The 71,493-nt window shown below is 44.2% G+C and overlaps 3 protein-coding genes across 4 annotated transcripts; all 3 read left to right on the forward strand.

The window, feature by feature from the left end:
* Positions 1-3,667: 3,667 nt before the first annotated feature.
* LOC111150806 (flavin containing monooxygenase 1) lies at positions 3,668-26,788 on the forward strand. 2 transcript variants are annotated; one of them, XM_022508416.1, is made up of 8 exons: positions 3,668-3,801; positions 13,344-13,532; positions 16,211-16,373; positions 18,485-18,627; positions 21,105-21,304; positions 23,332-23,687; positions 24,216-24,285; positions 26,057-26,788. In XM_022508416.1, the coding sequence occupies exons 1-8, from the start codon at positions 3,670-3,672 to the stop codon at positions 26,397-26,399; spliced, it is 1,596 nt and encodes a 531-aa protein (XP_022364124.1). In that variant the 5' UTR covers positions 3,668-3,669; the 3' UTR covers positions 26,400-26,788. The 2 variants fall into 2 exon arrangements, with proteins under 2 accessions (XP_022364124.1, XP_022364125.1); XM_022508417.1 differs by lacking the exon at positions 13,344-13,532 and having other exon boundaries at positions 3,670-3,801; positions 26,057-26,399.
* A 5,328-nt stretch (positions 26,789-32,116) lies between these two features.
* On the forward strand, positions 32,117-32,383 carry LOC111150886 (putative 60S ribosomal protein L37a). The gene has a single exon (XM_022508566.1). The coding sequence runs from the start codon at positions 32,117-32,119 to the stop codon at positions 32,381-32,383; it is 267 nt and encodes an 88-aa protein (XP_022364274.1).
* Positions 32,384-36,004: 3,621 nt separating this feature from the next.
* LOC111150843 (flavin containing monooxygenase 4) lies at positions 36,005-57,007 on the forward strand. The gene is made up of 9 exons (XM_022508473.1): positions 36,005-36,174; positions 37,671-37,808; positions 39,521-39,709; positions 40,589-40,751; positions 48,723-48,865; positions 49,994-50,193; positions 51,743-52,095; positions 53,969-54,038; positions 56,245-57,007. Exons 2-9 carry the CDS (start codon positions 37,677-37,679, stop codon positions 56,663-56,665), a joined length of 1,671 nt encoding a protein of 556 aa, XP_022364181.1. The 5' UTR covers positions 36,005-36,174; positions 37,671-37,676; the 3' UTR covers positions 56,666-57,007.
* Positions 57,008-71,493: the final 14,486 nt, after the last annotated feature.

A 71,493-nucleotide genomic window follows, 5' to 3' on the forward strand; every position in this document is an offset into this window, starting at 1 on the left:
AAATAAAATCTTAAGAAAGAAAAAAAAAGAAAGGAAGGAAAGAAGATGGTGACCTGAAGCCCATTTTGTGCTCTTCTTTTTCTCCTTCTCTATTTCCTTACTCATTTCCTTCTCTTGCTTCAGATACACATTTCTATTTTATGCTAACAGCTCTGATTCCAAATATTCTGCAACTTTGTCTCTGTCAATAAACCCCAAATTGTCAGGGTAGATATCTACAAAAGTGTCAGTTTAAGGAGAAATCTCCTAGAGCTGTAAAAATAACATAGTAAGGGGCACCTGGGTGGCTCAGAGGGTTAAGCCTCTGCCTTTGGCTCAGGTCATGATCTCAGGGTCCTGGGATCGAGACCCGCATTGGGCTCTCTGCTCAGCAGGGATCCTGCTTCCTCCTCTCTCTCTGCCTGCCTCTCTGCCTACTTGTGATCTCTGTCTGTCAAATAAATAAATAAAATCTTTAAAAAAAAATAATAACATAGTAACATCCATGTCCTACATGCTCAGCTAAGTGCTGTTAATACGTTAGCAGATACATTCTTAGAACAGGTTCTACCTCTAGCTTCACTGTAGAGAAAAGGAAACTGAGATACTGGAACAGATTAGTTGCCTAAACTCATATGCTGGTAATTGACCAGCACTGAACTTCACACCCAGGTCTGACTCCCAGCTCCTGGGTGGTCCTGTGAGGAGATACACTGCTCGGAGAAGGCTGGCTGCCTCTGGCCCGCGCTGAGTTACAGTGATGGCCAGAGAGAGGATTTCTATTTATTGTGCATTTGCTAGAAAGTCCTTTGGAGAAAGGAAGCTCTGATCCTAATGATATTAGCTCCCAGTAAATATTTGCTCAATTCTTTTTTTTTTTTCATTGCAAAGCGTACACGGTGATGAATTCATTCATTTACCCACCAGGGAATCAACTCATTGCCAAGAATTTATGAAACTATGAGTACAGTCCAAGTGTGGTCCTATAGAAAATATGAAAAGGGGAAAATAGGAGATGAGTCAAAGAAAATTCCTGTTTTGGGGAAATGTATAGCCTTAAGCAGAGAGAGTAACTGACATGATGTAGTGAACCGACACCGTCGTAGTCTTCTCTTGCGGGAAACGTGCTACCTCGTGTAGGTATCAAAAGGATGTCAAGCTCATTGTGGACCTGAGTGGTGACAGATGCCTCTATCGACCATCTCTAGCCCCTATTCCTACTGCTGTCCCTGGAGCTCGTATCCCCATCTTCTCCCCACTGGTGTTCTTTTCACGCTTAAAACCCTGAAGCAACTAGAATTCCTCAGTATTGCTTTCCCACCATCCCAAACTCACAATATAAGCCTCTTCCCTTCATGCTTTTATTGCAATGTGTACGCAATACATGTCTCTGTCTTAGCACGGGACACAGAATATTGTAATGATTTATCTGTCCGTCTGACTTCTCCACTAGAGTGATAGCGACCCTAAAGAAAGCATCACAGTTCATTCATCTTTTGCAGCTCTAATACCTTGCCTAGGACTTAGGATCACAGAAGCCCCTCACTGAGTGTCTGATGGCTGAACTAATTAGAATGAATCATGGAATCGGAGTTGAGAGAACCCTATACAGCACTTGATTCCACTCCACCTAATCTCCTATTTAGAATAATTCCCCCCAAAATCATCCTACATTCTCTGTCTGAACAAATATCAGAGCCTGAGATACTAGAAAGTACTTATATTAAGCTAAAATTTGCCTTCATCTAATGTCTTCAGTTGCACCACTGGCCTTAAATCTAATCCTACTGTTTGCAATGATGCTTCAAATGTTTATGGGTAAATGTCTACAGAACTGTGTCAGGCCCCTGGAATAAGAGCTCTCACAGTAGCCTCTTCTGCAGAGTGAACCTAGTACAGTTGATTTGCTTGCCCAAGGCCTCCACGGTTAGTTCACAGGGAGCCAGGTCCCTGGCTGGCCCTCCTTCTGACTCAGCTAACTGTTGGAATGGATGCATTTCTCCTCCTCTTTCTTTCCTCTCCCTCTCTCTAAATTAATTCCTGAAGTGTCGTTGACATACTATGTTACGGGTGTCTTTCTTCCTATAGAATCAGCTTGGTGCTTTCATTCTGAGTATGTCCCTAAAGCTATAACACCCTAGTCAATGGAATGCAGCACACTGGTTCTTGCTCGGGATTTGAAACAGATGTGTTTGGTCCCAACACCCACGTTCGCTCCATTACATCAGCTGCCTCTCTAAATGTGGGGATCACTTTACTTCTCTAGGACCCCAGGAGGAGACAATCATATAAGGTGGTGATTCTAGGGTGTGCATCAGCACCTAGAGCATGACTTCCCCTATAGGGAATCTACAGGCTCTTCCCCAGGCAATCAGAGCGAGTTGCTACTGGGAAGCAACCAGCCCTGCAACCCTTTTATTTAACACCTGGAAGAAAAGGGTCTTACCGTTTCATTCAAGAGCTATTTCTCGAGCACTTGTTGTATTACGTTCCTGGTGCTTCCCTGGCCACACGAACCTAGCACAGAGCAAGCAGGTGACCTCCCGAGAGTTGAGCTACCCCGCTCAGGTTCCCAGTCCTAAAAAGCAAAAATGTATCTCCAGTTCCGTGGCAAGAGCTCATCTGCAGAACAAGAATATAGCATCTACTGGGTGACCCACGTGCTTTCAACACTCACTCACTTGAGGAGATAAAACTGTCCCAAAAACACACTAGAGCAACATCTAAAACCACGTGGTTTAGTGCTACCCGTGCATGTACTGACCAGAATGTATGGGAATTAAAAGCGCAGAGGCCCACCGATGCCAGAGGCAGCAGAGGACACTGGTTTTTGAAAATGTTTTCACAGCAGCCACACAACAGCTCACAGTTACTGGGCACCTGCGGTGCGCCAGGAAAGGCTCTACACCACCTGACGCGTGTCCACGCGCTCGATTCTCACCAAACACCACAAGGAAACTACCACCGTTTTGTCCATTTTTATGGTCCGCGGAGGGGTTAACTAACTTGCCCAAGATCACATGGCAGAGCTGGGGGGGCTGGGCTTGAACCCGGGCAACCTGCCAGAGCCTGGTTGCTTAAGCAATGTACCATGTTGCCTCTCGGCATTCTGTCATGTCCTGGGGACAGAAGATGCGCCACCTGGGCCAGGAGGGGACAGGGCCACCTTCCCTGGGGTGGACCCACATCTGACAGGGAGGGAAGGGAGGAGTGTCGCACACCGCCTCGCTGGCCGTGGCCTCTCTTCCGTCGGTGGCTGTCCACTAGCCGCAGGTGAGAGGAAGGTGGCAGCGGGGCTGGGGCCCCGGGTACGCCGGGGCTGGCTCTCACCCCAGGGAAGCATTTGCTGGAGCAACACCTGCTGTGGCCACTGGGGCTCGGCTCCTAGTCCCAGGTCCTCTCTGCCACGGCCGTGGGGCCCTGTGTCTTGTCACCACACCAACCTGAGCTCTGCTTTCGAGTTTATTTAAAAAAGGTGTTTGACAAGGTGATCCCTCCCGGCCCTTGACTCTGCGGCAGCTCCAGAGCTCGCCCAGCACAGGGTTAGAGCAGTGGCCCGCGGTCCCCACGCGCACACCAGGGACAGCTCCGGCCGACTGAGGGGAGCCAACCTGGCTGTAGCAGCCAAGGTCGGGCGGGGCTTTCGCTTGGGCCTGAGCAGCCGAGCTGTGCTTCCCCACACAGGGCACCATGGCCAAGCGCGTTGCGATCGTGGGAGCCGGGGTCAGCGGCCTGGCCTCCATCAGGTGCTGCCTGCAGGAAGGGCTGGAGCCCACCTGCTTCGAGAGGAGCGACGACCTCGGGGGGCTGTGGAGATTCACCGTAAGTAGGGGCCCTGCGGCTCTGCCAAGTGTCTACTGGAAAAGGCTCCATGGGTGGGAAAAGAGGCTGAATTTCTCTCATAGTGCTGCCTGCCCCCGGGGGGAAAGGGTTACAAGCACCCGAGGACCAGGAGCCAGGAGGGCTAAAGACATTGATAAGAGGAAGGAGCTGCGCACAGCCTGAGCTGGGGATGGGGCGGGCATGAGCCATGTGGGGCCCAGAGCAAGAGAGGTGGCCCCAAAGGGTGACACCAAAGGGTGACAGAGAATGGAGTGGCTGGGACAGGCCAAGCAAGCCCAGAACAAGGGAGCAGGAGCAGACCCAGGGGGTCTGAAGCAAGGCCAGGCACCACGGGGTCCGCGGCAAAGGCGGGAACCCAGCAGCGCAGGCATGAGGGCTCTGCCTGGGACTGAGCCGCCGCAGCCGCTTCTGCCCCCGTCCTGCCCCGTCTGAGCTGAAACCACACAGGGCTCGCGCGGGACGAGTTCTAACCCCGTCCCAAACCCAGGCAATCCCGACGTCGGCCAAGAACAATCCAAGTGAAGAATGTGAGTTTGGAGCCTTTGTGTTCCCTGAGCAGAAGAAAGCAGCATCCCCTCGGTCGAACTACAGTCCAACCGGGAGAGGAGAATGGGCGGGAGAAGAGGGGACGAGAAAGCCCAGGCTTCACCAGCCTGCGCTGAAGGGGGTCACGGGGGCGCTGCTGGGGCCACTGAAACCCTAAGTTCCAGGCTGCCCAGGGAAGCTTTCACATCAGAGCTCCCAAGCCCCTCCTTGCCCTCCTTCTCAAGAAAGCAAGAACACTTCCCATGAGACACGTGCAGAAAAGAAAGCTGGCAGGAATAGGGAAAAGGAGCAAGGCGGACATCCAGGCCTCAGAGCCCACAGGGGCTTAGAGAAAGACACGGTGGAAGTTGCAACTGAATAAAATAGTTTCTAACTCAGTGAGCAAAGCTCCCGGAAGCGACTAACTAACTAGATAGGTACGGTTGTCCCAGCATAGGCCAGCGTGGCTCACAGAAAGATCTGTGTATTTTGAAATGTGTCTAACCACCAAATGTGACCATAAATACGCAGAAACCTCCCCAAGGGCACTGGGTGAGAGGGCACATCTGTTCCCATGTTTCAAAGACCATACATTCCATTGGGACAGCAGAAACCAAACACCCATGCTGTCGCCCTCCCCGTCGGTGCCCACTGAAGACGCTGCGCACCCGGCTCGATACACCTGCCCTGAGGAGCCTCAGAGCCCCTCTTAACCCATACTTAAGACAAATAGGACTAATCTGCCAGAGTTGGGATTTGGCTTGCAAGATGAAACTTCCCAGTTAGCAGGGTAACTAGCAGACTTATTTGGCTGAACAGTCAAAGCAAAAGGGAGTCCAGCAACCTGGGGATACTGGACAAAAATGCACCTGCTACAGGTCACGGACACGCAGTTATTAACATGTAAAATCACTGATCTAAGAAGCAAGAGGAACGTGGTCCAGATCCAGCTGTGCCCGCCTCAGGCAGGTCAAATGCCTATGCACAAGCGCCTTAGGGGGCACAAGAAAGAGAGGGAGGCATCCTACGCTTTCTAGAGACATCCCATCCTCCTGCTCCTACCTCAGCCTGCGTGCATGCGCGCGCGCACACACACACACACACACACACAGACACACACACAGGCTCAGTTAGCATTATCTCTGTACTCAAAGCAGATGGCCAAGCTCAAAACCACAGATTCAAGTGTCTGCTCTAGCAAGGGCTGTACTCACCAGAAAGCTCACGGGTGGGTCCACAGTGCCTGTTCTGGGCAGGAGGGGCCATCATGCAAAACCAGACAAGCGATCTGCAGAAACCCAAGAAAACACATATGGAGACCACTTCCGTTTCCAAACAGGAAGGCGCACCAAAGATTACAGAGATTATAAACCACCACACTCAGTTCAGTTCTGTCTCTTGCAGCTGCCACGGCCTGAAGCAAAAAGGAAACAAAGGTTGCAATGCCAAAAAAAAAAAAAAAAAAGGCCATCATTCAGGGGGTGGGAGGGGGCGACAATCTTTAAAAGGAAAGGGGGTATGTTGGTAAAGACCCAACTTCTGTCCACTAACTCAAGTTGGGGCTGGAGGTATGTACGGAAAGTCTAGTTTACAACCGACTTTCTTAGGCTCTTGACGAGTCACCTTAATGTCACCACACACTGATTACCTCAATTATAAAGTAATATTGAAGAAATAAAATGTGAGGAATTGCCCCATCATTCAAAATTAATAATACTCTTGAGATTCTTAGTATAGGAAGGGATCTTGGGGGATGATTTTCCTGTAGAACCCCACTGAGGTCATCTAGAGGGAATTATATGCCACTGGTAGGAACACATTCAGCGTCTCCTCACATCCCTGAAACATAGTCTAGGACCTGATTACCCTCCTTGGAATGATGTTCCTCCTTGATGTGCATCAAGGTCTTTTCCTCTGCACATGCATCCTTTCATTTATTCAACAAACATATATTGAGCCCCAACTGTGTGCCTTATGTACCACATATTTTTACATTCAATGAGGGTAACGAAGGTGTGTAAACTTCACCCCTTCAATCACTGAAGAAGCGTCTCGGTTAATTCTTCTTTAGGCTTAGTAAACCTAATTCTTCCAGTCTTTCTTTAAAAGGCTATTTCTAAGACCTCAATTGTCTTGGTAGGCCTCCTTTCACTCATATATTCAAGAAACATTTATTGAACTGCTATTATGTTTCAAGGGGGGTGCACCTGAGAGGCCCCCATCCTCTTGGGGGTTCCTCACATCACCTCTGAGTATCCACAGCTCTCATGGGCTGTAGATCCAAGAACGGGGCACTGTCCTCCAGCAAGACTCTCTCTGCCTCTCACTGGGGGGAGAAGGAGACAAAGAAAATGGATTCTGGCTGCTCAAAGGAGGGGAAAAGAAGGAAATAATTGTTCTTGGAGAACAAGAGGTGAGAACATCTTGTATGGAGAGAATGTCTCTATTTAGGAGTGACTTCTATTATCATTTTACATTTATCAGTAAATGAGGACGGGGACGGGCACCTGTCGAAGTTGGTTAAGCGTCTGACTCTTGATCTCAGCTCAGGTCGGGTCCTGAGATCGAGTTCCACATCAGGCTCTGAGCTGAGCGTGGGGCCAGCTTGAGATTCTTTCTCTCTCCGCCTCTGCCCCATCCCTCATTCATGCTCTCTTTCTCTCTCGGGGAAAAAAAAAACAATTAATTAATTAGTTAGTTAATAAATTAATTATTTTTTTATTTTTTTTTAAAGATTTTATTTATTTACTTGACAGAGATCACAAGTAGGCAGAGAGGCAGGCAGAGAGAGAAGAGGAAGCAGGCTCCCTGCTGAGCAGAGAGCCCAACGCGGGGCTCGATCCCAGGACACTGGGATCATGACCTGAGCCGAAGGCAGAGGCTTTAACCCACTGAGCCACCCAGGCGCCCCAATAAATTAATAATTTTTTAAATGAGGAATGGGAGACCTCTGACCTGACAAAGCTTTCTTCCCATCACCTAGAATCCTCTCTGAAGGACCCAAAGCTTGAGAAAGTGAATCTCCATAATAATCGTGGAAGAATGATACGAATGACCATTAAGACTTACTGAGAGTCTACCAGACACTGCTGAAAACACGTCACAGCTACCGTTTCAGTTTCTCCTATGGGATATTATTATTCCTATTTATACCTGAAGAAACTGAGACACAGATAGATTAAGAAAATCCCCAAGGTTACCCAACTACAAATGGAGAGCTTGCAGATGAATCCAGGCAGTCTGAATCTGGGCTGTGTGCTCTCAAGAACTATAGGCATTTCCAGAGTCTGGCTCAAGAATGAGGGCAGGCAAATTCTAGACTGTTCATGGAATCCCACCAGGTGTCCTAGTGAATGATGGCAACCTTCCCAGTATATTCCAGGACCAAAATGGACCAGGCAGCCAGAACCCCTCTGTTCATGCTCTTAGCCTCGCCCTCTGCCCACAGACCATCCCTCCTCCACTCCCACTTTGTTTTCCCCGAGTGGCCCCATCAATTCAGGAGGCATGTGTTTGCATCCTTGGAGTACCAGGGCAATTGGCAGACCCACACAGGGACGATGCAGCCAGAGATCCCAGCAAAGCCTGAGAATCACTGGGGCCACAGGCACACACAGGAGGGGAGGGCCCAGGAGCTGCAAACCGTTCAGAAGGGGCACGGACCCATACCCTCTGTATATAAACTGAACACTCCAGACCATGTATTTTTCCAGGAGGAAGAATCGGTGGGAAGAAAGAGAGACGAGAGCAAAGAGGTGGTCTTGGACTCCAGCCCCAGGGCCAAGTTTCCACTCTGCACTATGGTTCTTCCTCAGCTAACATCTGTGATACATTATTCCAAGATAGGCTTCAGTTTTGCCTGGAAGGTTTTCCTTCCTCTTGCCTTTACATCTCCCAGAGTTTTACAAAACAGAGTTGTTATTGGGTTGTGGGGTTTTTTTCCCTTTCTATTTATGTTTCTTTGTTCATCTGTTTTAAGTTCCCATAAATACATGGTTACTGGCTTATCCAACCCCACAAGCCCCATTACTCTTTGCTATTTAAACATGCCATTACAACATACTTGACCCATTTTTATGGAAATCTTTACAATATGTATTATGCACATCTCTACTCCTCTTAAATAGTCTATATTCCAAATTTAGACTTTTATTATTGTTAACTAGACACTGATTGTATTAACTGAGCATGAGTCACTACGTCATGCTCCCAGATGCCAGAGAACAGTAAGGGAGCTGTGGCCTAACTGGCCCAGAATGTTCATGGCTGTTGTTTCTCCTATAGACTATAGGTTCTTCCCCTCCTGCTTCCTCTTGATTCTCCATTTTACAGCTGTTTCTCTCTCTCTTTTAAAAGATTTTATTTATTTATTTGACACAGAGAGAGACAGAGAGAGGGAACACAAGCAGGGGCAGTGGGAGAGGCAGAAGCAGGTTTCCCTCTGAGCAAGGAGCCAGATGTGGGGCTCGATCCTAGGACTCTGGGATCATGACCTGAGCCGAAGGCAGAGGCTTAATGACCAGGCACCCAGGCGCCCTTTTACAGCTGTTTCTATTCCCTTTCTTCCTATAACCCAGAAGGAACTTCACTTTCAACTAAATCAAACCAACCACGAAATTGAGTTCTAATACCCAGCTTCAAGTTTAAAGCTCTGCTACTCACTAAGGCAGCCACTGGCCACATGGAACTATGGGATTGGTTGACATGGCTAAAAATTGAATTTTTTATTTCATTTGATTTTAATTTAATTTTTTTTAAGATTTTATTTACTTGACAGAGAGAAACACAGCAAGAGAGGGAACACAAGCAGAGGGAATGGGAGAAGGAGAAGCAGGCCTCCCGCCAAGCAGGCAGCCTGATTCGGGGCTTGAACCCAGGACCTTGGGATCATGACCTGAGCCAAAGGCAAATGCTTAACAACTGAGCCACCCAGGCACCCCAATTAATTTTAATTTTATTTATTTTTTTTTTAAGATTTTATTTATTTATTTGACAGAGAGAGATCACAAGTAGACAGAGAGGCAGGCAGAGAGAGGGAGGGAAGCAGGCTCCCTGCTGAGCAGAGAGCCCGATGCGGGACTCGATCCCAGGAACCTGAGATCATGACCTGAGCCGAAGGCAGCGGCTTAACCCACTGAGCCACCCAGGCGCCCTAATTTTAATTTTAAAACCAATCCTCAGTTCAGTTACTAGAGCGCTTTTAAGTATATTCATTGACAATTTGGGTATATGAATACCCTTTTTCAATTCACATTTAACATTTGAATTGAGAAGTAAAATATATATACTGGTATTTGAAAAACTTGCTATGCATAAAAGAATAAAATGTACTTCATTAGTAAATTTTTATAGTGATTACATGTTGAAAGTATAAAATTTAGATAGAGTGAATTAAACACAGTATAGGGTTAAAATTAATTTCACCTGGTTCTTTTTTTAATTTTTTAAATTTAAATTTAATTTTTAAATATGACTACCAGAAAATTTTAAAGTGTGTATGTTCCACCACATTCCTGTTGGTAGGACTGTTCTAAAGCCTTGTTACTCAGAGTATGGCCCCCGGCCCAACAGCATCTGCAGGGGAATTTGTTAGAAATACAGAATCTCAGTGCTGTGAATTGTGTAAGCCTTAAGAATCCCAAACCTGTACCCCTGAAACAAATAATACATTATATGTTAATAATAAAAATTATTTTTAAAAATATAAAATATTAATATATATAATATTTTTTAAATATAAAATATTAAAAAAAAGAAATACAGCATCTCAGACCTGAGGCACCCGGGTGGCTCAGTCCTGGTTGAACAACCAACTTCTGGTTTCAGCTCAAGTAAAGATCTCAGAGCGAGGGGTCCGTGCTCAGCACGGAGTCTGCTTCTCCCTCTCCCTCCTCCTCCCACTCTGCACCACCCTCCTCCTGCTCTCACCAGTACACTTGTGCTCTCCCTCTCGCTCTCGCTCTCTCTCTAATAAATAAATCTTAAGGGAAAAAATCTTAAGCCCTCAGGCTCACACAGACCTACTAAATCAGCATCTACATGTTAATAAGATTCCCCAGGTGATTCTTAACAAGGTTAAGGAGCACTAATTAGAGAGCTGTGCTTCTCAAACTGTGGAGAAGAATCAAGTTCATGTTTTGTTTAATTTCCAATCAAGTATATACAATTACATTTGTAAGAAAAGTAAAAAGGAACTATGAAAACAGTGAAAATGAAATGAAGAAAAAGGTCAAAATATAAATTCAAAAGTCGTATAGAGTCAAGAGACATAAAATAAAATTCAGCAAATGTCATTTAATGTACAAATTTTTAAAAATTCCAAAAGGTAGGCCCATTTTTCTTTGGAAGTGTATACGTACGCAATTAATATAGAAAGTCACTATTACACGTGCGGCTTGTAGCCAAATAAAACTTTGTGTGTGGAGTAATCTCCATATGAAACACCTGGAGGCACACTCTCACTATGCGTTGGACATATTAACATTTGAAGTTTTTTTTTAATTATTTTTATTAATGTATAATATATCATTAGCCCCAGGGTACAGGTCTGTGACTCATCAGGCTTACACATTTCACAGCACTCACCATAGCACAGACCCTCCAATATTTAAAGTTTTTAATGTGACCATTAAACTAGCTTCTTGTGTCTAACCTGGACTGGAGGCCAAACCATGCTCTTCTCAAGGGCTACTGTGTATCTAAACTGTTACTAAGTTTTGCCTAAGAGCACACATAAGGAGAGAAACACAGTTCACAAAGGTACATTGATTGGAAAGGAAGAAGAAACTTTAAAGCAATCTCAGGAAGTTCAGGACTTTTTTTTTTTTTTTTTTTTGGAGCGAGAGAGAGAGAGAGAGAGAGAGCGAGCGAGCACGGGCTAGGCGAGGGGCAGAGGCAGAGAGAATCTCAAGCCTCCACACTGAGCCCAGACCCCGACACGGGACTCAATCCCACGACCCTGAGATCATGACCTGAGCTCAAATCAAGAGTCAGCCGCTTAACCGACGGAGCCCCCCAGGTGCCCCCAGGACCTTCTTGTAACTGCCATCCAAAACAAAGCAAGTAGGGCTGTATTTTCAAAAATTATCCTCAACCTTTTATCAGTGGCCAGTTTATTCTCTAAGGTTATAACTAAACATCAGTTGTCTTTCTTTTTTTAAGATTTTATTTGAGACAGAGAGAGTGCACAGATGGGAAACGGGCAGAGGGAGGGGGACAAGCAGACCCCCTGTTGAGCAGTGAGCCCACCCTTGGTCTGGATCCCGGAACCCTGAGATCATTACCTGAGCCCCAGTCAGACACTTAACTGGAGGAGCCACCCAGACGCTCCAATATCAGTTATCCTCCGAAGAAAGAAAATGACAAGTTGTATGGGTTTTTGGATAACAGTTTTCAAACTAACCTTAAAACTTCACTAATATAGTCCCACTGCCCATGACTAGGACACAACTCGACCATCAGAGCCCTCCTCACAGGGCTCAGACAAAACTGAGACTGACCCGAGTCTCATTCAACACATAGGAGTCCACATGCTTGGATACTGAACAGTGGCGAATTATCGCAGTGGAAGTTTCCAAATGCTTACTCTCAATTTCTGTCCTTCTCTTGTCACAGAGTGCTAATGAACAAGTCAGCTCTGTCTTGCGGGGCCAACTACGTCTTTGAGTCACACTGCTTTAGATCTTCCGGCAGAGTAACCGAGCAGGATTTAAATACTCGCCCTGCCCAGAAGCCTTTAGATTCCAGTTTTCTAGATTTATTCTGGATCAAAGAGACTGTCAGAGGGGGAGCCCCAGACAAGCAAGATACAGTGAACTCCTTACTGATGAGCTGACGAGAACAAAACCACAACAATGTAAAACAAAACAAAACAAAACAAACAAACAAAAAAACCCCACAACAATGTGTTTACAATTTTATGGTAATCTGTAATCACTGTAATCACCACACATTTCATGCAGATCTAGATTCACATCCTTTGAGAGAACAAAGTGAGCCCTCCTCCACGTGTGATGTTTATGTTTGCCTTAGGAAAAAAAAACAACTATTTGTAACCAAAATGGTAAATAATATTAAAATACTGAGGACCGCCTCATCATTAAACTCAGAATACCCTTCATAATACATCCCAAAGACAGAGGCCATGTATATTAGCGACCGCATGTACCAAAACTGCTTGTTATTCAACCTGGTGGGAGTTCTCTAAGATCCTGATATTTGCCATTTATTCAGGTCGAAACTGGGGGAGGGAAATGAGTCTTTCACCACCTACACAGTAGCCAGTCTGGACAACTTTGACCTGCTTCTTCTCCCAAGACCTGAATCCAAACAGCTCCCCCATCCTGTGCCTTCTGTCTTTCTGCTGCCTCAGTTTCCACTTCCCTGTTTCAACACCACTGCCTCTGCTTAGGCTGACTTCAGCCATGGCTCGAGTGGGTTTCTGGTTTAGGCTCTTCACCACCTTCCTTCCTTCCTTTCCAGACTTCTGTCATTCATCTTTTGTAGAACAGGAATTATCTTTTCAAAATATAACAGGAATCACTTCCTCATTAAAAATTCAGAAGACTGCCACCACCTTCCAATAAAATCCAAATTCCTTAACTTTAGATGTAAACTCCTTCATGATCTGAACCCCCTTCTGCTTAGTCCTTTCAACAACGCCCATGGAAACCAAACTACCTAGCAACTGTCCATCATGCAGACACAACTTTCTGGTCTATTTCCATATTTTCCGGTATTTTGCAGTAATGCTGTGTGAATCTGGACGGGTGAGTTCCTCCTGGGTTTGTTAACATGTAACGAATGAAATTACAACTCTCGTCATAAAATTCAGTGTTCCGTTTTCACCGTACCTCAAGGGCAGGACAACAAATCCCATTAGAAAGGGTAACCTTAATCTCTGTCAATGTTTAAAATGCCTAAAAATTAACATCCATTCCACATGTGTGCACACATGCACAAATCCATACACACTCGTGTGTACACTGTCTTTGCAGGAACATGTTGAAGAAGGCAGAGCCAGCCTCTATAAGTCTGTGGTTTCCAACAGCTGCAAGGAGATGTCTTGTTACTCAGACTTTCCATTCCCAGAAGATTATCCAAACTATGTGCCAAATTCTCTATTCCTGGAATACCTCAAAATGTATGCAAACCAGTTCAACCTCCTGGAACGCATTCAGTTCAAGGTAAGACACGAAACATCAGTCAGTAGTCAGAAAGTATTGCCTACCTGTTTCCTGTTTCTCTCAATTGCCTTGCCCTTGGCTCTGTAGATGACATCATGAACTGGCAAGATTGAGGACACGGGGCTGGATTCCTCCCCTTGTACTCACACACCCACCCTAAGTAAATCGGAGAATGGAGGTGGGTACTTTCTGTAAGAATTCACATGTATACATTTTTAGTTTGTATTAATTTCATCCGAGAACCCAAAGGGACCTGAAAATATCAAACCACATTCACTGTTTGGGACAAAAGCACATAGGGACATTGATGACTTCTACCAGTCCCTAGGTCCTCTCTTCTTGAGTATCCCTTTATAGGAAAAAAAAAAACATGTGCAGTGGCCCATACACAGAAGAACCTCACTATCTGAAGGAAATCTTCTCTAGACATCCTGGGGAATAGAAAAATCTTTGAATATGGCACTTTTCACAGGACTTATCCACCTCCCTCCCCATTTCCAAGAACAGAAACAGGAAGAAGACAGGACAGAGGCAAATTAATATACTCTCTTTTTTCCCCATTCTTTCCTCCCCAAGAAACAGGACAATCCATGTGTTTTCCTTCTCCTATCTCCCCCTCTCCCTGCTACAGATGGGGATGGTAAGGAATTTCTAGGGAATTGAAAGCAACATGAATGACCAAAATTAGTAGTAAGATTCGTATTCACAACCTTAAAGGTACTGACCAACACGTAACCAGTACCTTGAAGAGATGCCTGCAACCGCATGTTCACTGCAGTATTATTTATAATAGTCAAGACAGGGAAACAGCCCTAGTGTCCATCAATGGGTACATGGATAAAGAAAATGTCCCCCACACATACACACACACTGGAATGTTGTTTAGTCATAAAAGAAGGAGGAAATCCTGCCATTTGCAACAACATGGATGGGCCTTTAGAGTATTGTACTAAGTGAAATGTCAGAAAAATTTTTTTAAAAAAATCACCAAACTCATAGAAACAGAGCAGATTGGTGGTTGCCAGAGGTGAAGAGTGGGGGCTGGGGGACATGGGCCAAGATGGTCAAAAGGTTCTGACTCCCAGTTATGAGATAAATCAGTTCTGGGGATGTAATGTACAGCACGCTCAATACAGTTCATGGTATTATATAATTGAAAGTTGCTAAGAGAGTAAATCTTAAAAGTTCTTTTCACAAGAAAAAGAATTATAACTATGCAAAGTGATGGGTGTGAAATAGACTTACTATTTGTTGCAATTATTTTGCAGTTTATATATTATACATTTATACATTACACATACTATACATTTATCAGATCATTACATCATATACTTTAAACTTACACATTTTGTTTGCCAACTATATTTCAATCAAATTGGGTAAAATGAAAGTATTCCAGTTTTCCAAAGAGTATTTTACTCCACTTCCTTATTTTGCAAGGGATACAGTAAAAATGAAACACTACCATAGTGAATGGATATGATCCTCAGAAATATTTTTAATGCATCAGAGTTCCTGAATCTGATGAATTTCCTTTACTACATGCTGCCCCAAGTCTATTTTAAAATAACTGGAAAAGAAATAATTAAAGCTAGATGTTCACCAAAGTTTTAAGAGGATATACACATAAGAGATTTCTTTCCTGTGCATTCCAAATATTTAATTACAAATAGTTATTTTTTTAAAAGATTTTATTTATTTATTTGATAGAGACCACAAGCAGGCAGAGAGGCAGGAAGAGAGAGAGGAGGAAGCAGGCTCCCTGCTGAGCAGAGAGCCCGATGCGGGGCTTGATCCCAGGACCCTGGGATCATCACCTGAGCCCAAGGCAGAGGCTTAGCCCACTGAGCCACCCAGGCGCCCCTAGTTCTTATTTTTAAGACAAAAGTAAACTCTATTTTGAAATCAATTAATTTTTAATTAACTGAAAACTTAAATTTTAAAAAGGAAGAGTTCCTAATACAAATGTTGGAGTCCAACAAGTGCTTCAAATATTATAAACCAAACAGTGACCCCATTAGGAAAGACGTGAGATGCCTGTCTTCTCTGAAAACTGAAAAAAGGCAGCAAAGTCTCTCGGTCAGTAGAGTATTTATGCTCTTAGATCTGACTTGTACATTTATTTTACATATTTTCTGAATCAGAACCCCGCACCCATAAACATATATATATATATATATACTCGAGTAAAACAAAAAAAATAGACTGACATTTGGACTCCTCCAGAACATTCAGGCCATAAAGTTAGCATTTTCCAATCATTCTCTGGATCTGGGAAAACTTCAGCAACATATTCTATAGGACCTTTCATAAGGTCCAAATTTATGCTTTCAATTTATATTACCCACATCTCTATTAAAGCACAGCTCTGGAGAGATATACATAACAGAAAGAAGACCACAGATCTTGGTTCTATCATTTACTGTGAGAATTTGAGCAAAATCATTCAAACTTTTTGGATCTCATCACTTCTCTTAAATACCCCATCACAACTCTAAGCTTAGAATACTTCCATCCAGAAAACTATGGTTAGTCTGATAACTCGATTCAATTTCTAAGTTTATGCTTATTAATTATGGTTAGTCTGTGCTCTAGAACATTTCAAATGTCAACTGTGGCCAGCAAGCCCTTACCAGAAACTTGACAACAATTAATTGTGACTATGATTCTTTTTTCAGACTAAAGTCTGCAAAGTAACAAAATGCCCAGATTTTATTGTCACTGGCCAATGGGAGGTGGTCACTCAGCATGAAGGAAAACAGCAGTCTGCCATCTTTGATGCTGTCATGGTCTGCACTGGTTTCCTTACTAACCCGTATTTGCCACTGGACTCTTTTCCAGGTACAGCATTTTCTGAAACTGACCCTAATTTGTCTCTTGGGAGCCATCCTGATACTGGCTTAATCTGGGAACACATTTCTATGCTTCCTCCCTTAAACAGTTAAAGTTGTGAGGTAATAAGGATTTTTTCCTAACCAGCACTTTCTGGCCAGCTTTTGGCTTTCATTTGCTCCAAACAACCAATATGTGCCCCAAAAAGAGAATAAATAACTAGCCAGCAGTTTTGTGCCTCACTGAGGTTCAGCGTCTCTCTGTAAGGGATGTGCAACACTCAGAAAGTCTCGTAAGACATGGGATGCCCACACAGATGGTCACAGCCTCAGCAGCAGCAAATAGCCAAAGCTGAGTTAGAGGCCTGGACCACCTCACCCAACAGCATACCTCACGGATCAAGCAAACAGAGCTCTACTGGCAGACCTTCCAACACTGGTCTTTTATTTTTATATTTTTTTTAGATTTTACTTACTTATTTGAGAGAGAGAGCATACGACTGGGGGCGTGGGAGGAGCTGCAGGCAGAGGGAGAAGCAGACTCCTCACAGAGTAGGGAGCCCAGTGCAGGACTCAATCCCCGGACCCTGGGATCATGACCTGAGCCAAAGGCAGACACTTCACCGACTGAGCACCCAGGCGCTTTCTCAATACCAATCTTACCAGCCACTACCAACTGGTCGTTTGAAATCCCTGGCGAGTTCATCGTTAAGGAGCCTTTGAGCTCTAAAGTTCTGTGACTTTAGATTTGAAAAGGAGTCCTCCAGATCTCACCACCTTCCTCTCTGCCTCACAACAGGCTTGCGTAGTACAGAGTACATACACCCTAGGGTCATTGTTGACTGTTAACGAAAATTCAGGTTCATTGAAGACTTTCAAAAACTTGTGTCTGGAAGCACGTTGATCTGGAGGAAATTCCAGAGATGTTCCAAAAAGTCTTAGTAAAAATAACAGATATCATAGAATAAATGAACAACTTCCCAAGATAACCACTTAATTCATTCAGATATATATGTTCTAGTGTGTTCACTAACACAAACACGTTCACCTAATAAAATGCTTATGCTGCCTTACTGTGACAAAAGAGGGAAAAATGTTAGTCTGATAGGAGACTCAGCCACAGGGTCTCATTTTTGCTTATTTGTGATCCAAAGGATCTTGGTCTAGAGAGAATCTAAGATAATTTAACATCCCGGGGTAGAATTATTATCTATGGATATTATGGAAAATAATAAGGATAATAATTCTAGATTCTCCTCAAACTTGTCTAGCTCTCCCTCCTCAGCCATTCCCAGGTCCGTAATGGGTCCTGTCTGAGTTAATATTTGAATTCAGTTGCATCATTGCTAAATTCTAAAGGCTCCGGATTATGGTGAGTTTTAACTGAGACTCACGTAGGATTTCTAATGATTCAAGGTGAGCTAAAGAGTGACCAGATCTTAATGAGGCTACTTGCCACAAGCATCCATATTTATCCCCTGATGTCTTATCACTTTTTCTGGAAAAAATAGGCTCTTTGTATAGAATGTATTACTTTTGATTGATTGTGTTAATGCAACCTTGAGAGTGTTTTCCAAAACTATCCATTCACATTTAATGTTTCAGTGAGAAATTTGGCCTCAGCTGCCTGAGATACCCTTTCTAGTTAGAACAGTAGATCTGACCCCAGTATAACGAACACAATCCCTTTTTCTAAGAGCTAGCTCTTGCTGACTCAGCACACTCAGCTTGAGTTCCAGTCAGTCGCCAAGGTAAACTATCTGTGAACCTCCCCAACCCACAGGGACCTTTTCAAATAAGAACCACATTTTAGGGGCACCTGGGTGGCTCAGTTGGTTAAGTGACTGCCTTTGGCTCAGGTCATGATCCCAGGGTCCTGGGATCGAGCCTAGCATCAGGCTCCCTGCTCAGTGGAGAGCCTGCTTCTCCCTCCCCACTCCCCCTGCTTGTGTTCCCTCTCTCACTCTGTCTCTCTCTGTCAAATAATTAAATAAAGTATTTTTTAAAAATAAATAAATAATAAAAATAACCAAAATAATCCATTAAGAAGATATTAATGGAACAACATTTATGTTTCATTCGCTGATCCTATAAAATTTATTTGACTTTCTTTTTCTATAGGTATAAATACCTTTAAAGGCCAGTACTTTCATAGCCGACAGTATAAACATCCAGATATATTTAAGGACAAGAGAGTCCTTGTGATTGGAATGGGGAATTCGGGCACAGACATTGCTGTGGAGGCCAGCCACCTGGCTAAAAAGGTACCTTTCTTCATGTGACTTAATGAATTTTATCTTAAGATGCATGCCTCGGGATGCATGAATGTGAAAAATGATGAAAGAAATAAATATGCCTAAAGCACACACACATTTAAAAAAAACAGATTTTTTTTCTTTTTTTCTTTTAAGATTTTATTTATTTATTTATCAGAGAGAGAGAGAGGGAGCACAAGCAGGGGAAGCAGCAGGCAGAGGGAGAAGCAGCTCCCTGCTGAGCAGGGAGCCCCATGCAGGACTCGGTCCCAGGACCCCAGGATCATGACCTGAGCTGAAGGCAGATGTTTAACTGACTGAACCACCCAGCCATCCCCAAAAAACAGATTTTTAAACCATTTTTTCTTATGTGTTTATAAATTTTTTACTGCAAATTCCAAGAGTCACTTTTCCTCCAAGACCAACTTCTCTGACTTCCTGTTTTTATCATTTTCCCAGTCATCCAACAAGAGCTACAGGAGACATCTGGGTCTTACCTAGTCCCATCGGTGAGAAAATCCTGTCCTTTTTCCTTTGAAGATTTCCCACCGCTTTTTCCTTCCTTTCTTTGTTAACCTCCACTACCCTCAACAGGTCCATACCATAAGGTCTGTACAATGAATCCATACAATAATCCTCCTAATAATAATTGTAGAAATGATTCATATTTATTGGGGCTTCCTCTGTGCCAAGCACTTCATAATTTAGTGACCTCAACCAGTTGAGGTTGAGGTCACTAAATAAAGGTCATACCTTACTGTATGACCTCAACCAGTCATCAAAAGAAGCCATGGGAGTGGGTCCCGTCAGTACGCTTGACTGTAGGTGAAGAAATTGAGGCTTACAGAAGCTGAGGAGGCTGCCCGACGTTGTACCACTAGCAGATGGCTGGGCCAGCCTTCAAGTTCAAGTCCCTCCGACCCAACGCACCTGTTCCTAATTCTCCCCATATCCCTGCATGCCCACTCCCTCCCCCCACATGCAGCGATCCATCCTTACAGATACCCTAACACCCACTAACAAATCCTCTGAAAAGCCAGCTCTCATTATGACACTCTCATGTTTAAAAACTTCTAATAACTCGCTTAAAAAGAAATGTCAATTATACTCAAGTAAAAACAAAAAAGTGGGAAAGAGAAGCAGAGGAGACAGATCTGAGAAAGCATGGGCCACTTTTTGATCACTTTGCCAAACCAAGGAAGCTAGGAAAGCTCTGCGGGCTCTGTGCTCCTGCCAAAATGTACAGGAAACTCCTACTAAAATAGAACGGAATGGAATGGATAAAATAAAATAAGCAACACAAAAGAAAATATTAATAAGAAATTGCAGGTGAATTAGCCTTGCATTATAGGGTTCTCCTTAATTCGATTCAAATCTGCAATTTCAGCTTTATCCCCCACTACGCTGAGCCCTTTCTGATTCTGCGTCTCTTTTCCCCTTTCCTCGTACCCGACCCCTCTCCTCCTGCAGTGCCTTTTCTCCTTTTTTCACAACCCACAAGAACATGCCCAGCTATCTCACCCCAACACAGTGATCTCTCCCTACTATGAATTTAGGTAATAATTGTAAAGAACACTCCTCAGTTGGCAGGCAGGAACAACAAATAAAGATGAGTTGTTGGCTTCTGATGTGCCAAATGTTGTGCCAGGTACTGGGAATCACTGAAGAACACAACAGAAACAAGATTTCTGCCATCATGGAGCACAGGGTCGTGGGGGACACAGATGCCAACGAAATAAGTATAGATAATTAGATCACTGATTGTAAGAGTTACAATAGCCATGAAGAAAAAGGACTGGGAGTGTGTGACTATAATATTCCTTTTGGGGACTTTCAAAAAAGGAACTGATTGATTGATGGACTTGGGGAGACTAACAGTTTGGAGGAGTTATCCTGAAAGAAGAAAAAGGAGGTCCTGAAATAAAGAACACAGTCTCGCCCACTATGACCACCACATGTGGGCAGCATATTATTGTTTCTATTTCTGTAATGATCAGAAATTTCAAATTCAGTCGGCTGGTAAGCTCAAATAGCAACTCTGCAAAGAAAAAAAAAGAGAGAGAGAACTCGTCAGAACTAATTGGGTTACTGAACTCTGTCAATTCCAACAATGGTTTCTATTGAAACTCTCTGTAGACAACTTTCAAGTGTTGGCATACCCACAAAATTGTAACCACCTGCTCGTTGTTTTTTCACATGAAACTTTCAGCTCCCCTCGCTTGTCACAGTATCTCACTCACTGCGGTGGCTGGCAGATAGTAAGCTCGTTACATGTTCTAAGAAATTTTAATACTCTAGATGCTCAAACCATGATCTCAAAAGAATAACTTGAAGATGGGAGCTGGAGGAGCCAGAAATATGTGGTTGAGGATGTATTTTGAGGGTGGTATTTCTGGTGCCATTCTAATCGTGAAACTTCCTGAATTTCTGGCAAAGCCAACCCTGTTACCTGGCTCAGACTGAGTGGTTTCTTTGATTGTTTCTAGGTGTTCCTCAGCACCACGGGAGGGGCCTGGGTGATGAGCCGAGTCTTTGACTCAGGGTACCCATGGGACATGGTGTTTATGACTCGATTTCAGAACATGCTCAGAAATTCTCTCCCAACTCCAATTGTGACTTGGTTGATGGCAAGAAAGATGAACAGCTGGTTCAATCATGCAAATTACGGCTTAATACCAGAAAACAGGTAAATATAGTGCATCTGCTGAGGGCTGTTGGGCAGAAGGAACCTTGATTCTCCCACTGGCATATCCAAACCAGGTAATTACACACCATGTGACCGAACACGAAAGAAGACATCATACACTTGTACTTCATGAGCCCTAACTGTGTTTTAGTTCTTGGTAAGCGAAACTATAAATTTCATCTTGTCAATAACCCTTTAAAGTATTATTATGGTCTCCTGTTTATCCTGGGTAAACTGAGGCTTCACAAAGTTCAACTACTTGCCCAAGCTCATTTAGTAATAAGCGAACTTTGTGAGCTAGGCAAGTTACATAAGCCTCAGCTACAGCGATCAAAAGAGAGTGACTTGTCTATGACTACTTTGACATAAGCAACACGCTTGCCTTGTTTCACTGTGTGGGAAAAATTAAATGCTCTAGTTGCCACTTGCCATCTCTCCAACAGCAATGCCTTCTTGCCCTTCTCAAGATGACCTTGATCTCAGTCTGTCCTAAATTCAGTCTATAATTGAGTTACCACCTACGACTTACCTCATTAGCAAGAACTGAAGGCTCTACTTTCTCATTCATTAGTTTGTACAATGACATTCTATTACCAGGATGGCACCTTAGCCTGGAGATCCTGTCTGATCTTCCTCCAGACTTCACTCTGGGCCAGCATGGATCACGGGGCACCCAAGCCACCACTGATGGAACAAAGTCCCCTTGTGTGCATACACACACTGTTTCCTCTGGCTCTTTTCATCCTTCTCTCACATATCTTCCTCTCACCCTGCTCTCCTCTTGCCTCTACTGTCACCATCTTTTCCTTCTGTATTTCCTACCTACCCTCTTCCATGTCCTACCTTGAAGCCCCTTGGGGGTTTTCACTCTTGGCACCAGAACTTTGTCTACCATAAGCTTTGTTTAACCTGGATGGCAGCTGGGGGACTATAAACCATAAACCTTAAAAGATGTGAAATGAGCCTAAGGAACTATCATCCCTTCACTCTTGGATTTAGTCATTTATCATTTCCAAACTTCTGACGTACATACTATTTCATGCTGCCATGTTATTTGGCTTGCCATGTTGTTTGGGATATTGGAAATTTTGAGACCAACCCCAACTTCAATCTATTTCATATGCTCTTCATCCTACCCAATGAACTACGGATGCAAGCATCAGTATCCCTATTTTACAGATGAATAAAACCCAATTGGGACCAAATGACTTCCTCAAGCTCTGTTAAGTATAAACATTAGGATAAGAAGCCACCCTTCCTCCTTCCTATTCCAGTGCTCTTTCCATTTTATCCCACTGTCTCTTTCTGTGCCTTCACCATAACCTCAAAATGGCTCAGATCATTTAAAATCATCTCACAAAGTATTTGCTTAGTGAGCCCAAAGACATAGCAGAAAAAGATCATTCTGCCCTTGTTCCTTTTTTTTTTTTAAGATTTTTATTTATTTATTTGACAGACAGAGATCACAAGTAGGCAGAGAGGCAGGTAGAGAGAGAGAGGAGGAAGCAGGCTTCCCGTGGAGCAGAGAGCCCAATGTGGGGCTCGATCCCAGGACCCTGGGATCATGACCTGAGCCAAAGGCAGAGGCTTTACCCCACTGAGCCACCCAGGTGCCCCCCCTTGTTCCTTTTAAACAAATGCCTGCTTTCCTTGTCCCATTGCTCCCAAGGAGGAGAGAGCTCCCAGCAGTTCTCAGCAGATGTAGAAGCTTCCCTTGGAGTCCTTCAGCACTGGGTTATCTCTAAAGACACTGATAACTGAGATCTGAAAGTCAGCAAGGGAAACAGGAGCCAGGGAAAGCTCTGACCCCCTTCTCCATAGGCTCCCAAATACTAGTAAATGGTAAACACATTTCATCATTCTTCGATATTCATGAGTCCTTCCCACAGAAGGGGCTTGTCCCATGGCTGGCACCTCCTGCCTGGCCAAGGGGAGAATCCCAGAATGAAGAAAGGAAGGGAAGGAAGAGGGAGGGCTGGCCACACTGGCCCCTGGCAGATCTCGTCCCTGCCCATGTTTCTGTTTAGGACGCAGCTGAGAGAGCCTGTGCTAAATGACGAGCTTCCGGGCCGGATCATCACTGGGAAAGTACTCATCAAGCCAAGCATAAAGGAGGTGAAGGAAAACTCTGTCATATTCAACAACACCCCCAAGGAAGAGCCTATTGATATCATCGTCTTTGCCACGGGCTACACCTTTGCTTTCCCTTTCCTGGATGAGACCGTAGTCAAAGTTGAAAATGGCCAGGCATCGTTGTACAAGTACATTTTCCCTGTGCACCTGCCACGGCCAACTCTGGCTGTCATCGGCCTCATCAAACCCTTGGGCTCCATTATACCCACAGGAGAAACGCAAGCGCGATGGGCTGTCCGAGTCCTGAAAGGTAAGTTCACGAGAAACTGCAGGGCACACATGGTTTTGGTTTGCCATGTTATTTGGGATATTGGAAATTTTGAGACCATCTCCCACTCCTCAAAACAACACAGTCTTTAAAAGCAGGATCCATTCTATTCTTCATGGAATTACACTATTATAACGAATTTGAGCCATTACCAGCACAAAAGATAAATCAGGGGTCAAAAAATACAAGTTGTATCTACCTGTTATTTTTGCAGAATCAACAGGTTCAATTCGAATGGAAAGTTTCAGTCAGTGGAGGGGCAGAACTCAGTTGTGAGGTTTTGTTTTATCAGTTAACTAGGGAGATGACCCAGATGATACAACTTCTCGGCTGGTAACGTTATTACCAGGGGCATACCTCCAATCCATGTAGGCTGCTACCATTTTTTGCCAGAAGAACAGATAAGTCGCTGGGTACTAAGAGTGAAAGGTGAGCAGTGGTAAAGCATCTCTACCCACTAGGCAAGCAGGCCTAATGTTAAATTGCCTTTTTTGTTCGTACATTTCACAGGTATAAATAAGCTACCACCGCGAAATGTCATGATAGAGGAAGTTAATGAAAGAAAAGAAAAACACAGCGGGTAAGTTAACTAAGTTAAGCACTTATGCATCTTTTTTGAATCATCACTCATATGGGTAAAAACAATGGCAGACAGAGATGAGTTAAAGGAAACAGACTCAGTGGGAAAAAAATCTAGGCTAGCCTGTTTAAGGTGAGGGCAGGAAGGAACTGAGAAGTTGAAGTATCCCCAAATTGTCACTTCAGACGATGGTCACCTAATGCCACCTGGAGTCTGGATTCTTTTTTGTTGTTGTTCTTGTTATGTTACGTTAGTCACCATACAGTATGTCGTTAGTTTTTGATGTAGCGTTCCAAGATTCATTGTTTCATATCACACCCAGGGGTGGAGTCTGGATTCTAAACCAAATATAATTCAGTCTCATCTCCCGGATATGTTATTCATGCCTTATTTATAATCAGGCAGAGCTATGCACATCACTCCGACACCAGAAGAGACTGCTCATTCATTCATTTGACAAATCTTTATCCAGCTCTATTATTTATTCAGACAGCTTCTCTAGAGTAGGACTCTGCTAACTATGGCCTGCAGGCCAAATCAACCAACCACCTGAATTTTTCTTTTATGAATTTTTTCTTAATAATTTTTGAAAGATTTTATTTATTTATTGAAGAGAGAGAGAAAGAATGAACAGGGAGAGAGGCAGAGGAGGAGGGAGAAGCAGACTCCTCACTGAGCAGGGAGCCCGATGCAGGACTCGATCCCGGGACCCTGGGATCATGACCTGAGCTGAAGGCAGGCCCTTAACTGACAGAGCAAACCAGGTGCCCCTCTTTTACATTTTTAGATGGATGGACAGAAGAAGAATATTCTGTGATATGTGAAAATTATAGGAAATCTAAATCACAGTGGCCATAAACTTTTATGAGAACATAGCCACACTCATGGTTGCTTTTGAGTTACAATAGCAGAGCTGAGTAGTTGAGACAGAGACCATAATATGGCCATCAAAGCCTAACGCACTTAACATCTGGCCTTTTGCCAGAATAAGTTTGTTGACTCTGTTCCCTGGAGAAGAGGCTTCCTCTTATGCTCTGCTGTCTGGCTGGTACAACATCAAAAACTAATGACATACTGTATGGTGACTAACATAACATAACCAAAAAAAAAAAAGTTTTAAAATGATTGCATTTAAGAATTGTTAGCACTTTTCTAATTTATACATGTTTGCAAACTTCATGCTGATCTATCCTGGACAAAGTGTTAAATCCCGAAATAATAAACACATTTTAGATGTCTCTTTTTCACCCTCAACCTGGAGTAAAAATCGATCTCCATTATAGAATTCTGCTGTAACACAGATAATTAATTAGAACTGCACAGTGGAAAGGCTTCTTGTCATAGGTCAATCAGTGATTTCAGGGACTAGACCAGCAGTACAGGGGATTCCACCCTATTGATTTTTGTGGACTTTTCCATTTTACAAATCTAACAATAATTGAGTTTTAGAAAAATTTAGGAATAGTGAAGTTATGTAAAAACTTTTTTTCTAGAAATTACTAATTATTTGACAAAAGAACTAAAGAATACCAGCCGCCTTCGTGAGCATTTGGAGCACCGCGCACATACAGTGTCTTGTCAAGGGGCTCATCTAGCTGTTAAATATACATACATAATGAGACCATTACACAGCTGTGGGCTTGGAGGGAAGGACACACAAACCGTTTCAAATTTTCTGGTGTCGCTGTTTACTTTTGGCACTTTTACTTATTCTGGATTATCATTATTTTACCTTTTTGTCTTCTTTATCCCCAATTTTCCTTTCCTAAAGGTTTGGCTTGTGTTACTGCAAAGCTTTACAGTCAGATTATATCACATACGTAGATGAACTCCTGACCAGTATCAATGCAAAACCCAACCTATTCTCTCTGCTCCTGACGGACCCACGCCTGGCTTTGACCATCTTCTTTGGCCCATGCACACCGTACCAGTTCCGCCTGACTGGCCCAGGGAAATGGAAAGGAGCCAGAAATGCCATCTTGACCCAATGGGATCGAACATTCAAAGTCACCAAAACTCGAATCGTACAAGAATCCCCATCTCCCTTTGCAAGCTTACTTAAACTCTTAAGCCTTCTGGCTTTGCTTCTGGCCATTTTCCTAATTTTCCTGTAAAACAAAAAATATCGCCCAGGTGGTTTGTCAGACGCACCTCGTAGATTTACAGAGCTCTGGTCCTTCCACTATCATGTCATTCTCTTCACCTGAGCCCTGAGCCTTACCGGAGTGGTGATGGCCGTGGCCCGTCCTTCCCTGGCTGCCACTGGTACTGCCGGGCTTCTCCTGCTGCCCCGGCTTCCGGTGCTAGAGGAAGATAAGCAGTCATGATGTCTGTGTACTTGAAGGCTGCTGGGAAGTTCCATGCCCCCTTTACGAGAGAGCTGTTTAAGACAGCACTCAGCATTCCTATCTCTCTCTCACATAAACCATTTTCTTAGGCCTCAACTAAGCCCCCTGCTTCACAAAAGATTTGGTTGTACTAAAATGATCCTGTTATGGTATCAACCTCAGACATAAAAAGAAAGGAAAAAACCTAGAAATTCAATGTTTCAAGTGGTCTTTTATGCTCTTTTTCCAAGTTGGGGAAAAGATGTGGGGAAAGAGAGAAGGGGACGAGGTGTCCACTCCTAAAAGCCATCAAAGAACTGAGGGTTCAATAAATTCCCTGGAACCTGTCTAAAGGAATGTAGGGACCGCAGAGAAAGACAAAGACCATATGATTCACTTATACCTAGAACCTAAAAAACAAAATAACAAACAAAACACCAACAAAGAAGCAAAATCCAGAAATAGGCTCATAAATACAGGGAACTAGTGATTACCAGACAGGGAGGGCGGAAGAATGGGCAAAATGGGAGAAAGGATTACGAGGTTCAGAGTTCTGGCTATGAAATAAGTAGGTCACAGGGACAAAAAGTACAGGGTGGGGAATAGAGTCAATAATTTTATAACTTTGTATGCTGACAGATGTAACTACACCTATGGTAAGCATTTTGCAATATATATATATATATATAATCATCATTGAATCACTATATTGAAAAAAATTATCTTAATAAAAATAAAGGGATGATCCTGCCTGGGAGTGCTCATTGCCCTAGAATTCAGTCTACAACAAAATGGGGTGCTCCAGCAGGCATAACAACAACCCAAATCAGATCTACCCCACAGAAAATCAACCATCACCACTAGTTCATTGAGCCGGGCTCCACAAGATGAAATTTCCATAAAAACCCAAAAGCAAGGGGTTCAGAAAGCTTCCAGATTGGTGAACACATAGAAGTTCGGGGAGACTCATGCCCCTAGAGAAGACATGGAGGCTCTCCCCCGCCGTTCCCATGTATCTTGCCCTATGCATGTCTTCCACCTTGTTTTTCCTGGGTTATATCCTTTCATAATCCTTTCCTGGGTTACATCCAGCAAATAAAATGTTTCTCCAAGTTCTGTGACCCACTCTAGCAAATTAATCAAACCCAAGGAGGGGTCAATGGAATCTCCAATCTATAGCCGGTCCTCGGAAGCACAGATGACAATCTGGGCTGAAGTGAGAGCGGAGGCCATCCTGAAGGACTGAGCCCTTCACCTGTGGAGACTTTATGAGGATTGTAAGAGAATATTATGAACAACTTTATGCCAATAAATTCGACCTGACCAAATAGACACAAAGAACCAAATCTCCCTCCAGAAGAGAGAGAACTTTAGTTGCCCTATATTTGCAGTTAAAATTCTCTTTGAGCACCTCTCTCAAGGAATAACAATTCCATTCATCCACAGTTTTGCTCTGAAACACAAAAGAGCTCACCTTGATCCTTTGACCTCTCCTCCCCCTCTGTCATCTAACAGTCCTCAATCCATCTGTCCTGTCAGTGTGTCTCTCTTGCAGAGCAGGGATCTGCTGGAACTGTCTGTGAAAGCCCAGGCCCCAGAGTCAGCCTGCCAGGCTTGAATTCCACTTCATGGTTTTTAGTTCGATGAAATCCCACTTGTCTATTTTTGTTTTTGTTGTCTGTGACTTTGGTGTTCTATCCAAGAGATCATGGACAAGACCAAAAATATCCAAAAGTCTCCAGTGAATCTCCTTGTGTCTCAAATCCTCACGGCCTGAATTGCATCAGAGGCAATCATTTCCGGGGGGGATGGGATTCCCCTTTGACTAAAGACCCACACCTGGAGCAGGGGGGGAGCACAGCCTTCCCAGGCTCAGAGCTGCAGGGAGGAATGGAGGAATGAAGGGATCTCTGACCAACATCTCTCCTTTCACCATTATTTTTCTCCTAATACTCAGTGATTTCACAATCAAGTATACAATCCTTCCCCATCATGTCCTCTCAGTTCCTTAACCCGGTTACCTCTAACGACCTTACCTTTCAGCCGTCTCAACCACTCACCACTATGTTCACCCTCTAGACCAATGATGTCCAAGAGAACTTCCCACCACCACAGAAATGTTTCATCTTTACTCTCCGACGAGATAGCCACCAGCCTCGTGTGGCTACTAAGCACTTGAAATGTGGCTAGTGCTAATGGAGAAATGCATTTTTAATTTTATTTAATGTTAACTAATTTAAACCTCAACTTAAATAGCTCCATATGTCTAGTGGCTATTGTATTAGCCAGTGCAGGTCTTGACCTTGTCACTCTCGGCAAGAGCAGCTCTCCACAGGCTGATTCGCAAACATTCCTTTCTCCACTAATTATGCCATTGTCCTCCAGCTAAGTTCTTCTCATTCAACATTCTAACATTCTCTTCTAACCGCTGGGACTTCCAACCCAAACACTCGGCCATCTTCTACTTCGCACCTCCCCTCAGTTTCTCATTTCCCTCATTAGCCAGCTTAGACTTCATGATTCGGTAATATCACACTTGCATGGGTGCTCAACTCAGCCCTCTAACTGATCACTCTCCGATTCATGGCAAAACTACTACCTCCAGATTCTGCTCGACTGCCCTAATCCCATCCCTCCCCAGTCTGATCGCCTAGGTGAGACCATTTTGTATCATCGCCTCTTCCCACATCCTCTGCCACTTCCTTCTCAGCTCACTCTCAGATGAGAAATAGTGACAATGAGCAGAGAACATCACCAGGTTCCCACCACCGCACTTCCCAGTCCACCTGGGGCTGTGCCCATACGCCCTTTCCTATTACTAAGGGTGACTACCTATGCTCTGCAGGGCGATTCCTGCTAGCGTTCTGGATTCCAACCCTTCACACTTACCCAAGGACATCTCTCCTACAATTTGTCCAATTACTCTCCCAAGTTGTTGATCATTCCCTTTCTCCTGGACCATTCCCCACCATTATATGGCATAATATTCCTGTTTTCTGAAAAACCCTCCCTGACCACACATTCCCTTCAGCAAATGCTTTTATGTATCAGAGTAGCATGATCTAATTGATGATTTTAAAAGATCATTCTGGAAAGCAGATTATAGGGGAGCAAATGAAAGTAAGGAAGCTAATTAAAAGGCTATTTCAGAAGAACAGTTCCAGCAGCAGCAAACTAGATAATAAGGACCCATCCTAAACTGGGCCCTTGGAGGCTGGAAGACTGTGACAGCATAAGCCAAACTAAAAAGACTTTGCAGCTAAATGCAATTTGTAAATTTGGATTGGCTACTTAATCAGGAAAAATATAACTATAAAGAGGGGTGTGTGGTTCAAAATATACAAATCAATTAATATGACCCACCACATTAACGAAACGAAAGATAAATGTCATATAATCATCTCAATAGATGCAGAAAAAGCATTTGACAGAATTCAACACACTTTCACGATTAAAACTCTCAGCAAAGTAGGTACAAAAGCTATTTGTCTTAACATAATGAAGGTCATAGATGACAAGCCTATAGCTGATATCTTACCCAACGGTGAAAAACTGAAAACTTTTCCTTTAAGAACAGGAACAAGGCAAGGATGTTCCCTCTTGCCCCTTACAGTCAACAGTACTAGAAGTCCTAACCAGAGCAATTAGGCAACAAAAAGAAATAAGAAGCACCCAAACTGGAAAGTAAGAAGTAAAATTACCTGTTTGCAAATGACATGATCTTACAGATAGAAAACCCTAAAGACTCCAAAAAACAAACAAACAAACAAACAAACCTGCTAGAACTAATAAACAAAACCACAGTGATTAAAACAAATAGCACTGGCGTCAAGAAAGATGTAGACCGGGGCGCCTGGCGGCTCAGTGGGTGAAGCCGCTGCCTTCAGCTCAGGTCATGATCTCAGGGTCCTGGGATCGAGCCCCGCATCAGGGCTTGTGACCTCTCTCTTGTGACCTCTTGTGACCTCTCTCTTTAAAAAAAAAAAGAAAAGAAAAAAGAAAGAAAGAAAGAAAAAGAAAGATGTAGACCAACAGAACAGAATTGTGAGCCCAGAAATTAATCTTCAACAAGCCTTCCAAGAACACATAATGCGGAAAGGGCAGTCTCTTCAACAAATGATGCTGGGAAAACTGGATATCCACTTGCAAAGGAATGAAATCAGAACCTTATATCACACCACATACATACAAAATCAACTTAAAATGGGTTAAAGACTTAAACATAAGACCAAAAATATAACACTCCTAAAAGATAAACTGGGGAAAAAAACCTCTTGACAGTGGTCTTGGCAATGATCTCTTGGATATAACACCAAGGGCACAGATAGCAAAACCAAAACAGACAGGTGGGACTTCATCAAACTAAAAACCTTCTTCACAGCAAACAAAACAATTAACAGAATGAAAAGACAGCCTACAGAATGGGAAAAATATTTGAAAACCATACATCCAATAAGGGGTTAATATCTAATATCCAAAATATGTAAGAGACTTCTACAACTTAATAGCCAAAAACAAAAAATACAACCAAAAAAGAACCTGATTAAAAAATGAGCAAAGTTCTTGAACGGATATTTCTCTTAAAAAGACATGCAAATGGCCAACAGTTATATAAAAAGGTGCTCAACATCACTGATCATCAGGGAAATGCAAATCAAGACCATAGTGAAATATCACTGTCAGGATGGCTATTATTAAAAACACAATAAAAGTAGCAAGAAATGCTGAGGATGTGGAGAAACTAGACCACTTGTACACTGTTGGTGGAAATGTAACATGGGGCAGCTGCTAGAGAAAGTGGTATGGAGGTTCCTCAAAAAAGTTCAAATTAGAGCTACCCAGGGATCCGGCATAGATCCACCCAGTAGCCCTGAAATCAGGATTTGACAGATAAGGAGATGAAGAAAGCATGCTACACAATACACTATTCAATACAACAGAGTATCATTCAGCATTGAAAAGAGAAAGAGAAACAGAAACAAAGACAGTCCTGCAATACATGACAACCACTGATGATGCACCTGGAGACGACATCATGCTCAGTGACATAAGCCAGTCACAAAAAGACAAAGCCTGGGTGGCTTAGTGGGTTAAGTGTCCAACTCTTTACCTCAGCTCAGGTCTTGATCTCAGAATCATGAGTTCAAGCCCTGCTTTGGGCCTCATGCTGGACGTGGAGCCTACTTGGGGGGAAAAAAAAAAAGACAATCTGTACTATTCTTATCTAAAATAGTTAAACTCAAAGACAAAGAGAGTACAGTGGTGGTTGCTGACTGGGGGCAGAAGGAAATAGACAGTTGTTCAACTTATATGAAGTTTCAGTTTAGGGCACCTAGGTGCCTCAGTTGTTTAAGCATCTCCCTTCGGCCCAGGTCATGATCCCAGTGTCCTGTCCCTCTGCCTCTCCCCCTGCTCATTCTCTCTCTATCTCTCAAATAAATATATAATCTTTAAAAATAAATAAAGTTTTGTCCTCTCTGGACTCAGACCTAGTTTGCGGCAACATGGCTAAATGCACCAAGAAGGTCGGAATCGTGGGCAAATACGGGACCCGTTATGGTGCCTCCCTCAGGAAGATGGTGAAGAAGATTGAGATAAACCAGCATGCCAAGTACGCTTGCTCCTTCTGTGGCAAAACCAAGATGAAAAGACGAGCTGTGGGGATCTGGCATTGTGGCTTCTGCATGAAAACCGTTGCTCGTGGCGCCTGGACCTACAACACCACTTCTGCCGTCACAGTAGAGTCTGCCATCAGAAGACTGAAGGAGTAGAAAGACCAGTGGAAGCGCCACCGTTTAAAACATTGCTAGCCTATAATAAATGGGTTAATTTATGTAACAAAAATAGATAAATAAATAAATAAATTTTCAGTTATGCAAGATGAGTAAGTTCTGGCAATCTGCTGTCCAACACAGTACATATAGTTAAAATACATATAGTGCACATAAAGATTTGTTAAAAGGGTAGATCTCACTTCAAGTATTCTTACCAAAAACAAACAAAAGGGCATGAGGAAACTTACTGAAGGTGATGGGTATGTTTATTATTGATTGCGGTAATGGCTTCACAAGTGTATGGAATGCATCCAAACTCCAAACTCATCAAATTACATTCATTAAATATACACAGGGTTTTTCTGTGTACCAGTTATAGCTCATAAAAAGAGTCATGTGCCAGTAAACTAGCCATGGGGTGGGGAGGACCCCAGACTTACTGCAGTTGCCAGTTTCCATGGTATGAAGAGTCCCACCCTGACCAATGCCAAGCTACTGTGGTTTCACTGAACTTGGCGGTGGAAGGGACGCACACCTTCTCACGGCACAAGCCAGCTCTGGCATGCCACTGGGTAAGAATGCTTTGGAGACAACTGAAGAAATGTGAAAGTAGCCTGGGTATGTTGGATGATATTATCGAATTTGTATCAGTTTTCTTAGATGTGGTAATAGTAATGTGAATGTGTGGAAGAATGTCCCTGCGGCACCTGGTGTTTAAAGACTACACTCAAGGTGCCTGGGTGGCTCAGTCAGCTAAGCGTCTGCCTTCAGCTCAGGTCAAGACCCCAGGGTCCTGGGATCAAGTCCTGAGTCAAGCTCCCTGCTCCAGAGGGAGTCTGCTTCTCCCACTGCCCCTCCTCCGTTCCCTCAATTTCTGTCTCTCTCTCTCTCTCTCCCAAATAAATAAAATCTTCATAAAAATAAAGACTATACTCAGATGCATGCGTGTATGTGCACACGTGTGTGTGTATAAAGAGAAGAAGAAAATGTTCCAAGAGGTTGATGCCTGAAGATATGGGTGAGGGAGACACTGGTGCTCGTTAACAAAACTGTTTTTCTTTCAACTTCTATGTGAGCTTAATATTTTTCAAAAGAAAAAATTAATTTGTTCCAAAATAGGATTGCATATACAAATCTGTATTTTCATTTTCTTTTGAAGAGTCTAAAATTGCAATTTGGGACTTATGCTCTCAAATAGCACCATTACCTAAAGCTAATAGACTGGAGATGTGCTTTCCAGTCGATCTTAACCTGGCCCTCTCCTCCTTTGAGTTACACTCTTGACTCCCGTGGACATTTGCATTTGTGCTGCTAGTCCAGAAACCATTCAATGAACTTAAGATGGCTAGCTTCCAAGCACTCAATGGAGAAGGGGGGAAAAAAAAAAAAAAAAGGAAGGAAGGGGAAAAAAAAGATGGTGCCTATTTAGTATTCTATTGTTGCTTCTGGAATTATTCTTTTTTATGGTGCCCTAGGCTAATATTTAAAACTAATTTTATGCTTTCTCAATCTCATTTTACCAGTTCCCTCTGCTCACCCTTTCCAAAAGGATGACGCTGCTTAAATCCCTTATAAGCTCTGGATTTTAAAATCCTATTTCTGGGGTTAGAGAGCTCTAGACATGAAAGAATTGATGAGGTGACAGTCACCTAAATTATGATCTCCTTTGCACCGCTCCTATGATGGCTCAAGGGACTAACCATGCAAAAGAGCTGGGCAGGCAGAACTGCTATGGACGGACTGGGACGTTGGCGGTGACTCTGGCACCCTCTAAAGGCCACCACGAGAAGAGCAGCCACTTAACAAGCTTTCCCTGAGGTTTGGGCTTTGCCGGAACTGTGACGTTCAGGAGGGTGGGGAAAAGGGGCAAAAGTAGTTTATGTTCTTCGAATCCAAAGCCGGGATTCCGACTCGTCATTTAGCCCTCCCCTGCGATTACGGAAGTATCCCGCTCCTGCCCCACATAACTTTGTGTCTTCAGTGCGGGGGACACCTTCTGCGGTCGCCAGGATGACTGAGAAGGCAAATCATTTTCCACACTGAGACCACTTGATCAAAGTCTGCTTTCCTTTGTTTTCCTCTCAGAACAAAGAGTTTGAGTTTCAAAAAAAAAAAAATTTAAGGCAAACACTGTCTTTGTCTATTGCTTTGAGAAGTAATTTGTCAGAGTGGCTGCTCTGTCCCAACAAGGTAAGTGTCCTGGGTTATTCTTCTTTGCTGTTGCCTTTTTTTTTTTTTTTTTAAATGGGGCAATGTTTCCAGAAACTGCTTTTGCAGAGGATAAATATTCTCCTTGGTGAGTGCATTCCTTCAGAATGAATGTGATTCTCTTCTTCAGGAGCCTCTCAATTAGGGTTCAAGTAACAGAATTAAGGAGAAAGTCAGAAGGCAAAGGAGTATTGTAAGGAGACAAAGTTAGGTTGTAGGGAGAACCCATAGGAAAGAAAGGTGTCGGTGGGAATAACAGAATCACAAGACTTTCTCTAATTCTCTTCTCACCTCTGGCTTCCTCTGACAGATGAGATGGTAGTGCCAGGCATTGGGGAACATCAAATTTTCCACAGTTTGGTAATAGGAAATACTATGACAAAATAAGTGGGTGCTGATAAGAAGTATCAACAGATGAGATTCCAAATTTAAATAAATCATCATCATAACCATCGCATGATTTGCAAATCGCCCAAGTCTCTCCACGTCTCAAGAACAATTCCTACGTTTTCTGGTCTGACAGGAATGGAATGGGGTTTTCATGTCATTCAAAGTGCAACTCAGTAGCTCAGGGCTCATCTCTATCGCAGCACTCGTCATAAGCAAGCTTTGAGCCACAGAGGACCCACATTGCTAGCACCTTTGTAGTGTACGAAGAGCTTACACACACCTTATGTCCTCACTCCCCACCCCCAGCCCTTCAGGCCTGCAGCATCTCTCCTACCTTTCAGTTCACACCTATTTTGGTACCAAATACTTGGCATTCGGGCATAAAAACAATTCTCTTGGGCTGGAAGGGAAAACTACTAGAAACCTCTGTTTTACACACGTGGGAACAACCACACAGGGAACAAAAGAATCTTGTTTACATATATACACTGGTTAGAGGCAGAGGGAGCACTAGAACCCACATCTTCCAGTTTTCAATTCACTCACAACCTCCCTCAGTGGTTTTTTAAATGGTTGCCCTCACTCAGAAATTCATGATCTGCAAGTGTTGTGTAATTTTAAGAGGCAGAAGTTCCCAGTTTGTTTTTGCTGCCTGTACCATCTCTTAAGTTGGTGTGTAAAGAGCAAGGTGTTTTCACCCCAGAAAAACACAGCCCCTTCTGGGTCTCTAAGCCTCCAGGCAGAGCTACGCAGCCCAACAGCCTACCCAGAGCGCACCGCTGTTGCAGGGACGCCCCACGTGATACCGCAAGTGTCCACCTCTCTCCATATGGTGGCATCTCCTTGTGGACAGTCTTTTTTATTATTATTACTATTATTTAGTTACTGGCTTTTCATCTGTGGGTCCCCCACACCTGGCTCAGTAACTGCACTTAGAGGTGCCCACGGCTCGCCTGCTTAATGAATTACTTTGCTTCCAGTCTGTCTACAGTGGCCTGTTTTGCACTTTACCAGTTCCGTGAGCCACCATCTTCGGCATTATTATTGCAAAGAAAGCACAGCTGAGAGCCACCAACTTTGGGTTTCTGCCTAGTGGCCTGAAAATTCCAGTGTTATTATTGATGGAGGCCACTTATTTCCGATTAAAAACTGTCTAGAAATCCGACTCCTCAACCCAAAGGAAACCACAGGTATGTATGCCTACTGGTTAGAGGCAAACTTGCTGGTTAATTTTGTCTTTGGGAGCTGTCTTTTCTAGGGGAAAGAGGAAAAGAGGGAGACAATTAGGGAGGTAGGGAATGAACACTGATATTTGGTGCTAGGCATTTTTGTATAAGTAATTTACAAATAAGCAATTTAAATAAGTTTAAATAAATAATTTAAATTAAATAAGTAATTAATTAAATAATTTGACAAATAAATAAGTAAATAAGTAATTTAATTAAATAAGTAACTTAAAACTCGGACAATTCCTCAACATAGCTGATTCGTTGGAATTAACTAAGTGGTTAGTCCATCCGTCATTATGAAAGCTGTGATGAGGGGCACCTGGGTGGCTCAGTGGGTTAAGCCTCTGCCTTCGGCTCAGGTCATGGTCTCAGGGTCCTGGGATCAAGCCCCACGTCGGGCTCTCTGCTCAGCGGGGAGCCTGCTTCCCCCTCTCTCTCTCTCCGCCTGCCTCTCTGTCTACTTGTGATCTCCCTCTCTCTGTAAAATAAATAAATAAAAATCTTAAAAAAGAAAGAAAGAAAGAAAGCTGTGATGATATTTGCAGAAGTCCGAATTAGAATAACAAGAAAAACTAGTTATAAATCCCTGTGACACATACTACCCGCAGTCTCTACTTTCCAGAAGACCTCACCTAGAATGTCCCATAGAACTCTCCTTGAGGACTTTGTTCTATATCATGGTCCATCTTTCTTGCCTCTGTGCAAAATTAAGACCTGCCCTTAATTCGTGGAATATCTTTGATATATGGCAGGAGATGACCCTTGACTAGCTATTCTTCAGGACTCTAGATGTTTTGAAGAAAAACTAACATTTTTGCTACCCACAGGTCCTAGGGTCTAGAACGATGAGGTGATAGCAAAGGCCCTTTCACTACGGAGAGCATCTAACATCCAGAGGAGCACCTGGCTGTCTCAGTGGAAGAGGCAACTCTTAATCTCGGGGTCACGAGTTCAAGCCCCATGTTAAGCATGGAGCCTGCTTAAATAAAAATAAAAATAATAATAATAGTAAAATAAAAAAATGTTTAAAAATTAAACAAAAATAAATAAAGTCTCAACAGGATCAAGGTCCTGACTATAGTAGTTAATACCAAGAACTGAATTTAAGTGAGCACTTACTGTGTAGGAGACACACTTCCACAGTCCTTCCAACATATCAATCATTTAACTTCATAACAAATATTTAAGATATTATTATTATTATTTCCATTCCATTTCGTACTAAACAGAAAACTGAGACCCAGAGAAGATTAATAGCTAGCCCAAGCTCATGCTATATTAGTGAGTGACACTAAGATTTAAGCCAAACACTCTGATTTCCAGAGTCTGATTTCATTTTCAACCAAAATGTGAATCTGCCTCAGCTCAGAGAGGGTGTGTAGACCGCTCCAAGAGTCGAGTTCTATGACAGGAGGTTCCTTCCAATCTTGTCGCTCAGCCCGGCCTTCCTCCAACAGAGTACCATGGCCAAGCGAGTGGCAGTGATTGGAGCTGGTGTGAGTGGCCTGTCCTCCATCAAGTGCTGCTTGGATGAGGACCTGGAGCCCACCTGCTTTGAGAGAACTAACGACATCGGGGGACTATGGAAGTTTACTGTGCGTATTTGTACCCTCCCACGTCCATCAATCATAAACTGCCTGTAGGCTGAGGCCACAAAGGCATGGTGGCCTCAGCCTACCTTGGTGATCACGTAAGAAAGCAGCTCACTACAACACCCAGCTCGTACACCAGACCGCCTCCTGCAGTCTGACAGGTGATGAACCTGCGGACTCCACAGGGCAAGGTCAAGGCCAGTTGGAAGAGGGAGGAAGGAAGAGTTCCATCTGATACACCAAACATAGTGGTGGAAGTTACAGTGATTTCTAGACCATGGACACTCTGAGACAAAGTAACAGTGTCACCTAGGTTAGGCCGAGTGGCATTGGTGAATACAGAGCAGATGACGCTTTTGGAAGGATGGAACCTGGCCTCAGGGAGTGAGCTCCAGACCACAGGATTATTCAGGTCTTTGGGAAGAGAATTGGCAGGAGTGGGGCAAGAATCCAGACCCTGAAAGGTCGGGGTGGGAGGTCTGGGAGCTTATACCTTATCACAATATAAAGAGCCAAGGCACTGATTAGTTCTTCTAAGGAGTGGAATGTGCACCCTAGGGGGTTACACCTAGGGCTAGTCCAGCTGTTAGGTGACTCGAGCAACAGAAGTAGGGGCTGGAAGTGGCTTTAATACCAGCTGCCTCAGCAGGGACCTAGGCATCCCTCCCACTGGTGGGACATAAAGTGTCAGGAGACAGAAGGTCTGAGAACTGGATGCTCCAGGGGTAAGAGAAAAGCAACGTTCAGTGGGAACTCGTGGTGGAGAGTACTTCGAACTCTACGAGTGAGGGAAGTCTTCATGGAAAAGGTGGCCTTTGCCAGTCTTTGACAGACGGTGAAGGAAAGGGAATAAGCAAATGTATGTAAGCAGGTGTGGTCACAACCCTAGGATTACAGTGTGCTGGGGGGAAGGTTTTTCCGATGGGCTGTGACGCTGATCGAGCCACCACATGTCGGTGTGGAAAGAAAACACTGGGTCTGGTTTGTGTACTTTCTGCTACTTGACCCCACAGTTGGTTTGGTTTTCTTCCCCAACTCTAAAATAATAGAGAAAATATTTAGAAAATAATATTGAGTTAAAAAAAAAAAAAAAGAAGGAAGGAAGGAAGGAAGGAAGGAAGGAAGGAAAGAAAGAAAATAAGAGTGCCTGAATGGCTCAGTCAGTTAAGCATTTGACTCCCGATTCGGCTCCGGTCATGATCCCAGGGTCCTGGGATTGAGCCCATATTGGGCTCCACCCCCAACACAAAGATTCTCTCTCCCTTTCCCTCTGCCCCTCCCCCCACGTGCACGTGGATGCTCGCTCTCTCTAAACTAAAGATATCTAAAAACAAGAAAAAGAAAATATACCTAGACAATAAATACAAAAATCAATCAGGCGTTCTGTGAGCAAAGGCAAGAGGACGAGGTCCTCATGAGTGGAGAGATTGAGGATGGCAAAAAAAGAAGAAAAAAATAAGCCAGGCAGACTGTAGGCCCTGTGTTTATGGAATCACTGAAAGGCAGTGTTAGTCTTGGAGGCCTACTAAATTTTGTTAACTTCTTTGTAGTGTGAGAAAGATATTGTGTTTAATAATTCCAGTCCCACCAATGATTTCTGACAACTATAGCATGGAGTTCTAATGCTGTTTTCCTGAAACTCTTTGGAATTACAAGTGGAATCTCTTTTCTTCCTGCCTCCCCCACCCCATCTAGCTAACTATGTTTCACCACAGGAAACTTCTAAAGATGGGATGACCAGGGTCTACAGGTCATTAGTGACAAATGTCTGCAAAGAAATGTCATGTTATAGCAACTTCCCCTTCCAAGAAGATTATCCCAATTTCATGAACCAAGGAAAATTTTGGGACTATCTCCAAGAATTTGCTGAGCACTTTGACCTTCTGAAATACATTCGGTTTAGGGTAAGACAACTTGGGTTACGGAAAGGTTAATAATGGGGGCTGCCCATTCAGCAAGCTAATGGAAAGGGCATCCTAAGTAAACTTATTCCTGATTTTTATTTTTTCTCTCTGTATGAATAAGGCAGATGATAAAGACTCCTCACTTCTCCGACTTCTCATTTTTGCTCAAATAAATCACTAAGATATACACTTTCCTGATTCCTCTTCTGAATCCAAATTCTTATTCAGGATGAAATTTAGAGATTTTTTCCTTTGAGAGGAAAGAAGAAACAAATTTAGTTCATGAAATGTGCTGGGAAGAAATGACTAGGAATCTGAACTGCAGAAACTATAACGAGCCAAAACTGTTCCCACATTTTCCAGATGCATTTGGTATTGTAACTCATCTCCTTCCCGCTGGAAATAAGAACTAAATGTTTCCTCCTTCCAGGGAAGAAATGCAAATGTTTTGGGGCCTACCATGTAGGACTGCTTTTGAGACTTTGTACAAGTTACTTAATTGCTTTATTGGGGAGATAAACTAATATTGACAAACCTCTTACCCTGAGATGGGCTTGGCCCATGAACATGGTTACCACACCAGCCATTACATGAGGTCCCAAGGTGACTGACAGAAAGTGAGTGGGGACACCTGGGTGGCTCAGTGGGTTAAAGCCTCTCCCTTCGGTTCAGGTCATGATCCCAGGGTCTTGGGATGGAGTCCCGCATCCGATTCTCTGCTCAGTGGGGAGCCTGCTTCCCCCTCCCTCTCTGCCTGCGTCTCTGCCTGCTTGTGATCCCTCTCTCTCTCTCTGTGTCAAATAAATAAATGTTTAAAAAAAATAAAAAATATTTTTAAAAAAAGAAAGAAAGAAATTGAGTATTGTCTGCTACTTTCAGACCACAGTGCGCAGTATAACAAAGCGTCCAGACTTCTCCAAAACTGGCCAGTGGGATGTTGTCACAGAGACAGAGGGGAAGCAGGAACGAGCTGTCTTTGATGCTGTCATGGTTTGCACCGGACATTACCTAAATCCCCGTTTACCCTTGGAGTCCTTTCCTGGTGAGTCATTTCTACCTGAGACCATGTCTACTCTTCTGGGCTCTCCTAGAAAAAGTCATTTATTTGTAACTGAAAATAATTCCTAATGACTAGAGACAACTCTATGTTCACCCACAGAAATGCAATGTACAAAATAACTTTGAAAGGTGTAAAGAACTATGGAGGTGTCTTCTTATTTACTTATTAATATAAATGCTGCTATTACTGAAGCTTTAACATGCCTGTCTGATTCAAGTTCAATGATCACATAAGGCTTGTGGGTCATTAAAAAAAAAAAAATACAAGCTTTTGAATTTTGTTGTTGAATTACAGGTCATTTGAATCAGGAGTGATCTGTAATTCAATAACCTAAAGGAAGTGACAGTATAAAAAAACCTAACAGATTTGTTTTTAAAGAACAGAGCAGCAAGTATACATCTCAGGAAATATTTTCACCCTTCAAAATGGTCCCCACAATAATAATCCATACATCTCTTATGCCAAAGCTATTGCCACAATGGAGTTTTAGAAATTCCTTTTGGAAATGCTTTTGACTCTAACAGCTCATTTTTTTTTAAATGTACAATCGACCTTTGAGCATCTCGGGGGTCAGGGACGCTGACCCCCTACATAGTCAAAAATCCCCATATAACTTTTGACTCACCCCAAAAAACTTTACTAATGGCCTGCTGTTGGCTAGAAGCCTTATTAATAGTATGAACAGTCAGTTCATACATATTCTATATGTGTATTATATACTATATTCTTACAATAAAGTAAGTTAGAGAAAAGAAAGCGTGATTAAGGAGACCTCAAGGAAGAGAAAATACATTTGCAGTGCTGTATGGTATTTATTGAGAAAAATCCATGTGTAAGTGGATCCGCATAGTTCAAAGCCATGGTCGTCATGATTGGCAGATCACCATGTTTTGAGATCAAATGAGGATGATTAAAATGTAGTGCAGCTACTCTTCTGTCACTTAGAAGTGGCTTTAAAGACAATGGAGGAAGTGAAGTTTTGAAACTTCATTAAGGAATTGAAAGAACGTTTAAGGACGAGGGTGAAGAAGAAAGCTTGCAAACCTGAGCCAATAAAAAAAAAAACAAAAAAAAACCCCGAAATGTAAATCTTACAAATGTATCTCAAATTAACAAAATATCCTACTTTAAACAAATGTTTTAGGGATCGAGCGAGGCTCTGCATAATTTTGCAGAGAAGCAATGGTGTGAATAGTGGTTGGGCTTCAGACTTGCCTAAATGAACAACGACACAGCACTGAAGAAATATAAAACCAGCTCTCGTAACAAAGTTTCCGAGATGTGTTACGAGTGCCAGAGCACTGGTGTTTTTGGAAGGGAGTGTCTTGTCAGGTTTGGCTCGGTTTACCCTTAGTTCCACTTGGACTCTGACTAAAAGTTGCTACTGCAAAAGATCACCCAAGAACTGAGACGTGGGGAATCCCTGTGGCAGTTTAAAGCATGTCATCCAGAAGAGCCAGTTCCGAGGGAAGAGACTGGGCAAACATAAAACAGAATCACACGGTAGTCTGAGGTCATTTCAAGAGCAAACATTTCTATATACGCTAATGACCTCTGGGGAAGAAATGATTGCATCAGATGTAGCGGTGTGCCCTTCTCTTTTGCCCAAAACCCAGATTATGGAAAAGGAATTCACACATACTGATTTCAGAGACTCTTCCTGAGAAGGTCTATGTTTATGACTAGACTCTAGAAGGATTTGTGACAGGAGGACACCAGGACAGATACCCCAGTTTTCTTTGTGTTCCCAGAATGCAGAATGTTGCTGAGGGACACAGTGGAAGGTTTCCAAGGAGTCCTGATCTGCTACAGTTCCCTGGGGGCAATGGCCCTGGAGACGTGACCTTTAGCTTACTACTTAGGAACAAAGTTCTGAAGTCAGCAGCCCAGACCACATCCCAGCACTAGTTGCATAACCTTGGGTAAACTTCGCCCAGTGACTCCATCTCATAGAGCGGTCCTGAGAATTCAGTGATATCATCCATGTAAAATACTCAGCAGAGGACAGACCACTTAGTGAGCTCTCCACCAACAGTAGCTCCTGCTGCTGTGACTCGTGACCTCCTGGGAACTAGTATGAACCTCTGAGAGCTGTTCAGAAGAAGCCGCTTCCTAAGAGACGTGTGATTCCCCCAGACTAAGAACTACTCAGCCCTCTGTTTCAACTCCTGTCTCAGCACCCATCCCACCTCAGAGTTCGAGGTCCTCCTATGTCCCAGGTGGGAGCCCCAGCGTGGGTAACACGGACCCGAGTTGCACATTCCTCTCTCCATGCAGAAGTTGTGTAAGACTGACTCTCCAACCGCGTATCAGTTGTGATCATTAGTTATAGATGAGGGATGTGAATGCCTAATTGTGTGTGATCAGTTACTCATAAATGTCTTTAGCTTTGTGAGCATTGTAAATGGAATTCAAGGGCCTGGTCGTCCTTCCCCTAAGACAGTTGCTGTGATTTCCTAAACCATAACATTAGGGCAGTAAGTATGAGATGAAGAAAGAGACATTTAGTGACAAGGCAAACTAAGTCCCGTGCCCCTCGGCAGACCCTGAGGGTGTCACTGAATAAGAGGACGATGCAATAATTGAAGGTTATAAGGATGACTTTGAATTATCTACTTTTAGGACGTAAAATAGATAATTACCTTCAGAAAGACTTCTGTTAAAAAAAAAAGGTTTTGATGTTTCTGTGTTAAATTGCCCAGTTGTCTGAAAACTTCTCTCCCCTGAATGTTGCATTTCCTTGGCATCGAATGATGCATTTATCATCTGGCATTAAATGTCCCCAAGTGAGGGGACAGCAATCCACAAGGGCTCAGTCGTCCCCAGTTCTCCACTCCCTGGCACCGCCCCCCCATACATGGGCATGAGATCGAGAAAGCAAAATACAGTTAAAATGAAAGCTGAACCTTGAAGTCATTTTCCATGACAAGAGTGTATGTTTAATATGAGCTTATTGAATGAAATCAGTTACCGAACAGCCTTATGAAAACAGCCTGAAAGAAAAGAATTAGTGTGATGATAGCTGTGGGCTATGACCACGGCTCAGGGTTTCCTAACCACTGCCAAGACCTGAGATGCTTATTTTAAAAGCAAGTTCGTGTGGCATTTACAGAGTAAGAACCTCCAAAAGTGGGCCCCTGGAATCCCAATGTTTAACAAACTCCCCCCGCAATGTGATTCTCATGGAAACTAAAGCCTTAGAGTCATTTCCGTTGTCCAAGTAGAAGCAGCCTTGCCCCCGATTACCATGGGCAACCTAGGTTCAAGCTGTGCCTCTGGCTTCTTTGGCACCTGGGCAAACCGTGTGTCCTAAGTCCCTATTTCTCCCCCTGTAAAATGAAAGACTCAGCACTTTCTTCCTAGGGTTGCTTGAGGATGAAATCAGCTGCTGGCCGTGGAGTGCCCAGCACAGGACCCTGAACAGAGGGCTCAGGGGGACTTAGCTCCGGGTGTTGGTATGAAAGAATTCTGCCTGCTCTTTTGCAGAAAGAGAAATGGGGGGGGTGAATTACTGGTACCAAATTAAATATAATTACTTGCTATTTCCGGAGCAAACTCAATCTCTTAAGTCATGTGAAGGAGAAAAACAGCTTGAAAGGTAGCACAAATGGGAGTCATAAAACCAGAATTTAAATCCTATCTCTGGCACTTACTAATTATATGGCCTTAAACAAATCACTTAGCCTTTCTAAGCTGAGTGGATTTACCTATAAAGACAAGGATGAGTAACTCCCATCTCCAGGAGGATTATTACAAATCTGACTTGAGAGAATAACTCTAGAGGTCCCTGGCTGACCACAGTTCATTAAGATTTTTTTTGTAAAGGGTATAATTTCCTGCTAAACCATAGCGTGAATTCATTCCTTGAGTAACAGCGATGCAATTTACCGTGCACAAAGTGATGACAGAGTGATACTGGAAGAGAGACAGGGGGAGGTAGTGGGGCATAACCTGGACATTAAAAGTCCAGGATCTTGCATCAGAATACTTGCAGTTATATTCCCAGCTCTCAGGCACCTGGCTGGCTCAGTCCGTGGAGTGTGCGGCCCTTGATCTCAAGGTCGTGAGTTCAAGTCCCACGTTGCATGTGGAGCCTACTTAAAAATTAATAAATAGGGTGCCTGGATGGCTCAGTTATTAAGCGGCATCTGCCCTTGGCTCAGGTCATGATCTCAGGGCCCTGGGATAGAGCCCCACGTCAGACTCCCTGTCAATGGGGAGCCTGCTTCTCCCTCTGCTCCTCACCCTGCTCTCATGCTCTCTCTCTCTCTCTCACTCCCTCTCAAATAAATAAATAAAATCTTTTAAAAAAACTGTGGGTGAATTGTCAAAAAAAAAAAGACCCCCATTTTGCGTATATGTATGGTGAAATGCGCAGTTCTGTTTTGTAAGGAAAAAAAGACTTTCCTTCTACCCTCCTCAGCTTGATAGGCAGATTAACAGGGAGAAAGGTATACAGATTTATTAATTTTTTTAATTTTATTTATTTATTTGACAGACAGAGATCACAAGCAGGCAGAGAGACAGGCAGAGAGAGGGAAGCAGGCTCCCTGCCGAGCAAAGAGCCCGATGCGGGGCTCGATTCCAGAACTCCGGGATCATGACCCGAGCCAAAGGCAGATGCTTCAACCCACTGAGCCACCCAGGTGCCCCCAGATTTATTAATTTTTAATACCAATCTGGGGGCATCATAGAAAATAATGAATACCCAAAAAAGCCATGAGATTTGAGAGTTTACATACCATCTTAATAGGGAAAGGGGAGGGGCTGTAGGCAACGGTGGGGGGGGGACAGGAAGTGTTTCTAGAAAGACGAATAACAGGCTCTTAGAAGAGTCGATGGGAGATACGATCATTTGCGACAAAGTTTGTCTGTAGAGACTTCTGCTGTCCGCTCCTGTGATACAAGAGCCAATCTTCCCTGGTTGTTGAAACGCCAGGGAAGAGTTTTATGACCACAAGAGTCCTTTTGGAGGATCTGCCTTTAGGCAGATGAGGCGGGTCCAGATAAGGCCTCTCCCTGCCTTTGCGTATTTCAAGGCCCTTCACCTAAAAATGATCAGTCTATCAAAGCGGCCCATTTGGGGTGGCATGTCCTCTACTCCTTCAGTGGTAAAGTATTTCAAACATGATAGCAATGCAAAAAAATAACATAAAATAGTCATACAGTTTCCTCAAGGAAATGACGAGGCACTGCAAGACAAAGCCCTAGCCAAAATGTGAACAGTTGGGGAATAAATGCAATCATTTCTATCAATTTTTACTTAGTCCAAAGTGCAAGAGAGCTACAACGGTTTGGGTAATGATTTCAAATGCTGTCGAAGCCCCTGTGACATCTATCTAAGGTTTACTCTTTTTTTTTTTTTAAGAAAGAAACCTTTTTTTAATATATATTTTTATTTATTTATTTGACAGACAGAGATCACAGCAGGCAGAGAGGCAGGCAGAGAGAGAGGAGGAAGCAGGCTCCCGCTGAGCAGAGAGCCCGATGCGGGGCTTGATCCCAGGACCTCGGGATCGTGACCTGAGCTGAAGGCAGAGGCTTAACCCACTGAGCCACCCAGGTGCCCCAAGGTTTACTCTTTTTAAGATGGCTTTTCTGGTGGGTCGCCTGGGTGGCTCAGTTGGTTAATCATCTGCTTTCAGTTCCGGTCGTGATCTTGGAGTCCTGGGACCGAGCCCCGCATCAGGCTCTTCACCAAGCAGGGAGCCTGCTCCTCCTCTGGCTTGTGCTCTCTCTCTTTCTGACAAATAAAAAAAAAAAAAAATTCTTTAATAAAATATTGGTGGGGCACCTGAGTGGCTCAGTTGTTAAGCATCTGCCTTTGGCTCAGGTCATGATCTCAGGGTCCTGGGATCGAGCCCTGCATTGGCTCCCTGTTCAGCAGGGAGCCTGCTTCTCCCTCTCCCACTCCCCCTGCTTATGTTCCCTCTCTTGCTGTGTCTCTCTCTGTCAAATGGATAAAATCTTTAAAAAAAAAAATTAAATCTTCAAAAGAGTCTCAAAAAAAAAAAAAAAGAGCCTTTTCTGCTTTTCACTAATCACCACAGATCTTTCACAAGTAGTTTTAAGACTAATGTGGAACTGGGGAGGAAGAACTTGCTACCAGGACAGCCAGCCTCACCCGCAGGCAAGCACAGCCACAGCCTGTCGAGTTTGGGTCAAACACCAGGCCCCGAGCTTCATAGACTCCAAGGGTCAAGGTCTCACAATGGTCTCCTTGCAGCCCCTCCACCCTGCCTTCATGTCCCAGGGACAGAAAACGTCACAGCACTTTACGTCCTTTCCTGAAATTCTCCAATTTCCAGCTCCTGGCTGCTTCGACTCCTATCCCCAAAAGTGAGTGAGGGGCTAGGGACCCCAAAACGGATCTGCATACACATTCTTTGCAAATGCTGCACAGTGGGCTTAACATGTCCCTGGGAATATGGCCAGGATTGTATTCAGTTACCAGCTTTGGGGGCCTTAGGAGGCAAAGAATCCAATTAAAATATTGTGTTACACATATTACCAATGCAATAAATGTTATTAAGTACATGAATCAATCAGTCATTGTATGATAGGAGAATGATATATTCTGGGAGACAGTTTCATTTTTTTATTTTTAGATTTATTTCTACTTATTTTATTTCTTTAAGATTTTATTTATTTATCTGTCAAAGGGAGAGGGAGAGCAGCCAGCAGAGGGAGAAGCAGTTTCCCGTCTGAGCAAGGAGCCCGACACAGGACTTGATCCCAGGACCCTGCAATCATGACCTGAGCCGAAGTCAGTCACTTAACTGACTGAGCCACTCAAGCTTCCCTATTTCTATTTATTTTAGAGCGAGAGTGGGGGAAGGGGCAGAGGGGTAGAGAGAGAGAGAGTCTTAGCCTCCCTACCAAGCGTGGAGCCAGATGCAGGGCTCCATCTCACAACCCTAAGAAAACGACCTGCGCTGAAACCAAGAGTCAGACACTGAACCAACTGTACCCCCCAGACAACCCTAGTTTCATCTTTTTATTTTAAAATTTCAGAAGTACTTGAAAGCTTCCCTTTCAGGTGCCTTGTCAGACCTTCATCTCACCCACCTGTGGGTCCGACGGTCACTGACCCCATCCCTCTTGTTCCTTCTGCCGCCTCGTAACGTAATCCCATGGCTGCGGCCGCCACTGCAAACACCTCTACTTCCTCTGTTACTCCCAGTCTTCGTTTACACAAATCCACGCTTTATGTCTTTTTTCTAGATGCCAAGGAGAGAGTTACCAAAAATGAATCAAGAGAAGAAACATTCTGAGATCCCTTCTCATGTTCACAAATACCATAATCATGGTCCTGCTATTAACAGAGTGTTAGGAACTGGAAAGATCAGTAGTAACCCAAATAGAAATAATATAAGAATGGAGTATAAATAAGCATAGGGTATAATAAAGCATTAAGCATATAATAAAGAATAAAGTAAAATAAGCATTAAGTATAAGCAGCAAGCCTAAACCACAAAAAGATACTTTATGTATAAGAGAACTTGCCACAAAATTTCTTCTGTGGAACACTGTAAATAAATTAAAATTCAATTTGTAAATATGTTATATACACAAGCCATATTCTTATAGACTATATCTGTTGGGTAAAATACAGTCTAATTCTCGCTTACCATGTTCAGGATCATGAGTGAGAGGTTTATTTGCAGTGAGCTCGAGTCCCCCCAAGTAACGGCTTTCACAGGGAGCACTCGCGTGGCATACAAATTCTCCCGCATTTGTCAGTCTCCTGTAGGTTGTGCTCAGTCTATATCTGGGCTCCCAGAATCCAGTGGAGAGGGAGCTGGTGTGCTGCTTCTACTTCCTTCAATTAGCAGCAGGAGCAAAAGGCTGATGTATTTCTGGAACTTTCCTTTTCCTCCAGACCCTATGCCTGCCTCCTAGGGAATTACAACTTTAGATTCTTCTGATTTTCTGATCCCTCCTTCCCCTCAGGTATTCATAAATTTAAAGGCCAGATCCTGCACAGTCAGGAGTATAAGAGCCCAGAAGGCTTTCAAGGCAAACGCGTGTTAGTGATCGGTCTTGGGAACACTGCAGGAGACGTGGCCGTGGAGCTGAGTCGGATGGCAGCACAGGTACCCGGGTGAATCCACACCCTCACCCCATCATCCTTTCTGGTGTCTGGAGAGAGGCAGACATGATGACAAAACACATTAGCCAGTTGCTAAATCATCTGGACATAGCATGAGTGAAAAAATCCACCAGTTACAGGAGTGAACCATCTCCAAGAGGGGGCTAGGAAACTGCATGGATGTCAGACCACTAGGGACTTTTCAGAGGTAACAGTTTCAGAAACAAGACCAAACGGGCCATTCGTTCCACCCAGACCAATTATCTTTCTTTTACACTCTCCCTCTGCGATTCTGGCAAAACTCCCATATAAAGTTAGAAAAGGGAAGGTTTTTTCTGACCACATTTGTTTTAAAAGAAAAGCAACCTTTATTCTGCCCACGAAGTATATTTAATGATTTTAGAAAGTCCAAGCACAGATTCACAAATTAGAAATCTGTTCCACTTTAACATAAATTATAGGACAGTGATTCGATTTGGAAAGAAGAGATTTTGATTTAACCCAATTAAAATAGCTCTCCCAAAACATCACTTTAAATTTGATATTACTTAGATGGGAAAAAAACTGCCTGATGAATAGTGCATAACCTCAATGGCAATGACAGAAAGTCATTTATAGATCTGTGTACAAATTTACCAGTTAGGAACAGATGTTAGGAATGAAATCTTGCCATTTGCAGCAACATGTATGGAGCTAGAGAGTATAAGACTAAGCAAAATGAGTCAGTCAGGAAAAGCCAAATACCATATGATTTCACCCACATGTGGAATTTAAGAAACAAACAAACAATGGGGGGAAAAAATAAGAGTGGGAAAGAGAGACAAATCAAGAAACAGACTCCTAACTATAAAGAACAAACTGGTGGTTCCCAGAGGGAAGTGGATGGGGGGATGGGTGAAACAGGTAATGGGGATGAAGGCGTGCACCCATTGTGATGAGCGCTGGGTACTGTATGGAAATGCTGCATCACTATATTGTACACCTGAAACTAACAGAACACTGTATGTTAACTAACTGGAATTAAAATTAAAAACTTAAAAAAAAAGGTCAGGTGTTATGAGAACATTTGAAGCACACCAAGGAAAAATACTACAAGATGATGTCCCTCTATTTATCCTGCCTTACTTTTTAGGTACTTCTCAGTACCAGGACTGGTGCCTGGGTTCTCCACCGCTCTTCAGATGGGGGCTACCCATTTAATATGGTGCTTACAAGAAGATGCCTTAATTTTATCACACAAGTTCTGCCCTCGCGTGTACTAAACTGGATTCAACAGAGGCAACTGAATAAAAGATTTAACCATGAGAATTATGGATTAAGTATTACAAAGGGGTACTTAAATTTTTTTATTTAATGGGAAAATTATTTTTCATTCTATTTTATTCAGAACTCAAAATCTTCAATAATTATAATGCTGCCTTTGTTTATTCTGTTCTGACCTTAGCTCCTTAATTGTTTTTTAGATGTTATTTACTTATTTGACAGAGAGATCACAAGTAGGCAGAGAGGCAGGCTCCCTGCTGAGCAAAGAACCCAAAGCAGGACTTGATCCCAGGACCCTGAGATCATGACCTGAGCCGAAGACAGAGGCTTAACCCGCTGAGCCACCCAGGCACCCGCTTAGCTCCTTAATTAAGACAATGTCCATCAGGTACCACAGCAGTCCTTGAGATGGGAATATTCTCTGTCTGGTAACAAAAGTAGGAATTCATTAGGCTAGAAGAAAATGAAGATAAAAACTTTTCATTTCGAGCTTGAAAATCAAGAAATTAAAATTGGCTTTGAGGAATCTTGGAATGGCTACCATCTACACATGGAATATTTCCAGCATCAAAAGTACAGATAACTTTTCATCAATGTTGTCTCTGGCTAGATGATTAGAGGATGCATTTCCAACAGGAATTCCTAGAATTACATGTTTTAATATACATCTGTATAAAGTTGCACATGGCAAGAGAAAGAAAACCTTTGAAATGAATAGAATATATATATATAAAATATATATATATATATAATATATATATAATATATAATGAATATAAGGTCATTAAAGGTGACTTTTATTTTATGCTTGACCCAAATATTTTTCTTTGGTAAGACAGCTCTTAACTTATAAGGAAAATTAATGGCAATGGATGATTTGTTTTTTGGTTTTGTTTTGTTTTGTTTTGTTTTTTGAGAGGGAGAGTGACAAAGTGTGTGTGGACATGTGTAAGCAGGGGAGGGAGAAAGGGGCAGAAGGAGAGGGAGAGAGAGACTCCCCAGCAGGCTCGACACCCAGTGCAGAGCCCCCTTTGAATTGACCATATGACCCTGAGACCATGATGTGAACCCAAATCAAGAATCAGTCACTTAACTGACTGAGCCACCCAGGTGCCCCAAAATGTCTATTTTACAAAGACATTATGTCTGCTGTGATTAGACAGAATGATGTTCATAATGAAAATATTTGTCAGCATAAATGGATTCAGATTTTTTTTTATTTTTATCCAAAAATTTCTTGGTAACTTCCTCTTTGCCTGTTGTCAATCCTTTGAGGCCTGGGTGAGGTGAGACCCAAAACTGATTATTAAATGGATTGTTGCCTACTCAATCCTGATGCTTCAAGGAAAGCATTGCTCCAGAAATTAATATCAAGAGAATTTTAAACCCCAAGCAGGAAAGAATAGGTTTAAACATTGTCGACATGCCTTCTACCGGAAGTAGGAGGACAAAACGTGTTATTACAACAGAAAGTTGGAGAGGCAACTTTGAACTAGACATTGGTCAATTCACTCCCTATGCTTGACAGACAGTCTTCCTTAAATTGACCAAATGAAGAGTTCACTCCGGTATCTCATAGACATAAGTACAATGAATAATTTTCTCTTCTGTGTCAAAGGAAAATATCAAAATTCATTGTGAATGACGAACTGCCAACCTGTATCCTTTGTGGGACAGTCACCATGAAAACCGGCGTGAAGGAGTTTACAGAAACCTCCGCTCTCTTTGAAGACGGAACGGTGGAAGAAAACATCGATACTGTGATCTTCGCGACAGGATACACATTTTCTTTTCCCTTTCTCGAAGAACCTCTTAAAAGCCTCAGTACAAAGAAGATATTCCTATATAAGTGGGTCTTTCCTTCAAACCTAGAGAGAGCAACGCTAGCTCTCATTGGCTTCATCAGCCTTAAAGGATCCATCTTGGCGGGCACGGAGCTCCAAGCACGCTGGGCCACGAGAGTATTCAAAGGTACTTGACTCTTTTTAAAGCCCTATGTGACCATCTCAGTCTTCAAATGAGTGCCTTGTGATTTAGCCCAAGTGGCACAGATGTAAGCTAAAGTAATATAAAATATCAAGAGTTTAACAGATACTTAACTTCATCTGTGGGTGATATTATCAGGTGGGTGTGCTCGTATCGCTAACATGACAGAGTGGAAAAACGGTTTTTGATTCTCTAGATGGAGTAAATTTGGACAACAACATATAATCCCATCTCTCAGATTCACTGAAATTACTGAAGCTTCGGGATCCCCTATTCTGTTCTACTCTAGTCTAGTCTGGTTTATTTACTTCTAAATCTTATCATTTATTTCTAGAAGTAGAATTTTGTACCACTTCCAAAGAAAGTTATTGGACTAATGCACACTGTGAATAAAGTTGAGTTCTAAGGAGATGGTAACCTTTGAGAAATGCCTATAAAAATTTTTTTAGGTACTGGACACTAAACTGTCCACTTTCACTGTAAGAGCACCAATGATGGGAGTCAGGGCTACTGGGGTCCGACCCCAACTCAAACTCATCGGCTTTGTGAGGACCTCTCTGAAGCTCAGAGCCTTCATCAGGACAGAACAACAGGAATAATAAAACCTCCTTCCCAAGAATGTCGTAGGACGGATGTCTGCCGAGCACTTAGCACCGTGCTTGGCACACAGTGAAGGCTATTAATTGACAGCTGTCATTCTTCTCTGGCTGTTATTTTCATAACTCTCTAAAGCAGGGCAAGTTTTAGATGAGTAAGCATTTTAAAGAACTGCACTTGTGTGATTTTTTAAATAAAAACAGGAATCACTACCGAGCCAATCAGCTGTCCTTTAGCAGAAGTGTGTCCTTCATGAATAAAAACAATCGCCAATAATTTACAAATAGCACAGAATGCAGTCTTAAGGCATGTCGACTTTTATCACACTGTACAAATGTAATAGACATCCAATGCCACACTTTTCCATTAAATGATCACAAATTTTTGTTTCTTTAAGGCCAATTAAAGTGCTTTGACAGCATTATCCAATTATAGTAAAACCACAGAAGACTCTTAAGTACCGGATGGTACTTTGTTTGGCTTTTTTAGTGTTGGATAATGAGCTCAAAAGCGCTTATCAGAATGACAGCACTGACAAAATGAAACGCTATTAGCTCACAGCCCCAGGGTACTCACAGGCTTCTCCAGAGAGTCTCGGGGCGATCCGGGAACTGCCAAGGAAGGTCCTGCCCACTCTTCACGGGATAAAGTGATGCGGGCGACAAGCATCGCGGAGTGAAGGCAGAGCTAGCTCAAGTACACGGGGACCCCATGCTCTGGGTCAGCACTCGGCTCCCAGCCAGGAGAGCAGAGCGCACGCCCTGAGACCGTGTAGGTGGGAGGCTGAGACACTGCTTCTCACCACTGGAGCAGTCAGAGCCTCCGCGAGGCCCAGACACCGGCAGGCAGGCTTATAAAAATGAGGTCGTTGCTAGTATTTCCGCTGAACCGGCAACTGGGTCTCTCAAACGCACGGACACAAACAGGTGTACACAAACCGCATAATACAGACAACTTCGTATATGAATATATATGGTACACGGGCAGAGAACGCAGCTGGAGCGGGTGCTGATGACCGGGGACCCGTGCCACTGAGGGTGGGGCCATGGCGTGTCCATCCTCGTTGTCCTGGCAGGAGAGGACCCTAGTGAATGGGTCTGGAGGAGGACTTTGCCTCCGGAGATGACCTCTAATGGCAGGCTGAGCTTTGAGTGTTACATGTCCTAAGGATAGAGCAATGGTGGGACAGAAATGGTGGGGGGAGGAGAGCTTGAAGGAAAAGGTACAGGTGACATTAATGTGTTTCCGATTGTTCTCACAGGACTCTGTCAGATACCTCCATCCCAGAAATTGATGGCCGAGGCTACTAAAAAGGAGCAGCTCATAAAAAGGTAGGACATGACATGCAGCTCGTTCCAGGAAAACCTACCAGGGTATTTCCTTACACACACACACACACACACACACACACACACACACACACACACATGCAACCCATTCCTAGAGAAGCACTACAGCAGGCTGGAGGTCACCGCGCTAGAGTCAGAAGAATATGTTTTCAACCTTAACTCTTCTACCAACTAGATCTGTGGCCTAAGATGTGTCCGTGGGGGCACCTGCCGTGTAACCTCAGTAAAACTCAGAGCCCGGCCCCCAGCAGACGGCAATCGTGGGTGCCCCGGCCCCCGGAACTCCACTGTGTCTTGGTTCTCCTCCTACTTCTTGGGCTGCTCTTTCTCTGAATTTACTGATGGACCTCCTCCTTCCTCCTAAAAACTGGTGAAGCCCGGCCTTACTCCTCAGACCTCTTCTCACTTCCGCTAACACTCACTCCTCGGGGGCCTCGTCCCGGCCTGTGGCTTTAAATGCCATCGTACAGTGTGGCTTCCGTCTCTCTCCCCAGAATTCCCACTCCTAATCCAAGTCCCTCCACGTATGTCCACTTGGGCACCACTGAGGTCTCTCAAATTGAGAGAGTATGTCTACAAACGCACCCTCGACCCCATCACCAGCCCACCCATCTCGCACGTGGGCTGCTCTGAGACTTCTCCCCTTCTTTGTCACTGGCTGCTCATCCCAGTCAGTCCACCAAGAACCCTAGAGTTATCCTTTTCTCCTCTTTTTCTCTCGGACCCCACATCAGCAAATACCGTCAGCACCTACCTTCAAACAAATCCAGAATCCAGACCCTTCCACCTACCCCCATAGCCACCCCAGACCAGGCCACCATCATGTCTCACCAGGACACCTGCTGTCGCCCCTGCTCTGGTCTCCCCACTTCCACTCTGTCCTACAGTCAGATCTTGATACTGCAGCAGGAGTGAGCAACACCGACTGCTCTTCTATTCGGAGCCCTCTGACTGCTTCCCATTTCACTCCCAGAAACTTCCCTGCAACTCTGTGGCCCTCCAGAGCTTCCAGCTGGCTCTGGGCCTCCACTGCCTTCCGTCCTCCCACCTCACCCACACTCCTCCAGTCACCCCAGCCAACTTGCTGGTCCGCAAACATGCCAGGCACAGCCCCTCAGAACCTCTGCTCTTACTATTTCCTCTGCCCGGGATGTTCTCCCCACCAGAGAGCTACAGGCTGTCAAACCTCACCTCTTAAGAGAGAAGCTTTCTCTGACAACACTGTATAAACATGGCAGCCCAGCCAGTCCCTTCAGTGCCTTGTCCCCCTCCCTGCCTTTATATTACTTGATAATACCTATGACCACCTGATTTATTACATATCTATTTGGCTGGGGGGGGTTAATATTTTTTAAAATTTTATTTATTTGAGGGAGAGAATGTGAGCAAGTGAGAGCGGAAGAGCACAAGGGGGCGGGGGGGGGGGAAGCAGCGGGAGAGGGAGAAACAGACACCCCGCTGAGCAGGGAGCCAGATGCGGGACTCGATCCCAGGACCCTGGGATCCTAACCTGAGCTGAAGGCAGACGCTTAACCGACTGAGTCACCCAGGCGTCCTGGCTGGGCATTTTTATAATCTGTTAATTTCCTCACTAGAATGTAAGTTCGTTGATGACAAGGCCTTTGTTTTATTCGCTGCTGGCCCCTAGCACCTAGGATGGTGCCTGTCACATGATGGACGCTTAACATTTATTTATCGAAAGAATAAATGAATGAATGAATGACATAGGGACATTATGAAGGTTTACTAACAGCAGCAATAGGTAGGAATAAACTTTCATACACAATATTCAGGTCTGCATCATGTTCAGTGCTGTTACACCACAGATGACCCTCTCGACTCAAAATTAACATTAAAAAAGTAGGCGGCCATATCAGTGCTTTCTGATCATGTTCATTCATTCAACTGTTGTATTTGGACTGACCAGATTTTTACCTTATATCAAATTCAACAACCCAAACCATTATCTGGAGCCCCTCTCCAATGGCCTCCTTTTACCATTCCCTTTAACAAAATGGATTATCCTCACCAACACCCTTTGTAGATAAACTCCTCTCACTTTTTTCCTTTGCAACATAGAAAAACATTCCCAAACACGGTTTGACCCTGATAAGAAGAAACAAAATGGTGGGAGGAGGGGTGACTTATAACTTGAAAATGGAAAATGATCCATCTTTTTTCCTCTCAGGGGTGTGATGAAAGACACCAGTGAAGACAAACTTGAGTTCATTCAGTACCTGGATGACCTTGCTGCATGCATAGGCGCCAAGCCCAGTGTCCCTCTTCTGTTCCTCAAGGATCCCAGACTAGCCTGGGAAGTTTTCTTTGGACCGTGCACTCCTTACCAATACCGCCTCGTGGGCCCTGGAAAATGGGATGGAGCCAGAAATGCCATCCTGACCCAGTGGGACAGGACACTGAAACCCTTAAAAACTCGAATTGTTCCTGATTCCACCAAGCCTGCCTCCATGTCACATTATTTAAAAGTGTGGGGGGCACCTATCCTCCTTGCCTCTCTTGTACTGATCTGTAAACCTTCATTTTTTTTGAAATCAGTACGAGATAATCTACAGGATAGAATTTCCCCTTACCTAATACGTATTTGGTGAGGACGAATCTCATTAATCACCGGAGTTGTGCCCAGCCACATTAATTCCATCTCCAAATACTCTGTGCCTCCCTCCTCTCCTCTCCGTCTTAACTGCTATCATCCAAGCTCAGGTCCAGTCATTTCTTATCTGAATTATTGTACTGTCTTTCTCTCTAGTCTCAGTGCCTCCTTTCTTGCCTCCTTTTCCTATCCAAATTCTACTCTGCTACCTAAGCAACTATGCTAAAATAAAATTAGCATCAGTATTGCCATCAAGATCTCGATAGGAATAAGACGACACTCAAATTAGGTAATTTGTGGACATTTTGACACAGAGATTATTACAAAAGGTTTGGGCAGAGTGTAGGGAAATCATAGGGATAATAAAATACTCCTAGCTAGTAACTGAGATATTTTTACCATTCCTAGGCCTAATAAGGCAAGAGGAGAAAACAATCATGAATGAGAAAGAGACTTCTTTGTGGAGAGGGCCACCTCTCAAGGGTTACGATCTTCAGCTGACAGATGAAGGCAGTTTGTGGTGACCCCAAAAGTACAGAGCTTGGGAATAAATTCTCTAACTTTATTTCCTTCTGTCCCTCTCATCCCCTGCCCATGCTCCCCAATGGCCTAACCCAACCAAAAGTGAAAGGGCAAGGTTGCCGACTGTTGTAGATTGAATTGTCTCCCTCATAAAGATATATTCAAGTCCTAACCCGTGGTACCTGACCTTATTCGGAAATAGGATCTTTGCAAATGTCATCGATTTAAGATGAGCTCATGCCGCAGCAGGGCGAGCTAGATCCCATCTGACTGGTGTCTTATAAAAGGAGAAGAAGACACACAGACAGAGACATGGTAGAAAATGCCAGGTGAAGACAGGCAGAGGTTGGAGCGATGCACCCGCAAGGCTCGCCCAGACGGCAGCTAGGGGAGCGGCATGAACGGATTCTCCCGCAGAAACTCCAGAGGGAACCAACCCTGCCGACACCTGAATTCCAGACTTCTAGCCTCCAAAACTGGGAGCGAATAACCCACTTGGTTTGTGACACTTTCTCACGGCAATCCTAGGGAACTGACAGACGGACCGATGCCGTCCATGGTGGTCAGCCTCCAACAGTGCGGACAGACAGCAAAGACCACGGCAGGGCAGACAAAAAGGATCCAGTGCAGACACGTGGCTTTCCAGTTTAAAATCCTTGGAAGTGTCTCCTTCATCAGAGATAATGGTCCAAATTCATTAGCCTGGAAAAGGAGACCCTTCGTGATCTGCGCCCATTTGCCTAATGGCCAGAATCCCAGCCCGCAGCTTCCCAGCCCCACTCCACCCCTACCCGCCAATACCACCAGCCTCTGAACCGCACCGCACCTCCTCACTTCAGCGTGAGACATTGCCTCCGCTGGGAATCAAACTCCCGCTGTCTTTCGAGAGGGCTCAGTGATCTCCTTCGGTGAAGCCTTCCCTGAATCCTCAGAGCAGGGCTGACCCCCACTTTGTAATGACTTCACCCCATGCCCTCCTTTGTCATTGCCCTTTCCTCACTGTCGCCTACACAGCTGACCCTCGAACGTCACAGGTTTGAAGGGAATAGGTCTGCTCATGCATGGATTTCTTTCCTCGATAAATACAGTAGAGCCCATAAATGTATTTTCTCTTCCTTATGACTTCCATAGTAACACTTTCTTTCCTCTAGCTGATTTTATTGTAGGAATACAGTCTATCATACAAATAACACACAATACACATGTTAATTGACTGTGTTAGCAGCAAGGCTTCCGGCCGGCAGTAAGTTACTAGTATAACAGTACTGTTGAGTTTGGGGGGTGGGGGTTGTCAGAGGTTACACAGATTTTTTGACTGTGCAGGGATGCACTGATTATGGGTCAACTGTAACGTTCTTTTTGAATCTGTCTCCTAACGGTGACTTACTGAGAGGAACCGAATCTTGTTCAGCTAAAACACTGCCTGACATCAAGTGCTGCTAAATAAAGGATTGTTGATTAAACACGGCCTCACCCACTGACACTTCTTATCTGTCCTCTTCTACCCACATTCTTCCTCCTGCCAACAGGAGACATTTTCTCAGATGACCTCAGCCGTGTAAATGAACAAGGACAGTCCACCAACAGCAAGCAATCCAAATGGCAACTGGAGTAAACTACAGTAACGGGGACCCCTGGGTAGTCGTTGAAAGCACTAAGTCTAGAATTGGATCTGGATTATAGCCCCAGTTCTGCACTAGCGGGGAGGGCTTGGCCAAGTGACTCTCTGACCCTCAGTATCCTCATCCAGAAGATGAGGAAAAAGTGCACAGCAGACAATATAGGGTTTTAGATACACAGTTATTTGACCATTAATAGCTGAAGAGTCTGAAGACAGAAAGAATTTGAAACCAACACTAGCTTTTTTCCCTTTTGCCTCATCAGAAAACATGGCCTGGGGTCTCCATGAATTCTCTGGTAGCACTTTCCAGCTAGGATCACTCTTTTGTCCTTGTGACCCCCACCAAATCCCTGAGGCCCACTGCCACCACCACAATTGCCACTACCACCACAGCCACCCATGTCCTCCCAGATGGACCTTCCAGAATGCAACAGGTAAACATCAGCCAAGGAGGAATTGTTCTCAGTCATTAGGAGTGGAGCTTCTGACATGACTTGTTGATGAGTCTAGCTTTTTACTAACAACATCACCCAGTAGAAGAGACACCTAACTCCAGATCTTCAAATCCAACTAAAAGTGACCCACTGTAGCAATGTCACGTTTAGTCATCTGTGCCCAAGCTCTTGAGGAAGAAAGCAGAGCTGAGATGTCTTTATTAGCTCATTACATGATACAATGTGGTGAATTTTTCCACATATTAATTTTTATTTTTTTTTAAAGATTTTATTTATTTGTCAGAGAGAGAGAGAGAGAGAGAGGGAGAGAGAGCGAGCACACGCAGACAGAATGGCAGGCAGAGGCAGAGGGAGAAGCAGGCTCCCCGATGAGCAAGGAGCCCGATGCGGGACTCGATCCCAGGACACTGGGATCATGACCTGAGCCGAAGGCAGCTGCTTAACCAACTGAGCCACCCAGGCGTCCCCCACATATTAATTTTTAGATGAGAAATCACACTCAGAGAAGTTAAGTACTTTTCCCTGGGTCACAGAACAGAGATTTGAAGCCAAACATATGCAACCCTAATGCCCAGTCCTGCTCACCAGTGGCCTTGAGAGTGAACACCTCCATTCACTGCTTACCACCTTGATCTGCTTTATGGAAGAAGCTCCAAGCCAGACACCTCCTTCCTACACCGTGAATAGACTTCTAAATTCCAAGCTCATCACATGCCATGACCCCAGTTCTTGAAAAACAATACGCGTCATGAAAAAGTCACCGCAAGTAAACCATTTTAAATGGGAATCGAAATTTCATAGTAAATAGTCTGGGGAACGTATTTGGGTTTTATGATGATGGGAACTTGAGAAATAAAGCCAGAAATTATAAAAATAAATTATCTTAGTCTTTTATTTAACCAATTTTTTATTATAACTGTAGACCCGGACATCCTTGCTTAACCTCTATCTATAGTGAAATGAGTGTTTTGGACTCAGTCTTCACTCTTTATTTTATTAATTGTCCAGAACCAGGTGAAGAAATTAGCTACTTAGGGGTGGGGACTCCAAGACCCCAACACTGTACCCTAGCAAGCTGCTATTTAACTGCATCCCTATGTCCCACTGTTGGCTTTTCTTTTGGCATTCTATATTTTGCTAATGCATCATCAACATGCCAATAAAAACCCTCTACTCTCACAGTCCTCCCCTTTTGTTTCTCAGCTTGCCGTTTCATCAGCTTCCCACCTCAAAGGGTCGTCAACATGCTTTAGCTCACCGGCTGACTCTTCCTTGGAAACAAAAAAGAGCTGTGGGTAAAGGCCAGCAGGAGAAGCCTGGACGGGTCCACCGTAATCCAAGCCGCCATCACCTCTTAATCCTCTCAGCAACCTACAAGGAAGGTACAGTTCTTATTACCCTCATTATACAGATGAGGGAACTGAGGAACAGAGGTTACTTAATTTGCCCAAAGCCACACAGCAACTAAGGGACTGAACCAGGGCAGATCTTAGTTCTGGAGTCCCCACCGTTAAGCACATATCCCTACAGAAAAGGAAAATTTTCCTCACCCCCTTCAAGGTTCCTGGCAGAGGCTGAAAATTAACCTGACAAAGCCAGATTAATAGGAGAAAAGTGTGCAAATTTTGTTGCATTTTTACACACACACAGGAGCCTTTACAAGAGAATGGAGGCCTGAAGAAGGGACAGGAGCAGGAAGCTTTATACATTTTGGACAAAGAAAAAACACATATGTAAAGAATTGACGAGACAGAAAGGTTTGGACTAGGGGTTGTAAACGGTGAAGAAGGAGCTAAGAAGGTAAGGGTTAGTTTAACAAGGCTGGTTAGTACAGACTTCCCAGCCTCACATTCCCTGTCTTTGGTGATGATGCTGTCTTCCTTTCTCCCGGTGCAGAGAGGGCATCCTTCACGTGGGAGATTCATCACCTGTTTCAGGGAAGGGTCAGGGGGTTGGGGGAGATCAGAGTGACCTTCCTTCATCTGCCATTTTCCCAGATTCTTCCAGTTTAAGGTATTCAATGTGCCAGAGTGCCATGTTTTGGGATAGTGTGTCCTGTGTCATCCTAAAGTTAGACATACTGGCGAGAATGAGAGTTACCTGCTCACACTTAAGAAAAATTACACAAAACATAGAAATAAAGCCAAAGAATACATGCATACCCTTTCAATGTCCCACAGAAGCATTGTTTAACAATCCCCTCAAGGATCATTTCATTTTCTGGGAGAATTTACCATTTTCTGACTTCTCTATTTACTTTTAATTAAAGGCTCATATTCTGCGAAGTTATGTTAACTTGGAGATTTATGTCCAATAAAGATGCAAATGATTTCTCTCTAGTAGAAGAGATAATCCCAAAGGTTATGGTCTATTGCCCTGTAAAACATTAATAAGTTTTGCTTCTAACCTAGATCATCTATTCAAAGATTTCTTTATTTAACTGCCTATGAATACCCAGTTCCATAAATGCTCTTTGAACTGCCCTGATCATTGTACTGGTTCCCTGATTAATGAGATGATTAAATCTTGACAGGTATCCATTCTGCGTTTGCAAAAAAAAGTTGTTTTTTAACTTCTGAAAATTACACACTCCAAAAGTGGATGAACCATTTACAAGCGTTCCTCTAAATAAGTCTTTTTTGCTTTTTTAAAGCCTAACAGACTTGGCTTTGAATATGACCTGGTCCACTCTCTAGCTCAACAGTTTGGGAAATTCACTCTCTTAAAGTCCCACTCTATGTCCAAGGTAAATATTTCTACTACACAGAGTTCATGTGAGCATCAAGTGACATAATATATCCAGTACCTAATACAGCACCTGAGTTCTAGGGAGTGATTAGTACACACATCACTTGCAATCCACCTCCTCCCAAGGGGATGCCAGCAAATGTCTCACAACTGGCCTTCCAAAAGAAAGTCCTGTTTGCGGTGCTTGCAAATTTCCATAGTGCAAATACTCCTGTGGTGGCCTATTTCACCCCACCCACCAACCTGAATGCAGAATTTGGAAGAAATATCTACAATTGGTCATTGCACAAGCTGACCTATTGTCCTCCCATTCTTCACCTGGTAATGTCTTCTCCTCTTTCAGATCTCAGCTCAAACACCTCTTCATCAGGGGAGCTGCCCTGATCCTCAGACGAGGTCGTGTCCTATTATTTTTTTCACTGTACTGTGTGTCTTTGCTTCAGAGCCATCTCGTACTTTGTAATCATGCATTTATGATTATTAATTACCTCTATCGCACCCATTAGACTGTAAGTGCCAGGAAGACAGAGACCCTATCTGTTTTGCTCTCAATTTTATCCTCAGCACCTAAGTCAATATGTGGTGCGAAAAGGGGGCTCAGTAAATATGTGTTGAATTAACCAAGCAAATAAGCAATTAAAGATGGACAGGTGGGTGGATGGATAAATGGATGCATGGATGGATGGATGGATGGGAATGAGTTTTGTCCCTCTTCCAAATTTTGCACAGTTTCTCCCCTTCTAACTGGTGCTCAACCTGCCTCTGAATGCTTTTGCATGAAGTTGCTCAAATCAGTCTTCTTTAGAAGCAAAACATTCTCTGATGGCTAGAGAACCACAGTACAGTGGCATGCTTCCTGAATGCCTAGAATGTCCTGAACAGTAGACATACTTCATCTGCCTACTAGACGCCCAAGGACTAAGTGTCACTTGATTTCTTCAAGGTTGAGTTCCATCAGTGAAATAGATAGTCCAGTGCCAGCCATGCCTCCACTGACTGTGAGCTTGCCGCCCACCTGCTGTGACTCCAGAGTCAGCCTCTGTCACTGAGGCAGTTCTCCCGAGTCCCCTTGGAACTTCGGTCCACATCCGATTTCCTTTCCTTCTGCCTGTGTTCCTTGCCACTGCTCATACATAATGCCATCTATCCAAGCTACAGATTAAGATCAACATTTGCTCAGCTTGACTCCTCCAGAGAAATAATTTTTATTTGTAATCAGAAATATTTTCCCATAGTCAGACATTACCATCTCCACTATCTACAGATATATTTTTTTGAAGATGGATTTTTTCTTTTTTTGCGGGGGGGCGCCTGGGTAGTTCAGTGGGTTAAGCCTCTGCCTTCGGCTCAGGTCATGATCTCAGGGTCCTGGGATCGAGTCCCACATAGGGCTCTCTGCTCAGCAGGGGAGCCTGCTTCGGCCTCTCTCTGCCTACTTGTGATCTCTCTCTCCTGTCAAATAAATAAAAATCTCTTTAAAAAAAAAAAAGCGAGAGTGAGAGAGAGAGAGCAGGGGTGAGGGGCAGAGGTAGGCGGGGAGAAAGAATCGCAAGCAGGCTCTGGCCCACCCAGCACGGAGCCTGAAACAGAGCTGAATCTTACGACCCCGAAATCACAACCCAAGCCAAAATCGAAAGTCGGTTGTGTAACCAACTGAGCTACCCAGGTGTCCCTGAAAATGGATTTTTAAAAATGCACTTAATTCAAATATATGAAAAATGATGAAGAAAATAATTTAGGTGACACAGACTTAAATACATGAAGCAGACATTCCCCATTGGGAAAAGTGCAAAGCAAGGCAGAAGGCAGCAAGCTTTTACAGGATAAGGAATAAGAGGAGAAAATTAGAAAACATCTGATCGGCTGGGTCACAGAGTCACACCTCTTTAGGATGAGAAGGAGCAAGGAAATAAGTGCGGAGCCCAGAGCTGGCTTAGCATCTGGGGACGGTTGACTGGCACATCGTGTGCCCACTCAAGTGGAACATTTACAAAAACACGAATTTTTTCTAAAACAGTTTGCTAACATGGCACCCCAGGCAGGAGTGGCCTAGAAATTTATTTCAATGAGTATAAGGAGTTATTACTGTCAGTGAAGGACCTAAGCACGCTACACACTTAGATCTTCTTACACAGGCTTTAGCATATACAAATCTAGAAAAAAAAATAACAAAGTTTAAACAAAAATAATTTGTACGAGGGGTCAGTTAGTTTGTGTGATATCATATTATGATTTACAATAAGAAACATCCTTTTGGTCTTGTCCTTATTTCTGGCACAGTTTCTAAAACCCTTGGAATTTCCTAAGTGATAGAGTGAAAAAGATGTCTTTTGGACCCAAAACAAGCCCTGTTCCACCACACCTGAGTTTATGTTAGTGCAGTGACTTTGGAAAGCCCCTAAGAATGGGGGCTGGTTGCCAGGGGAACCAACCAAATAATTAGTGGGTTGCAGCTTTCAGCTGGAGGTTGAGTTAATAATAACTAATGACTAATGCTCTAACCAATTTGCTGTAGTGGAACCTTAAAAACAGGAAAAAAAATAAAAGGACAAGGTTCAGGGGCCTTCTGGGTTGGTGACCACATGGAGATGCTGGGAGAGGGCCACTCCCACAGAGGGCACAAGAGCTTTGCACCCTTTCCCTTTTAGGGGAGGAAAAACTTCTACTCCTTCCCTCAAGGTCTTCCAGGTGGCTTAAAAATTTAATTGACACGGGGACACCTAGGTGGCTTGTTGGTTAGGCATCTGCCTTTGTCTCGGGTCATGATTCTGGGGTCCTGGGATGGAGACCCGAGTGGGGCGCCCTGCTCAGCAGGGAGTCTGCTTCTCCCTCTGCCCCTCCGCCGTGCCCATGGGCATGCGCTCTCGCTCTCAAACAAACAAATAAAATCTTTAAAAAAAATTTAAATTGACATGAGTCTTATTAGCAAGAGACAAAATCAAAGTTCTATTACATGTGCACAGAGGCCCAATAATGAAATTGAGACCCAAAGAAATGAAAAAGGCAGGCAGGTTTTATACATCTTAGACAAAGAGAAATCTGTAAGGAATTGACAGGACAGAGAAAAACTTAACTTCGAGAGCTCCATTTAGTAAGGAATTCTAAACAGAAGTTTTACAGGGTGTTAAATCTGTAAAAAAAAAAACAACCAGGTTTGTTTACCCAGCTTTTTGGCTCTAAATTTCCTATCTCTGGTGCTAAGGAGGCCTCTTTACCTCCTGGTAGAGGGAGGGTACCTTTCACATGGGAGCTTTATTTCTTGCTTTCTGGTGCCAAAGGGGAGTGGAAAGGTCAGACTATTTTTTTGCCTTAGCTACTTCTTAAGTCATTTTTATTTAAAATAATCAATACGCCAGAGTGGCACATTCTGGGCTGGCCTGTCATTGCCCAATACGACCCATACCTTACCCTATGCATCTGGTTGTTCCTGAGTTAGAGCCTTTTCTAATAAATCAGTAACCTAGCAAGGAAATTTTTCTTGAGTTGTGTGAGCCATTCTAGTAAATGAAGAGAACCTGAGGAGGGCATGGGAGACCCTCCGATCTATAGCTGGTGGGTCAGAAACACAGTTGACAACCTAGACTGGAGATCGGCCCCCTATGTTGGGGGTTGGGGTGGAGGGAGTCTTGTGTTCCAGAACTGCTTGATATGAGGAGAACCCGCACACCTGGTGTTAGAAGTGAGGGAGTGTTTGTAGCAGAGCATTAAGAACAAAGGAGACACGTGGGGCACCTGGGTGGCTCAGTTGATTAAAGCTCTGTTAGGCTCAGGTCATGATCCCTGGGTCCTGGGATCGAGCTCCATCCACATAGGGCACGCCGCTCAGTGGGGAGCTTGCTTCTCCCTCTGTGCTCTCCCTCTCTCTCTCTCTCTCTTTCAAATAAATAAATAAAATCTTAAGAAAAGAAAAAAGAACAAAGGAGACCCAGAGGAGCGTTTTTACTTTATAGGACACATGCAAGTCACCTAAGTCAATAGATTGGGGTGAATCATTAGTTTCATGAGACTTTGTAAATATTTCATGAGGCATTGCGAAATTCTTTCTGACAGATTTTTGCAATCTCGACCATTTAGCACCCTTATGTACAAAGTGTGACCTGCAGGCCGTATGCCGCCAACTGAAGCTTACGGTACAGCTTGGGATCTAATCTGAGGAACCCCGAATCCTAGTAATGGACAACAGATCTACTTAGAGAAACTCAGCTTGGGGGTGCCTGGGTGGCTCAGCTGGCTAAGTGTCTGACTCTTTATCTCAACTCAGGTCTTGATCTCAGATTGTGAGTTCAAGCCAGTGCAGGGCACCCCGTGGGAGCCTACTTGAAAAAAGAAAGAAAGAAAGTCAGCCCAGCCCTAGTCTGACCCTTGCTGATCAGGTATTTCTGATCAGAGTTCACCAATGGGGAAGGACTAATAAAGTGTCCAACCTGCTGTGTGTGCAACTCCCTGGGAGAGGCAAGTGAAAAATCCAGTCTGGTCGTCGACTTGAGCCTTTCTGAGGGGTCATGGTTCAAGCTGGCGCTGAAGCAGTTTTCCTCAGAGCAACAGGCTATGTGGCTTTCCACTTCCTTGGCTGGGAACGAAATAGGGTTCCAGGGATAATCCATAATTCCACATTTTTAAAATATGACTAGAGTCGCTTTATCTTCTATCACTTATCATATTATTTATATTTTTAAAGTATAATTTAAGTGAATGAATGCAATTTTAAGAAGCATTACGAAGCAAATCACATTTTGCAAGATCAATCAAGGAAATTAAAAATAAACCTGCTGTAAAAGTCTCTTGCTGACTAATAAAATGTGTTTCAAAGCTTGGTATTACCATTAGATACTTCTGCCATGCAACTTCTGGATATTTATCTCTCCAAAAGGAAATCCTTCCAGTGAGGGAGAAATCATTTAAAAAGGAAAAATAAAAGGACGAAACTTCAGAGATTGCATTTCCTAGTTCAAAAGCAGTACATGTAGAAACTTTAGAAGGAAAAAAGTAAGGCAGCCGTTTTCTCGGGCGACCCTTACCCACACGAGTTCTTACATCTTGATCCTCTCCAAGCTGAGCTCACTAGAGCTCTTCAAGCCGGCTCTGGCGTCCCCTCGGGCACAGCAATCAGTGCGGCCACGCGTCCTGCACGACAGAATCTCAGGTCGCGATCTCAGCGGCGGGAGCCCGAGCCCTGCATCAGGCTCTGCGCCGGGCGTGGGGCCTGCTTGGGATTCTCTCTCCTCCTCCCGCTACGCCGCCCCCGACTCGCAATCTCGCTCTCTGTAAAAAAGTTGAAAATAAGAAAATATAAAGAACGAACCTGGTTTTTGCTTTTGTGACTCAAGCGCGGTGCTCGGAGCACGGAGAGACGGCCGCTCGGCGGACCTGAGGCGACTTCCGGCCGGTTCTTCGTCTCGAGGTACTTTTCAGGGCATCGGGTAGAAGTCGGTCTTACTGAAGCGTCTGCTTAGACGCGGCGCCGAGAAAACACGTTCTTGTGCTTATTTCATGTCTTTAAACCGCCCCAGGCCCCGGGACCAGCAGCCGGCCCAGTGCGCGACGCGGCGGGCGGCGAGGGCGGACGGAGGACGCTCACAGCCGAACCTACCACAGCGTCGACTCTGAGCAGAGCAATTTTGCTCAAGTTAAGAAAAAAGAGTCACTCGAGGATAACAGGAGTCACGGCCGAGGCGCCGCGGCGAGTCTGAAGAGACGAGGGCGAGGCCCGCTCGCACGCGCCGCGGGAGGCGCGCGGACGGCGTCTGGGGCGAGAGTCTGCGGCGGAGCGACGCGCGGAGGCTGAGGCGTCGGTGCCGAGCGGAGGCTGAGGCGTCGGTGCCGGGCGGCCCCGGGCGCGCGCTGCTCGGGCCGGGAGGGGAGCGCTCGGCTTCCTCCCCCGACGGGCGGGAGACGAACTCCTGACTGAGCAGTGCCCGCCGCTGCGGAGACGGTCCTCGCCTCCGTCTCCCGCCGGGGAGCTCCCCGTCGCGGCACCGGACTCCATCTTAAATGAGGTTTTCTTTATTTTTGCAACAAATGGTACAAGAAGCCACAGAACCTGTGAAAATCTCGGGACCCAGAGGCACGCGGCGCCGCAGGAGGCAAAGCCTACGGCGAGTGCAGGGGAGACGCGGGCGGGGTGGGGGGAGACAAGGGAGGGCAGACGCGGGCTCAGGGCCGCCCCGCAGGGGAGGCGGGTGATGGCCGGCGAGACGCGACACCTCCGGGGACCGGACGAGACAGTGTTTCGCGCGGTACCTGTGACGGCCGCGACGGGGCCGGACACGAGGGCGGACGAGGTCCTCGCTGCGCGGGCGGGTCGGGGACGACCACGCGTCCTGCACCCGCAGGAACTTTGCGCGGAGATTGGAGCCGTTACTTCAGTGGCACATCAGTGTAAGCGGCAAATAATACGAAGCACTGATGTGCCACTGAAGTAACTGTGACCGGCTCGCCGCACAAAGTACCGTACTCGCGCCGACTTCTGAGGGAAGTCGGGAGACGTCAAGGGACCCGGGCCGCGTGGGATTCCCGCTCCTCCGCCTCCTTCCCTCCCTCCTCCCTCGCGGAGCCCCAGGCCTCGGCGACAGCGACGCGCAGACGGCGGGGGCGTCGCCGTCGGGGAAGCGGCGCCTGCGGCTCGGAGACGCTGCGGAGGAGCGCCCCCTGCCGACGCCGCCGGGAACGCTCGCCGAAGTCGCGCTCCGGGAGGCGGCGTTGAAGGACGCGAGGTGAAGCCTCCAGCGGCGCCGCGGGCCCCGCCCCCTGCGGTGCTCACCTCGGGCCGCCTCCGCCGCCGTCGGGGCACCTGGCGTCTGCCCGCTGTGTGAGGAGACGCCCTCCCGCGCCCTCCGGCCGGGCCCTTTCCAGCATCCGTGTTCTAGTAACTGAACGGCCTGCCTCTGCGTTTCCAGGGCGGGGGGGGCACAATCCCGAATGGATGGATTGGGCTAGATCAGTGGATTTTTTTTTTTAAGATTTTATTTATTTATTTGACGGACAGAGATCACAAGTAGGCAGAGAGACACGCAGAGAGAGAGGGGGAAGCAGGCTCCCCGCCGAGCAGAGAGCCGGACGCGGGGCTCGATCCCAGGACCTGAGGACCCAGGATCATGACCTGAGCCCAAGGCAGAGGCTTAACCCACTGAGCCACCCAGGCGCCCCTAGATCAGTGGATTTTAACTCCCCTGTCGCCTGCTTCAGGGGACAAAGAACCTTGAGTGGGAGGAAAAACTAAAGCCTGACTTAGCCACAACCCCACGCACACTCTTGCTTTTTTGTTTTAGGTACTGGGGTACCCAGTAATATTTTATTGGGGAAAATGACGCCCTGCTAAAAATTTGGAAGAGAACTAATGGAAAAGAACTCTCCGTACAAATGCTAACCCCGGTGGTCTGGCTCACTCTCATCCCTGGCTCTGCATCCAGGCTGCGATGCCTCGTGGGTAGCTGGGTCCTCCCATCTAGGCTCCTGGAAGACAGCAGGTTCTCATGAAGAGAGCCTGGCAACAAGGAACACTGCATTTCTGCACTGAAGTCAGCAGGAGTCTTTCTTGTAATGTTCTGTGCATGACGGATGGTACAAGTCACTAAAAGCAATTCTAGGAGGGACCAGAATAGCCCAGTACAAGTAAGCAGGTGCAGGTGTTCTGCAAAGGCCACACGTACTCCGTAGAAATCTTTCCTGGATGTGATTCCTCTCAAATGAGCTTCTGGCAAAAGTTCAGCTCCCGGCAGAGATGTGGTCAGCTAACAGGATGTCTGCACTTCGGCAATCAGCTCTGCCAACAGCTATAGAAACAGTCGACGACATGAGAACCCAAACTTCTCACCCGTAGAGCTTGCTTATAACAACTTTAGCCTGAAAAATTAGAGCTCACGTTGCCAACTGCCCAAGTGGTAAAAAGAAAGAATCATAATAACAGTAAGACTTCAGTGAAAGGTTTTTATTTTCATTCTAGCAGTGGACTTTGTGGTGGGCCCTTGGAGATATTCCAATCACAATAGGTAATCCTGGGTGGTTATATTAATTGACCTGCTTGTTTATTTTATCTGAATCAATTAAATGTTGGAGGATACCTGCTGAAAATGAGTACATGAAACAGGTGTGGCCCCTGCCTTCTTGGCACTTACGTTCAAGTGGAAAGATAGCAATCAAACAAGTCATCATCAAATAAATGCATAAGCACAGATTGTGAAAAATGCTTTGAAGGAACAGTCCAGGTAGAAAGAACAAGAGAGGGACCTACTTTAAGCCGCAAAGGGAGGTGTTAAGGAAGTTCCTTCGGAGAATGTGACATTTAAACTGAGATGTAAAAAATACTAAGACTTCTCCAGCTAGAGAGTGAGGGATTAAAGGTATTTCAGGTAGAGGACAGGGGTAGGAAGTCCCTGAGGCAAAATACTACACAGCACAAGGCTGAGAGTAAGTCACATTGGCTGGAAATCAGTGAGCAAGGAAGAATCAAAGGCAATTAAGCCAAAGAAATTAGGACCTTATAGGTCATGGGAAAGAGGTCTGCTTTTACTTAAGTGTTGTAAACCAAAAGTACTAGACAGATCTTTGTCAACAGCTTTATTAAGGTATAACCGACCTATAGTTTATCCACTATAAGCCTACAGTTTGATGAGTTTTCATCAATGTATACACTTGTGCAACCATCATTACAATTACCCAGAAATTTCTTTGTGCCCATTTTGCACCTATTTACTCCAACCCTGACACGAGGCAACCACCAACTTGATGTCTGTCTCCATAGTTTTTGTTTTTTCTAGAAATTTCATATAAAAAGAATCAGACACTATGTAGACTTTTCTGTCTGGTTTGCTTCATCAAGAACAACATTTCTGAGACTCGTCAATGTCACGGTGGGTCCTGGTAGTTTGTTCTTTCTGATTGCTGAGCAGTATTCCAAGATGTGCAGGAAACACGTTTATCCATTCACGTTAATGGACATTTGGATTTTTACCAGGGGGTGTCTGTTCCAAATAAGGTCACTGTGAACATTCATCTACAAGTCCTCCTATGGACACATGTTTTATTTCTTTTGGGCAGAGTCCTAGAAGTGGAATTGTTAGGTTCTGCGGTAAGTTCCTATTTAACTTTAAAAGAAGCTACCAAACTCCTTTCCCGAGTGGCTGTATGATTCCACATTCTGACTGAAAGTGTACGAGGCTCCCTGTTTCTCTACATCCTTATCAACACTTTTTATTGTCTAGCTTTTTTATGTTAGTCATTCTTTTTTTTTTTTAATTAACATGTAATGTATAATTGGTTTCAGGGGTACAGGCATCTTAGTCATTCTAATGGGTGTGGAGTGGTATCTCTTTGTGGTTTTAATGTGCATTTCCCTGGCAAATAAGTGTTGAACATCTTTTCTGTGCTCATTTTCCCTGTGTCTATATTGCTTAGTGAAGTATTTATTCAAATCTTTTGCCCATTTTTTAACTGGGGTTGTCTTATTTCTTTTTTTTTAGATTTTATTTACTTATTTGCCAG

The sequence above is a fragment of the Enhydra lutris genome, unplaced genomic scaffold (genome assembly GCF_002288905.1).
Source record: "Enhydra lutris kenyoni isolate GAN:26980312 unplaced genomic scaffold, ASM228890v2 scaffoldscaffold24, whole genome shotgun sequence".
Lineage (NCBI taxonomy): Eukaryota > Metazoa > Chordata > Mammalia > Carnivora > Mustelidae > Enhydra > Enhydra lutris.

Bases quoted from the DNA above. Each gene is read 5' to 3' on its own strand.
- LOC111150843 (XM_022508473.1), top strand. From the start codon at position 37,677: ATGGCCAAGCGAGTGGCAGTGATTGGAGCTGGTGTGAGTGGCCTGTCC. The intron at 48,866-49,993 runs GTACCCGGGTGA...CTTACTTTTTAG, and splicing joins TGAGTCGGATGGCAGCACAG to GTACTTCTCAGTACCAGGAC. The intron at 52,096-53,968 runs GTACTTGACTCT...TTGTTCTCACAG, and splicing joins GGCCACGAGAGTATTCAAAG to GACTCTGTCAGATACCTCCA.
- LOC111150806 (XM_022508416.1), top strand. From the start codon at position 3,670: ATGGCCAAGCGCGTTGCGATCGTGGGAGCCGGGGTCAGCGGCCTGGCC. The intron at 13,533-16,210 runs GTAAGACACGAA...TTCTTTTTTCAG, and splicing joins TGGAACGCATTCAGTTCAAG to ACTAAAGTCTGCAAAGTAAC. The intron at 16,374-18,484 runs GTACAGCATTTT...CTTTTTCTATAG, and splicing joins GCCACTGGACTCTTTTCCAG to GTATAAATACCTTTAAAGGC.
- LOC111150886 (XM_022508566.1), top strand. From the start codon at position 32,117: ATGGCTAAATGCACCAAGAAGGTCGGAATCGTGGGCAAATACGGGACC.